This window comes from Oncorhynchus mykiss, chromosome 23 (genome assembly GCF_057628025.1).
Source record: "Oncorhynchus mykiss isolate SJ-2025 chromosome 23, ASM5762802v1, whole genome shotgun sequence".
Classification (NCBI taxonomy): Eukaryota; Metazoa; Chordata; class Actinopteri; order Salmoniformes; family Salmonidae; genus Oncorhynchus; species Oncorhynchus mykiss.
The window spans coordinates 36,722,292-36,794,380 of NC_143044.1; the positions used below are offsets into that span (position 1 = coordinate 36,722,292).

Consider the following 72,089-nt stretch of genomic DNA (forward strand, 5'->3'; position numbering starts at 1 on the left):
TTCTAGTACAGTTAAATAGTTAACACACACACATAGACACAGTGGTCTAAGGCACTGCATCTCAGTGCAAGAGACGTCACTTCAGTCCCTGGTTTGAATCCAGGCTGTATCACATCCGGCCGTGATTGAGAGTCCAATAGGGCGGCGCACAATTGGCTCAGCGTCGTCCGCGTTTGGCCGGGGTAGGCCGTCATTGTAAATAATAATTTGTTCTTAACTGACTTGCCTAGTTAAATAAAGGTTACACACACACACACACACACTGACCAAAACGTTATTTTGTTGGCCTTTACGGATGTCCCCATTACCAGTAAAACATAATCAAAACCTATTTCTTTCACTTACTTGCTGTTCTGTTTCGTTGTTAATTTGTTCAGTCGTTTCATTCTCAACTAGGATTTCATCATTACATGTCAAGCAGTGAAGTTCAGCTCTGTCTGTCTGTGGCCTCTCTTCCTCGGTGCGCACTGTCACTGTGTCCGTTTCCATCTTGTCCAGCTGTGTATGTAACATTTCACGTAAACCTTGTTTCTTATCTGCATCGAAGTAGTACACAGTAAACAGGCTCAGAGAGAATACCACTGAATCACTTGTTCACAGCCTCAGGTACTTTTGTAAGTTTTAACCCCCCGGTCTGTCGGCAGATTTGTTGAGCAGGCATTTCAATGCTATGACAGAGGGTATCACGTCTGCTGCAGACGCAGTTGATGAGCTTATTTCTCCAGTCATTTGTTCAAATAGCGCTAGGAGTGTTCATGTTCCCAAGTTTCAAACATATTCTCAAATGCCATTGAAATGGCAGCACATTCTTGAGCATGCAATACGACTTTCCTCAGTACAAAATCCTTGTCGACCCAGTGTGCTGTCAAACTCAGCATGCTCATGGGGCTGACATAGCTGGGCCAAATGTCAGCCGTGACGCCCATAGCAAGCAGCATAATGAATTCCATAATCTTGGCATTAATGGATTTCGCTTTTGAGTTGTCTCGCTGAAATGTTCTTACTCTTTCAAATGACTGTTCAACTTGAACGTGTTTAGTTGTTGGAAGTGTGCGCTTAGTCTGTTTCTGCTTTTGTTCTGTGTAGCGCTGTATTTTTCGTAGCGTTTTTTACGTCATCTACTTGCGTTATATACGTATGCACGTCATCTACCTACGTTATATACGTCATCTACCTACGTTATATACGCATGCACGTCATCTACCTACGTTATATACGTATGCACGTCATCTACCTACGTTATATACGTATGCACGTCATCTACCTACGTTATATACGTATGCACGTCATCTACCTACGTTATATACGTCATCTACCTACGTTATATACGCATGCACGTCATCTACCTACGTTATATACGTATGCACGTCATCTACCTACGTTATATACGTATGCACGTCATCTACTTACGTTATATACGTATGCACGTCATCTACCTACGTTATATACGTCATCTACCTACGTTATATACGCATGCACGTCATCTACCTACGTTATATACGTATGCACGTCATCTACCTACGTTATATACGTATGCACGTCATCTACCTACGTTATATACGTATGCACGTCATCTACCTACGTTATATACGTCATCTACCTACGTTATATACGCATGCACGTCATCTACCTACGTTATATACGTCATCTACCTACGTTATATACGTATGCACGTCATCTACTTACGTTATATACGTATGCACGTCATCTACTTACGTTATATATGTATGCACGTCATCTACTTACGTTATATACGTATGCACGTCATCTACTTACGTTATATACGTATGCACGTCATCTACCTACGTTATATACGTATGCACGTCATCTACCTACGTTATATACGTATGCACGTCATCTACTTACGTTATATACGTATGCACGTCATCTACCTACGTTATATACGTATGCACGTCATCTACTTACGTTATATACGTATGCACGTCATCTACTTACGTTATATACGTATGCACGTCATCTACTTACGTTATATACGTATGCACGTCATCTACCTACGTTATATACGTATGCACATCATCTACCTACGTTATATACGTATGCACGTCATCTACCTACGTTATATACGTATGCACGTCATCTACCTACGTTCAAATCAAATCAAATCTAATTTTATTTGTCACATACACATGGTTAGCAGATGTTAATGCGAGTGTAGCGAAATGCTTGTGCTTCTAGTTCCGACAATGCAGTAATAACCAACAAGTAATCTAGCTAACAATTCCAAAACTACTACCTTATAGACACAAGTGTAAGGGGATAAAGAAAATGTACATAAAGATATATGAATGAGTGATGGTACAGAGCGGCATAGGCAAGATACAGTAGATGGTATTGAGTGCAGTATATACATATGAGATGAGTATGTAAACAAAGTGGCATAGTTATATACGTATGCACGTCATCTACCTACGTTATATACGTATGCACATCATCTACCTACGTTATATAGGTATGCACGTCATCTACTTACGTTATATAGGTATGCACGTCATCTACCTACGTTATATACGTATGCACGTCATCTACTTACGTTATATACGTATGCACATCATCTACCTACATTATATACGTATCCACGTCATCTACCTACGTTATATAGGTATGCACGTCATCTACCTACGTTATATACGTATGCACGTCATCTACCTACGTTATATACGTATGCACGTCATCTACCTACGTTATATACGTATGCACGTCATCTACTTACGTTATATAGGTATGCACGTCATCTACCTACGTTATATAGGTATGCACGTCATCTACCTACGTTATATACGTATGCACGTCAGCTTTGACATCGGTTTTGCACATCGGCGTTAAACTAGACATTGGGCCAATACCGATGTTAGCATTTTCAGCTAATATCGTCCGATTCCGATATGCTCACAGATAGATCGTTCATCCCTAAAATCAACACCCCAAAATGATTTACTCTAACACTACAGGTGTTAGTTTCCTACACTGAGAAAGTGTAACAGCGTCAGCATTAAGAAAAGTGAGTCCAGTTTACTCTAAATCAAGTGTTATGTTTTACACTGTAGGTGTTGCGTATTACTCTACAGTAGAGCTATGCAAGCTATGAGAACACTGCAACATAGTTACATCTTTAAAGCTTTCAAAAGTGTTATTTTAACACCAGTTCAGTGGGACTCATATGTTCACTGAAAATAGTGTACATTTTACACTCTCAGAGTTAAATGTACACCATTGAGTTGGCTGTGCAGACAGCACACACACAGGGCATACACACAGAGCATACACACAGAGAACACACACAGAGCACACAGCACTATGTCACACAGACATGAAATGTTCTCCTGAAGTTTTTTCATTGTTAGTGAAATTAGAAAAGCCAGAAAGTCATGTTTGTATTCCAAATAATGTTTTAGCCTTTGTTTACACAGGTTAGCCTCAAGAGAGACTTGTATGAGTTCAGACAGAATTGTAAAAATTACTGAGTGTTCCTTGGTAGTCTTGAACAAATCTACTTAGAAACAAAAGTATACATCTCACACACATGGTCATGCGCTTAAAAAAATATATAAATGTTGTGTTTGCATCCCAATATTACACCTTATATACATCACAGAAGACTGAAATATAACAAAACCATTCGACATAAATTCACTGGATTTTAGTGGGTAATTTTTAAATAATGTTTATGTTTATTAGTTATGAAATTATAAAAAGTATTTATAGCATTCAACCCCATGAGGCCACTAGAGGGCGATTTGGTCATTTGACTGCAGGAAAGGGGCTACATATTTTAGATGCAACACTTACAGTGTAAGCATTATGTTTCTGCTTTCTAGGCTGATATAGAACAATAAACATTCCAGCTGGCCGTATGCATCCATACATAAACGACACAGGCAAACCGACACATCCCCTATGCTAATATTCTGTGGTATTTGGGTCTTTTGAGTGTGAGTACAGATGCTGCTGGCTCCAATAGGGGTTATGTATCAAGATGCTAATGTGCATAAAAACAGATGGTTACACAGGAGACAGTAATAACCATTGAGATCAAATCTATCAATCTCTCTCTACAGTAATAACATAATCTCTCTCTACAGTAATAACACAATCTCTCTCTACAGTAATAACACAACCTCTCTCTACAGTAATAACATAATCTCTCTCTACAGTAATAACACAATCTCTCTCTACAGTAATAACACAATCTCTCTCTACAGTAATAACACAATATATCTCTACAGTAATAACACAATCTCTCTCTACAGTAATAACATAATCTTTAAGCACTGCCACTTCCATAGACATATTGTCTTCACATTTAAAATCACCACTAAACCTCTATGATGCCCGCCGATGGCTTTTCAAAAGTAATATCAATGACTGAACTGTTCAAACTAAGAATGGACTAGAAAGGACTCAAATATTCAGCCGAGGGAGACGGTAGAAGAGCGTGGTATTGAAACATAGCGGTTTCGTATTTTGGCCTTCGCTGGAAATTAGTAAAGGTAGCCAGTGAAACAACACTGGGGAAAAACACTGGGGGAAACCGCTAGACAAGGCTACATTTATTTCTGAAACAATGTTTGCTTGACATGATCACAGTGTGAGGGTACTCGCTGCTGATAACTGTGGGTTCACTATCAAATTGCTCCATTATAAGGGATGGACCAACCATCCTCACAACTAACAATAATTGGAACACAATCCTATCACCAAAAAATGCATGGGTCCCTATTCTGCTATTTAGCACAATGTTTCATATTGTTCTGGCTCTCTGCCATACAGTAAGTAGATGGTAAGTAACACAGGCGCTCTGCCATAGGTTGGTGTGAATAACAACAGACAAGGAAGTGAACTACTTACTATTCTGCTAATCTCTCAAACCACCTGTCAGAATAAAATACCAGTAAGAGAACACACACACACAATTAGCGAGCTTCTACAGATAACGGGCTGTTAATTAACCAGACTACTAGTAACCACATTACTCTTACCGCTACATTAAAAACATACGCTCACATCATTCACTGTATCCCACACAGGCCCACAAAAAGTGTAGCCCTCAAGGCAAGTCTTAGCAGCCAAATCCTGAAATAGGAATGATGTTTTCTCTCACCCCACAATGAACTACTACAGAACTGCTCAAAGTCAATGATTCACCATATTTGTTTCTACGACCCACAATCCACCAATCAATCCAACAAGAGTCAGCACTTTACACCCACCAACACTAGAGGGCAGCAAACTCATAAATCACACTGACTGCATGTTGTAAGTTTGTAGCGTGAAAAAACGTTCCATAGATGATGAAAAACCACAGCTTTGCTGATTTCACACACTCTGAACTGTTGAAAGTTCATTTATAAAGCACCTTACCAGAAATAAGACACAGAAAAAACATGGTTTTACTTGTTTCACAGCTTCCTACATTAAACCAGTGTAACTCCATTTTAAAAGCACCTTACCAGCATTAACAAACACAGACAAACTGCATGTCATGAGGTTGTAGTGTGAAACAACTGTTCACCATAGGCATGGCTTGTTTCATAAACATCAGCATTAAAGCAGTGCAAACGTATTTAGCCATAGTTTGACAAACTCCTGCATCAAACCAATGTAAATGAATAACAAAGCATCGTACCTGCGTTAACTATGGCATCGACCTCGAGGATGGTGATGTCACCCTTGTAGAGAGATACTTTGTCTCTCAGAAGGTCCTTCCCTTCCTCTTCCTCTGTCACTAGAAACAACAAGAGCAGGGGTTTGTTCATTAGCTACACTGTACAGGTACTCTTAAAGAAAGGACCAGAAATAAAGACAGTTTCTTGTCAATGTCCTTGTGGAATACTGTACATCTGGAATGAGCCATATCATTGTTGTTCTATAGACTAGTGCATTATTGAGGGTTTAAAAAAGTAAACTTACAGGCACAAACACACAGCCTGCCAGCAAGCCAGACAGACAAACACACAGACAAACACAGACAGACAGACAAACACACTAACAGACTAACAGACATACAGTGCATTCTGAAAGTATTCAGACCCTTTCCCTTTTTCCACATTTTGTCACGTTACAGCCTTATTCTAAGATGGATTAAATACAATTTTTTCTCTTACAATCTACACACAACACCCCATAATGACAAAGCGAAAACAGGTTTTTAAAAATGTTTGAAAATGTATTAAAAATAAAAAACAGAAATACCTTCTTTACATAAGTATTCAAACTCTTTTCTATGAGATGCGAAATTGAGCTCAGGTGCATCCTGTTTCCATTGATCATCCTTGAGATGTTTCTACGACTTGATTGGAGTCCACCTGTGGTAAATTTAATTGATTGGACATGATTTGGAAAGGCACACACCAGTCTATATAAGGTCCCACAGTTGACAGTGCATGTCAGAGCAAAAACCATGCCATGAGGTCAAAGGAATTGTCCATAGAGCTCCGAGACAGAATTGTGTCGAGGTACAGATCTGGGGAAGGGTCCCAAAAAATGTCTGCAGCATTGAAGGTCCCCAAGAACACGGTGGCCTTCATCATTCTTAAATGGAAGAAGTTTGAAACCACCAAGACTCCTCCTAGAGTTGTCCCCCCGGCCAAACTGAGCTATCGGGTGAGAAGGGTCTTGGTCAGGGAGGTGACCAAGAACCCGATGATCACTCTGACAGAGGTCCAGAGTTCCTCTGTGGAGATGGGAGAACCTTCCAGAAGGACAACCATCTCTGCAGCACCCCACCAATCAGGCCCTTATGGTAGAGTGGCCAGACAGAAGCCACTCCTCAGTAAAAGGCACATAAAAGACTCTCAGACCATGAGAAACAAGATTCTCTGGTCTGATGAAAACCAAGATTGAACTCTTTGGCCTGAATGCCAAGTGCCAGGTCTGGAGCAAACTTCGCTCCATCCCTATGGTGCATCATTCTGTGTGGATGTTTTTCAGCGGCAGGGACTAGGAGAGGAGTCAGGGTCGAGCGAAAGATTAACGGAGTAAAGTACAGAGAGATCCTTGATGAAAACTTGCTCCAGAGCACTCAGGACCTCAGAATTCCAACAGGACAACGACCCTAAGCACACAGCCAAGACAAAGGAGGAGTGGCTTCGGGAAGTCTCTGAATGTCCTTGAGTGGCCCAGCCAGACTTCAACCTGATCAACATCTCTGGAGACCTGAAAATAGCTGTGCAGCTATGCTCCCCATCCAACCTGACAGAACTTGAGAGGATCTGCAGAGAAGAACGGGAGAAACTCCCCAAATACAGGTGTGCCAAGCTTGTTGCATCATACCAAAGACTCTAGGCTGTAATCGCTGCCAAAGGTGCTTCAACAAAGTACTGAGTAAAGGGTATGAATACTTGTGTAAATGTGATTTTCTGTTTTTTTTTTTTTTTTATACATTTGCTAAAATGTCATTATGGCCTATTGTGTGTAGATTGATGAGAGAAAAAACTATTTAATACATTTTAGAAAAATACTGTGAAGTAACAAAATGTGGAAATGTCAAGGGGTCTGAATACTTTCCGAATGCACCATACATAGATACACACAACTGGGGTAGGGGTATGTACTGAAAGTATGAGAAAAAGTCACCAACTTCAAGCAGATTCATTTTTGTACTGCAGTTACAAATTCACAAAAGTGTTCTACTCACAGGAGGCTGGTGAGGGGAGGACGGCTCATAATAATGGCTGGAATAGAGTGAATGAAATGGCATCAAATACCATTCCATTCATTTAAGCTATTACTATGAGCCAACAGCCACCTGTGGTTCTGCTAAATATGCCAACCGACATTTCAGATCAAATCTACAAAACCCCCAAAAACAGCTTCAAAATAATACTTCCACATTCTTATCACTGTGACACACACACACACACACACACACACACACACAACTAAATAAATTCATCTGGCATCAGGGGATTCAGTGTCAGGCATCAGATCATGATAATCACATCAGGAATGTGTTCCAAAATGGCACACTACTGCAAATATAGTGCACTACGTTTGACCAGGATCTTATGGGTCTAATGGAAATAAAGACTGGGCAATTAACATTGATTCCTACAATACAGTCAGTACCACATGCCTGCAGGGTATGTGTGTGTGTGTGTGTGTGTGTGTGTGTGTGTGTGTGTGTGTGTGTGTGTGTGTGTGTGTGTGTGTGTGTATAAATGTATCTATACAGGTACTGGCTGGCCTACCCTCCTAGACTTTGATAGTTTTTTGTTATATTATACTATTTATATATTCATTCATTTTACTACAGTAAATGTTTCATTTTCTGCACTTTTGAGATTATTCTTGTAATGAAAAGCACCTTACAAATGTAATATATTATTATTGCTGTTATTATGTGGCCAAACTAGTGTAGTCTAGTCAAGAGATAAATTGTACAATCTGATATAAAAACTTTAATCATCACAGGCATTGACAACTCGACGATAACATTTTATTTTCCAAGACAATGCTAACTTTATAAGCGAGTTGGGCAAACTGAAAAGATTACAGGCTTGGATTGATTCCTCTGTCCTTGTCTCTTCCCTTGAAGGGCAGTTGTCTTTTCCCATGAATTAAACATCACAGGGTTGATGGATGGGAGGGGTTGAGTGTAGCTGAAGGATGGGACTAAAAACAAATAAAAGATAACTATTGTAAAATAGTAGAAGCCTAAGTGTTGTTGTCCATTAGTTTACACCAATTAGGGGAGGGTGGTAGGGTTAGGGGAAAATAAACGAACATACACTACCGTTCAAAAGTTTGGGGTCACTTAGAAATGTCTTTGTTTTAAAAATCTGCTGTTTCCAGCTACAATAGTCATTTACAACATTAACCATGTCTACACTGTATTTCTGATAAATTTGATGTAATTTTAATGGACATGGAAAAATGTGCTTTTCTTTGAAAAACAAAAACATTTCTAAGTGACCCCAAACTTTTGAACGGTAGTGTATATATTTTTTATATATATACAGTACCAGTCAAAAGTTTGGACACACCTACTAATTCCAAGGTTTTTCTTTATTTTTGCTATTATATACATTGTAGACTAATAGTGAAGACTTTAAAACTGTGAAATAACCCATATGGAATCACGTAGTAACAAAAAAAAGTGTTAAATAAATCAAAATATATTTCAGATTTGAGATTCTTCAATGTAGCCACCCTTTGCCTTGATGACATCTTTGCACACTCTTGGAATTCTCTCAACCAACTTCATGAGGTAGTCACCTGGAATGCATTTCAATTAGCAGGTGTGTGCCTTGTAAAAAGTTAATTTGTGGAATTTCTTTCTTAATGCGTTTGAGGCAGTAGTGGTATACAGAAGATATCCCTATGTAGTAAAAGACCAAGTCCATATTATGGCAAGAACAGCTCAAATAAGCAAAGAGAAACGACAGTCCATCATTACTTTAAGAGATGAAGGTCAGACAATAAAGAACATTTCAAGAACTTTGAAAGTTTCTTCAAGTGCACTCGCAAAAACCATCAAGCGCTATGATGAAACTGGCTCTCATGAGGACTGCAGAGGATAAGTTCATTAGAGTTACCAGCCTCTAAAATTGCAGCCCAAATAAGTGCTTCACAGAGTTCAAGTAACAGAAACATCTCAACATCAACTGTTCAGAGGAGACTGTGTGAATCAGGCATTCATGGTCTAATTGCTGCAACAACAAAAAAAATACTACTAAAAGGACACCAATATGAAGAAGAGAGTTGCTTGGGCCAAGAAACACGAGTAATGGAGATTAGACCGGTGGAAATCTGACCTTTGGTCTGATGAGTCCAAATTTGAGATTTTTTGTTCCAACCGCCGTGTCTTTGTGAGATGCAGAGTAGTAAATGGATGATCTCCGCATGTGTGGTTCCCACAGCGAAGAATAGAGGTGGTGGTGTGATGGTGTGGGGGTGCTTTGCTGGTGACACGGTCAGTGATTTATTTAGAATTCAAGGCACCCAACCAGCATGGCTTAACTAGCATGGATACCAAAGCATTCTGCAGCAATACGCCATTCCATCTGGTTTGTGCTTAGTGGGACTATCATTTGTTTTTCAACAGGACAATGACCCAACACACCTCCAGGCTGTGTAAGGGCTATTTGACCAAGAAGGAGAGTGATGGAGTGCTGCATCAGATGACCTGGCCTCCACAATTACCCGACCTCAACGCAATTGAAGGAAGGAAAAGCAGTCAACAAGTGCTCAGCATTTGTGGGAACTCCTTCAAAACTGTTGGAAAAGTATTCCAGGTGAAGCTGGTTGAGAGAATGCCAAGAGTGTGCAAAGCTGTCATCAAGGCAAATGGTGGCTACTTAGAAGATATATTTTGATATGTTTAACACTTTTTTGGTTACTACATGATTACATATGTGTTATTTCATAGTTTTGATGTCTTCATTATTATTCTACAATGTAGAAAATATTAACAATAAAGAAAACCCCTTGAATGAGTAGTTGTGTCCAAACTTTAGACTGGTACTGTATATCTTTTGTATATATTTACAAAGAAATATATATGGGAGGTCGGAAATGATGCAGCCAATTACATTTATGGAAGCCACAAAAAAAACTAACCGCAGTGTGACACAGAGGCTAAGAGATATTTACATGTTAGTAATTTAGCAGACGCTGTTACTATTAATGGGAGTGCATTACACAGAGCAGCAAAGTTGCTTTGCTAGTTGTCATAAGCGTAAGATGGTGGCCTTGAAGGGTTATGTCAATCTTATGACAGTGTTATTAAGCTGTTATGTCATGAGGTTACAAGTAAATGCAATAATTTAAAGGCTAGAGTTGAAGATTGAAATTGGAAAGTTGTTCCCTTTGAATGTCTCTTCAGGTGAACTAGCTTATTCATTGTTCAGATTCATCGCTTAGTGTGATTATTAGTCAGCAGTCTCCACATCAATAGGCTCAGGCTCTGGTGGGGATCTCTGGACCTGTTCCAATACTTTAGAAATGCATCCTTCCTTCCTTGTTTCCTTGAGATAAGCACATATTTTTTAGTGATTGGATAAATGTAAGGTCACTTTCACCAATACTCTACCAATTCAGACTTGTGATTACTTCAAGAAAGTAAGTAAGTAAGTAAGTAAGTAAGTAAGGAAGGAAGGAAGGAAGGAAGGAAGGAAGGAAGGATTTCTGAAGAATTCGAACAAGGCCTCTGAGTGTATCTCTCACCTTCTGTACTCTGAGACTGTTTCCAGGTGTTGATTTGGTCCAGAGGTACATATTCAGACCGACGGTACTCCTTACGCCTCTCCTCCAATGACATATTCAACACTCTGTCTGAAGAGAAGAATAAATAGACCATTTTAGAACAAACTACTCCATTTTAGAACATAAGTAAATTTTAGAACAAACTACTCAATTTTAGGACATAAGTCAATTTTTGAACGAACAACTCCATTTTAGAACATAATAGTCCATTTTAGAACAAAAATGTAAATTTAAGTAACAAAGTAACAAAAACAAAACATTGTCACACAAACAAATGAGTGAGCGTGGAATATCATAGTAGGACAGTCTGGACATCCAGGCTCAGAATATTGTTACAGCACCAGAGAGAGGAGTTTGGCGATTGAGGCGAGATGAGGTGAGGTGAGCTAGGTTCCCAGATTTCTGCTGGGCAATTTTTGTCTGATGAGAGCATTGTTACATGTTACCAGCACTTCATGTATTTTCCTGTATTTATGGCAGTATACTACCTGCCAGTGATGTATACATAAAAAAAAATGTTTTAAAGTGAATTCATTAATATAATGCAGGAAGTTGTGTTTGTAAAACAAAGTTTTCAAGTAAGACTTGAAATAAGTGACATGATTTTCAGGTGAGGCTGAGCTAAGAATATTACAGTCACTATATAAGCCACTCCATAAGCCACTCCATAAGCCACTCCAACCCCCATATGGTTAAAACTGTTAAACATTTTCCTCCATTCCCCAGACTGATGTAGTTTTTTCTACATTAATGACTAAAGGAGGGGAAAAGTTTTAACTGGTCATTAAATACAATAGTGTGCTTTGGTTTACAGCCCTTCAAAGGTCTGTCGCTCTCACAAACAAATTTTCACCAGACTACTTATACATACAATGTGATGAGAACTGAGAAGAGAGGGGGAACACTGAAAGATCTGGTCTGCATTACTATTCATTACTAACAAAAAGGGAGTTATTTCAGCTCTTTGATTACGTCAGAGATTGTTCTACCTGCCATCCCTGTTTATACTGTGTGTGGAGGTGAACAGCCAGTGAAGAGTGCATATGATACGGCAAACTTACAAAACAGAGCAGGGGAGAACCTTGATTACAGTTGGTGGGCGGCAGGTAGCCTAGCGGTTAACAGCACTTGGCCAATAACCAAAGGTCGCTGATTCGAAATCTTCGAGCCAACTATGTAAAAAATCTGCAGAAGTGCCCTTTTTTAAAATTTTTAAATGTAACCTTTATTTAACTAGGCAAGTCAGTTAAGAACAAATTCTTATTTTCAATGACTTGGACGACGCTGGGCCAATTGAGCACTGCCCTATGGGACTCCCAATCACAGCAGGATGTGATACAGCCTAGATTCAAACCAGGGACTGCAGTGCCTTAGACCACTGCGCCACTCGGGAGCCCCCACTTGAGCAAAGCACTAAATCCTACTTGCTCCTCCTGCCAGTCGCTCTGAATAAGAGTGCTTGCTAATTGACTAAAATATAAACGTAAAGTGCCTTATAGTAACATATTGTAAGCTATATTGTAAGCTATAATGAGAGCATCTGTGACTAGGCCTAACACTTTATAATGCTGTGACTAGGCCTAACACTTTATAATGGTGTGACTGGGCCTAACACTTTATAATGGTGTGACTAGGCCTAACACTTTATAATGCTGTGACTAGGCCTAACACTTTATAATGGTGTGACTAGGCCTAACACTTTATAATGGTGTGACTGGGCCTAACACTTTATAATGGTGTGACTAGGCCTAACACTTTATAATGCTGTGACTAGGCCTAACACTTTATAATGGTGTGACTAGGCCTAACACTTTATAATGGTGTGACTAGGCCTAACACTTTATAATGCTGTGACTAGGCCTAACACTTTATAATGGTTTGTCTAGGCCTAACACTTTATAATGGTGTGACTGGGCCTAACACTTTATAATGGTGTGACTAGGCCTAACACTTTATAATGGTTTGTCTAGGCCTAACACTTTATAATGGTGTGACTAGGCCTAACACTTTATAATGGTGTGTCTAGGCCTAACACTTTATAATGGTGTGACTAGGCCTAACACTTTATAATGGTGTGACTAGGCCTAACACTTTATAATGGTGTGACTAGGCCTAACACTTTATAATGGTGTGTCTAGGCCTAACACTTTATAATGGTGTGACTAGGCCTAACACTTTATAATGGTACAGAATTCTTAGAGATGACGATTGTTTTGTAATAGCCTACTGGGCAGTGGGTTGTGTGTGGGCTACATCTTGCCTGGTATACATTAGAGTAATAAATATATACACTACAGTATGTTAATCTACCGGACCTGAGGAAAGTGTTTAAGAATGGTTAGAAGAAAATAGACAAATAAAACACACTTAAGCCCATGATAAATACTGACAACACTGTAACTATAACAGTTATTATTACCTCTATATCTATGTAGCATAATGTGTTATTCATAATAATAAAATAGTATCATAGACAAAACATTAGGCTCATATTACACATAAGCTAACTGTTTACAATAGCCCCTTCATGCCATGATAGACTTAGCTACCTACCTAACTATTTATCTATAGCCGGGCTCTTTCTTGAGAGCCATTGTCATTCATTCTAACAGGTGAACTTGCAGAAATACACGGCCTACTAGACAAGCATCGAGTAGCTGCTGTATTGCCTTGCTAAAGTCCCCAAACGCACCGTGTGTATATATGTGTGTAAACTAAACGTGGGTTACTGTTATGACAGCAGCGGTGTGGTAATTGTGCGTTTGTCTTATATGGTTCGGTACCAGGCAGAGGCACAGGCGCATCCTGCTTAGCGCAACATCTGTAGGCTTCGCGGGCTCGCATATGTCGGGATGCTGGTGTATGTAGCCAACCCTATAATAAGTGCCTTATAATCAACAGCCGGTGCTCACCGATATCCTGGACTGTCAGATAGATAGTCTATGTGAGACGGTCAAGCTGGAAAGGCATGGGAGACATGGAGAGAGATGATGGTACAGATTCATTGTAATGGTCCCCAACCCCAAAATAAGTCTTCTTACCTTTCTCTGTCTTCCAGTCCTTTTTCTTTCTGCTCATGGTGCCGTGGTGATAGGACTTGGAGTTCGTGTTTTTTGACTGTGGCAACCCCAGACTCGAAGCGTATGGTAGGACCGGTGAACTGAAAGAGAAAGTAAAACAACCCCGGAGCTAGCAGCTTAACCCACGACGTCTCTCTCACCTGTGAAACTGTCAAGATTTCTATGGAACCCAGTAATGCAGACTCGATGCAACCTAGCCTGATGAGCCCCGTAAATTACGTTGTTGGATTCACGGCCAAGCGATTGGCTGTCGGAGACTAGGAAGTAGATGTGCGATAGGAGCAACTGATGTGGCAGTCAGAGTGATTGGCCACAATAGTGGAATTTGCAGTTCGCCTTCAAAATAAAGCCCCCCATTGAAACGGATCCAAACGGATCCAAATAGTGGAATAATGCCATATTTGGAATAGATAATGCTAAACAAGTTTGGACTGTTGTTATATAACTTACAAATAAATACAATAATTTATTAATTTGACAATGAACTGTCAATGAAAAAAACAGTTAAATGTATGAGACTGCACAATTGCAATGGGGGAATACATATATGCACCATACAACCTTATCAACTCTTTGCTTACTTAATTTGGAATTGTAATCTTTGGGTGTCACTGAGTAGTAGGCGGATGCCCAATTCATGAGTGCAAACTTCATAGGTAAGGCTGTACAGTGCATATGTGTAGGCCCCAAATGCAATTATCTAATACATCCACAGCAGTGGAGGCTGCTGAGGGGAGGACAGCTCAAAATAATGGCTGGAACGGAGCAAATTGAATGGCATCCAACACGTGTTTGATGTATTTGATACTATTGCATTGATTCTGCTCCAGCCATTGCCATGAGCCCATCCTCCCCAATTAAAGTGTTTTTTAATGTTTTTTGTCAAATTAATTAATTATTGGATTTATTTATACAACATTTCAACCTTGTCTAGCATTATCTAGTCCAAATATAACATTATTCCACTATTTGTATCCGTTCCGATCAGGTTCAATGAGGAACTATTATTTTGAATGAAAACCGCAAATTCCATTATTGTGGCTAATGCTTATTGTGGCTAGCTTCACACAGGTAAGTGCCATGAGGCAGGTTAGGTTGATTCGTCCTACTCCACCACTTGATGTGTGAGGTGGTCAGGTAGCAACGCCAGGCTGTACCTCTGTCAATCCGGACAGCAGGCTTGATGGTGATGGTGAGGATGGGGGCAGGGCCATAGCATAGATATGGAAAGAGGCCTCATCATTGTATCTGTGCCATCTGTACATTAAAAACTGTAATATCTAATGTTGCACCGAGTTGTGGCTGAACGATGACATGTATAACATACAGCTGGCAGGGTTTGCCCTGCATCGGCAAGATAGAACAGCCGCCTCTGGTAAGACAAGTGGTGGCGGTCTGTATATATTTGTTAACAACAGCTGGTGCACGGAATCTAATAGTAAGGAAGTCTTGAGGTTTTGCTCGTGATAAACTGTAGACCACACTATTTACCAAGAGAGTTTTCATCTATATTCTTTGTAGCTGTCTATTTACCACCACAAACCAATGTTAGCACTAAGACCGCACTCAATGAGCTGTATACGGCCAAAAGCAAACAGGAAAATGCTCATCCAGATGTAGTGCTCCTAGTGGCCGGGGACTTTAATGCAGGGAAGTTGAAATCAGTTTTACCTAATTTCTATAAGCATGTTAAATGTGCAACCAGAGGGGAAAAAAACCCTAGACCACCTTTACTCCACACACAGAGACGCATACAAAACTCTCCCTCGCCCCCCATTTGGCAAATCTGACCATAATTCTATCCTCCTGATTCCTGCTTACAAGCAAAAACTAAAGCTGGAAGCACCAGTGACTAGATCAATAAAAAAGTGGTCAGATGACGTAGATGCTAAGCTACAGGACTGTTTTGCTAGCACAGACTGGAATATGTTCCAGGATTCCTCCGATAGCATTGAGGAGTACACCACATCAGTCACTGGCTTCATCAATAAGTACATCGATGACGTCGTCCCAACAGTGACTGTACATACACCTTTGGGGGAATGCTATTCATTGACTACAGCTCAGCGTTCAACACCACTAAGCTATCTATGCATTGTCACTTTAGCGCTACCTACATTCACATATTACCTCAATTACCTCGACTAACCTGTGCCCCCACACACATTTTTTACTTATCTATTTTTTACTTAACACTTATTTTTCTTAAAACTGCATTGTTGGTTAAGGGCTTGTAAGTAAGCATTTCACTGTAAGGTATGTTGTATTCGGCACCTGTTGTATTCGGCACATGTAACAATGGCGGTGTTCTATTCTGGTCAGGGCCAGTTTGCGCTGTTCTGTGAAGGGAGTAGTACACAGCATTGTACGAGATCTTCCATTTCTTAGCATTTATCACATGGAATAGCCTTCATTTCTCAGAACAAGAATAGACTGATGAGTTTCAGAAGAAAGTGTTTTGTTTCTGGCCATTTTGAGCCTGTAATCGAACCCACAATTGCTGATGCTTCAGATACTCAACTAGTCTCAAGAAGAACAGTTTTATTGCTTCTTTAATCAGAACAACAGTTTTCAGCTGTGCTAACATAATTGCAAAGAGGTTTTCTAAGGTCCAATTAGCCTTTTAAAATTATCAACTTGGATTAGCTAAGAACATAGGAGTGATGGTTGCTGATAATGGGCCTCTGTACGCCTATGTAGATATTCCATTTTTAAAAATGGCCATTTCCAGCTACAATAGTCATTTACAACATTAACAATGTCAACACTGTATTTCTGATCAATTTTATGTTATTTTAATGGATGAAAAATATGATGTGGGGTGGCATTTCTTTGGGGGGCCGCACAGCCCTCCATGTGCTCGCCAGAGGTAGCCTGACTGCCATTAGGTATCGAGATGAGATCCTCAGACCCCTTGTGAGACCATATGCTGGTGCGGTTGGCCCTGGGTTCCTCCTAATGCAAGACAATGCTAGACCTCATGTGGCTGGAGTGTGTCAGCAGTTCCTGCAAGAGGAAGGCATTGATGCTATGGACTGGCCCGCCCGTTCCCTAGACCTGAATCCAATCCACATCTGGGACATCATTTCTCGCTCCATCCACCAACGCCACGTTGCACCACAGACTGTCCAGGAGTTGGCGGATGCTTTAGTCCAGGTCTGGGAGGAGATCCCTCAGGAGTCCATCCGCCACCTCATCAGGAGCATGCCCAGGCGTTGTAGGGAGGTCATACAGGCACATGGAGACCACACACACTACTGAGCCTCATTTTAACTTGTTTTTAGGACATTACATCAAAGTTGGATCAGCCTGTAGTGTGTTTTTCCACTTTAATTTTGAGTGTGACTCCAAATCCAGACCTCCATGGGTTGATAAATTTGATTTCCATTGATAATTTTTGTGTGATTTTGTTGTCAGCACATTCAACAATGTAAAGAAAAAAGTATTTAATAAGAATATTTCATTCATTCAGATCTAGGATGTGTTATTTTAGTGTTCCCTTTATTTTTTTGAGCAGTGTATATGTATACCAATCGTATTATAGAATAATAGTAGAATAATAGTGAAGACATCAAAACTAAGAAATAAAACATATGGAATCATGTAGTTACCAATTTACAGTGCCTTGCGAAAGTATTCGGCCCCCTTGAACTTTGCAACCTTTTGCCACATTTCAGGCTTCAAACATAAAGATATAAAACTGTATTTTTTTGTGAAGAATCAACAACAAGTGGGACACAATCATGAAGTGGAACGACATTTATTGGATATCTCAAACTTTTTGAACAAATCAAAAACTGAAAAATTGGGCGTGCAAAATTATTCAGCCCCCTTAAGTTAATACTTTGTAGCGCCACCTTTTGCTGCGATTACAGCTGTAAGTCGCTTGGGGTATGTCTCTATCAGTTTTGCACATCGAGAGACTGACATTTTTTCCCATTCCTCCTTGCAAAACAGCTCGAGCTCAGTGAGGTTGGATGGAGAGCATTTGTGAACAGCAGTTTTCAGTTCTTTCCACAGATTCTCGATTGGATTCAGGTCTGGACTTTGACTTGGCCATTCTAACACCTGAATATGTTTATTTTTGAACCATTCCATTGTAGATTTTGCTTTATGTTTTGGATCATTGTCTTGTTGGAAGACAAATCTCCGTCCCAGTCTCAGGTCTTTTGCAGACTCCATCAGGTTTTCTTCCAGAATGGTCCTGTATTTGGCTCCATCCATCTTCCCATCAATTTTAACCATCTTCACTGTCCCTGCTGAAGAAAAGCAGGCCCAAACCATGATGCTGCCACCACCATGTTTGACAGTGGGGATGGTGTGTTCAAAGTGATGAGCTGTGTTGCTTTTACGCCAAACATAACATCTTGCATTGTTGCCAAAAAGTTCAATTTTGGTTTCATCTGACCAGAGCACCTTCTTCCACATGTTTGGTGTGTCTCCCAGGTGGCTTGTGGCAAACTTTAAACTACACTTTTTATGGATATCTTTAAGAAATGGCTTTCTTCTTGCCACTCTTTCATAAAGGCCAGATTTGTGCAATATACGACTGATTGTTGTCCTATGGACAGAGTCTCCCACCTCAGCTGTAGATCTCTGCAGTTCATCCAGAGTGATCATGGGCCTCTTGGCTGCATCTCTGATCAGTCCTCTCCTTGTATGAGCTGAAAGTTTAGAGGGACGGCCAGGTCTTGGTAGATTTGCAGTGGTCTGATACTCCTTCCATTTCAATATTATCGCTTGCACAGTGCTCCTTGGGATGTTTAAAGCTTGGGAAATCTTTTTGTATCCAAATCCGGCTTTAAACTTCTTCACAACAGTATCTCGGACCTGCCTGGTGTGTTCCTTGTTCTTCATGATGCTCTCTGCGCTTTTAACGGACCTCTGAGACTATCACAGTGCAGGTGCATTCATACGGAGACTTGATTACACACAGATGGATTGTATTTGTCATCATTAGTCATTTAGGTCAACATTGGATCATTCAGAGATCCTCACTGAACTTCTGGAGAGAGTTTGCTGCACTGAAAGTAAAGGGGCTGAATAATTTTGCACTCCCAATTTTTCAGTTTTTGATTTGTTAAAAAAGTTTGAAATATCCAATAAATATCGTTCCACTTCATGATTGTGTCCCACTTGTTGTTGATTCTTCACAAAAAAATACAGTTTTATATCTTTATGTTTGAAGCCTGAAATGTGGCAAAAGTTCGCAAAGTTCAAGGGGCCGAATACTTTCGCAAGGCACTGTATCTTTCAACAAATCAAAATAGAGTTTTGATTTTAGATTCTTCAATGTAGCCACCCTTTGTCTTGATGACTGCTTTGCACACTCTTGGCATTCTCTCAACCAGCTTCATGAGGTAGTCACCTGAAATGCATTTCAATTAACAAGTGTGCCTTGTTAAAAGTTCATTTTGGGAATTTCTTTCCTTCTTAATGCGTTTGAGCCAATCATTTGTGTTGTGACAAGGTAGGGGTGGTATACAGAAGATAGCCCTATTTAGTAAAAGACCAAGTCCATATTATGGCAAGAACAGCTCAGATAAGCAAAGAGAAACGACAGTCCATCATTACTTTAAGACATGAAGGTCAGTCAATATGGAAAATGTATAGTGTAGAAACGCAGTAAATTAACCTTGGCTACAGCCCTGCCTATGATATTATACTAAACAAAAATAGAAATGCAATATGCAACATTTTCAAAGATTTTATTGAGTCACATTTCATATAAGGATATCAGCCAATTGAAATAAATAAATTAGGCCCTAATTTATGGATTTCACGAGATGTGAGAATACAGATAGGCATCTGTTGGTCACATATACCTTAAAAAAATAAAGTTAGGGGCGTGGATCTGAAAACCAGTCAGTGTCTGGTTTGACCACCATTTACCTCATGCAGCACAACACATCTCCTTTGCATAGAGTTGATCAGGCTGTTGATTGTAGCCTGTGGAATGTTGTCCCATTCTTCTTCAATGGCTGTGTGAAGTTGATGGATATTGTCAGGAAATGGAACACGCTATTGTACATGTTCATCCTGAGCATCCCAAACGTGCTCATTGGGTGATATGTCTGGTGAGTATGCAGGCCATGAAATAAGACTAAATTCTTATTTAAAATGACAGCCTACCCTCCCCTAACCCGAACGACGCTGGGCCAATTGTGCACCGACCTATGGTACTCCAGACCACAGCCGGTTGTGATCCAGCCCGGGAAGAGAAGCAGTGATCAAACCAGGGTCTGTAGTGATGCCTCTAGCACTGAGATGTAGTGCCTTCTACCTCTGCACCACTCGGGAACCACAAATGGGGCATGGGGCCGTGCATTATCATGCTGAAACATGAGGTGATTGTGGCAGATGAATGGCACGACAATGGGCCTCAGGATCTCGTCCCGGTATCTCTGTGCATTCAAATTGCCATTGATAAAATACCATAACCCCACCACCACCATGGGGCAATCTGCTCACAATGTTGACATCAGCAAAACACTCACCCACACAACGCCATACACGTGGTCTGCAGTTGTGAGCACGATTGGACGTACTACCAAATTCTCTAAGATGACGTTGGAGGCGGCATATGGAATAGAAATGAACATTAAATTATCTGGCAACAGCTCTGGTGGACATTCCTGCAGTCAGCATGTCAATTGCATGCTCCATCATCACTTTAGACATCTGTGGCAGAGTTGTGTGACAAAACTTTAGATTGGCCTTTTATTTTCCCCAGCACAAGGTGCATCTGTGTAATGATCATGCTGTTGAATCAGATTCTTGATATGCCACACCTGTCAGGTGGATGGATTATCTTTGGCAAAGGAGAAATTCTCACTAACAAGGATGTAAACAAATTTGTGCACAAAGTTTGAGGGGAATAAGCTTTTTGTGCCTATGGAACATTTATGGGATATTTTATTTCAGCTCATGAAACATGGGACCAACACTTTACATTTTGAGTTTATATTTTTGTTCAGTGTAGTTAATTCACATAAAGATGTATAACAGTAAGCAAAATTACGTTGAGATTTGGATCTGGTATGCTCCGGCCAAAACGTGTTTGGGTGCGAAGCTCATATGAATAATACCCAGCATGCTTTGCAAGTGTTTGTTTTTAACATTAAAATTTTGGTCACTTACCGGACGCTCTTATCCACACCGACTGACAGTCAGTGCATTGAACTAAGGTAGATAAACAACAACATCATATACTGATAAGATACTTATCTCTTCTCCCTAACAACGGGAGTCATTGTCCACAAAGCGGCATAGTGGGCTGTCTAGCTCCCACCTATCCTTTCTTTGGATTGGTGGATACATCTCATTATTTTAATAATATTTCAACATTTGATGAGGGTTGTTGACATCAACCGTCTGTATTCAAGGAAGAGATGCTATGCTACTAGCCTCGTACCATAAATATACATAGCCATCTCGAGACAAGTTAAATCAAATCAAATCAAATGTTTACTTACAAGACCTTAACCAACAATGCAGTTTTAAGAAAATAACAAAAAAAAAGTAAGAGATAAGAATAACAAATGATGAATTAAAGAGCAGCAGTAAATAACAATAGCAGGGCTGTATACAGGGGGTACCGGTGTAGAGTCAATGTGAAGGGGGCACCGGTGTCGAGGTAATTAAGGTAATATGTACATGTGGGTAGAGTTATTAAAGTGACTATGCATAGATAATAACAGAAAGTAGCAGCAGTGTAGAAGAGGTGTGGGGGGATGGCCCAATGCAAATAGTCTGGGTAGCCATTTGATTAGCTGTTCAGGAGTCTTATGGCTTGGAAGCTATTTAGGAGCCTCTTGGACCTAGACTTGGCACTCCGGTGCCGCTTTCCGTGCGGTAGCAGAGAGAACAGTCTATGACTTGGGTGGCTGGAGTCTTTGACCATTTTTAGGGCCATCCTCTGACACCAGCTGGTATAGAGATCCTGGATGATCCTTGGTCCCAGTGATGTACTGGGCCGTACACACTACCCTCTGTAGTGCCTGCAGTCGGGGCCGAGCAGCAGTCGAGGCCGAGCAGCTGCCATACCAGGAAGTAATGCAACCCGTCAGGATGCTCTGGATGGTGCAGCTGTAAAACCTTTTGAGGATCTGAGGACCAATGCCAAATCTTTTCAGTCTCCTGAGGGGGAATAGATTTTGTAGTGCCCTCTTCAAGTGTGCTTGGACCATGTTAGTTTGTTGAATCCAGCTCTCAACCTGCTCCACTGCAGCCCTGTCGATGAGAATGGGGGCGTGCTCGGTTCTCCTTTTCCTGTAGTCCACAATCATCTCCTTTGTCTTCATCACAATGAGGGAGAGTTTGTTGGTCTCTGATCTCCTCCCTATAGGCTGTCTCATCGTTGTCGGTGATCAGGCCTACCACTGTTGTGTCGTCTGCAAACTTAATGATGATATTGGAGCCGTGCCAGGCCGTGCAGTCATGAGTGAATAGGGAGTCCATGAGGGGACTGAGCACGCACCCCTGAGGGGCCCCCGTGTTGGGGATCAGCATGGTGGATGTGTTGTTACCTACCCTTACCACCTGGGGGGCGGCCAGTCGGGAAGTCCAGGATCCAGTTACAGAGGAGTAGTCCTTAGCTTACTGATGAGCTTTGAGGGCACTATGGTGTTGTACGCTGAGCTGTAGTCAATGAATAGCATTCTCACATAGGTGTTCCTTTTGTCCAGGTGTGAAATGGCAGTGCGGCATGCAATAAAGATTGCATCATCTGTGGATCTGTTGGTGCGGTATGCAAATTGGAGTGGGTCTAGGGTTTCTGGGATAATGGTGTTGATGTGAGCCATGACCAGCCTTTCAAAGCATTTCATTGCTACAGACGTGAGTGCTACGTGTCGGTAGTCATTTAGGCATGTTACCTTAGTGTTATTGGTCACAGGGACTATGGTGGTCTGCTTGAAATATGTTGGTATTACAGACTCAGACAGTGAGAGGTTGAAAATGTTAGTGAAGACACCTGCCAGGTGTACCACCTGGCAGGTGTTTTCACGTCCTGGTAATCCATCTGGCCCTGTTTAAAAGTCTTACTCACATCGGCTGCGGAGAGCGTGATCACACAGTTGTCTGGCTCAGCTGATGCTCTCATGCATGTTTCAGTGTTACTTGCCCGGTTGCAAGCATAAAAATGTATTTAGCTAGTCTGGTAGGCTCGTATCACTAGGCAGCTCTCGGCTGTGCTTCCGTTTGTAGTCTGTAATAGTTTGCAGGCCTTGCCATATCCGATGAGTGTCAGAGCCGGTGTAGTACGATTCAATCTTAGTCCTGTATTGATGCTTTGCCTGTTTGATGGTTCGTCGGAGGGCATAGCGGGGTTTCTTAGAAGCTTCCGGGTTAGAGTCTCGCTCCTTGAAAGCATCAGCTCTACCCTTTAGCTGAGTGCGAATGTTGCCTGTAATCCATGGCTTCTGGTTGGGGTATGTACGTACAGTCACTGTGGGGACGAAGTCATCGATGCACTTGTAAATGCACTGATAAAGCCAGTGACTGATGTGGTGTACTCCTCAATGCCATCGGAAGAATCTCGGAACATGTTCCAGTCTGTGATGGCAAAACAGTCCTGTCGTTTAGCATCTGCTTCTTCTGATCACTTTTTTATAGACAGAGTCACTGGTGCTTCCTGCTTTAATTTGTGCTTGTAAGCAGGAATCAGGAGGAGAGAATTATGGTGAGATTTGCCAAATGGAGGGCGGGGGAGAGCTTTGTACGCGTCTCTGTGTGTGGAGTAAAGGTGGTCTAGAATTGTTTTCCCTCTGGTGCATATTTAACATATTTAACAAGAAATTAGGTAAAACTGATTTAAGTTTCCCTGCATTAAAGTCCCCGGCCACTAGGAGCGCCACCTCTGGATGAGCGTTTTCCTGTTTACTTATAGGTGTATACAGCTCATTGAGTGTGGTTTTAGTGCCAGCATCGGTCTGTGGTGGTATGTAGACAGCTACTAAAAATACAGATGAAAACTCTCTAGGTAGATAGTGTTGTCTACAGCTTATGATGAGATTCTCTACCTCAGGCAAGCAAGACCTCAAGACTTCCTTAGATATCGTGAACCAGCTGTTGTATACATAAATGCATAGGCCCCCGTCCCGTGTGTTACCAGAGGCTGCTGTTCTGTCATGCCGATAGCGTGTATAACCCACCAGCTGTATGTTCTTAATGTCGTCGTTAAGCCACGACTCGGTGAAACATAAGATATTACAGTTTTCAATGTCCCGTTGTTAGGATAAACCTGCTTTCAGTTCGTCCCACTTATTTTCCAGCGATTGAACGTTAGCTAGCAGGATAGAAGATTAGTCACTTGTCGCCTGATCTTCACAAGGCACCCTGATCTCTTTCCGCAAAATATGCATTTCCTTATCCAGCGAATAACGGGTCTAGTCCTGGTCGGGTCTGTATTATATCCCTCCCGTCCGACTCATTAAAGAAGAACTTTTCATCCAGTTTGAGGTGAGAAAATGCAGTTATCATGTCCAGAAGCTCTTTTCGGTCATAAGAGACGATAGCAGCAACATTATGTACAAAACAAATTATTGTTGATAAGACGGCAGCCTTCCCCTCCGACGCAATCATTCAAAGAATTACTCCGATATAAAGGGTTTTTTCTCAAAGTTGCGGGGATGTCATGTGTCCTACTTATATCAGTACACCCATAACAACTTAAGCATCATGAATCTTCTATTCAATTAAATAAACCCCACGAAGCAAATAAGCCATACATTTTAGTTTTTGGTTAAACTAGACACTCATTGAACGCCATACAAAAAGTCCTTACTTGGTGGGTGAAAAAACTGAAAAACATCACCTGCTGAAGGGAACTATATTTTGGGCTTCTCTCCTTACCTGTTACTCTCTGGCTAAATCTGCCGGGTTATCTGATGTAAGCAGCTAACATATAGCGTTTGATCATGTGCAACTATGTCAACGATTTAAATTGGCTGATGCACATTTTGAGAAGGAGACAAAGTTTAAACGTAAACTTTTTCTAATGTTCGCAAATATGTCCCCGTTCAGTTTTAGTCTTTGTCTCCATTACACAGACCCTTCAGTGACAACAAGGGAAGTTACTGAAACAAACCCCACAAATAAAACGACTGCAGATACATTTACACACCATGATTTTATTAGAGGTAGGAGGTTTTGGAAGTCAATAAATAAATACAGGGGTGTTGATAAAGATTCTGCTTACAGTCATTCAGTGATCATTTAAAATATATATATTTTATATAACTTTCCAAGTTACAATATGTACAATACATTGAAGTGCATTACCAAAAAAAATGGAAATGGAAACTTTTCAGAAAGCCACTTCTAAGTGTTGTTCTTATTGTATGGTTGTCCTTGAGTAAACGTTGTGTCCTGGTCGTTCTTAAGGAGGGCAGAGCGCATCGCAGCTGTTACAGGGTACCTTTGCACCGAGACACTGATCTTGGGTCAGTTTTACATTTCCCCCACTAATGATTAAGGTTTTGTTTGGGGGAGGGGAAGCTGATCCTAGACCTGTACCTAGGGGTAACGTCGCTACAGAGCCAACTCAGCTAGTTAGCGCTTGGAAAGCTGGTCAGCCAACCAGTCCAGTCCTTCCAACAGACCTGAACCCTGGGTCGCACAGGTAGCCTGGACAAACCACTGAGGAGAGAGGACACAAAGTTAGTCATTAACAGGTAGCCTGGACAAACCACTGAGATGACAAACAACCAGAGTGCATTATTTAGCAAATCTGGGCAGGGATTCAATCCGAGGCGAGTTGTAGTATTCGACATTTAAAGGGATACATCAGGATTTTGGGAATGACACCCTTTATCTACTTCCCCAGAAACAGATGAACTCATGGACACCATTTTTACATTTGAAGTCGGAAGTTCACATTCACCTCAGCCAAATACATTTACACTCAGTTTTTCACAATATCTGACATTTAATCCTAGTTAAAATTCCCTGTCTAAGGTCAGTTAGGATCACCACTTTATTTTAAGAATGTGAAATGTCTGAATAATATTAGAGAGAATTATTTATTTCAGCTTTTATTGCTTTCATCACATTCCCAGTGGGTCAGAAATGTACATACACTCAAATACTATTTGGTAGCATTGCCTTTAAATTGTTTAACTTGGGTCAAACGTTTTGGGTAGCCATCCACAAGCTTCCCACAATAAGTTGGGTGAATTTTAGCCCATTCTTCCTGACAGAGCTGTAACTGGGTCAGATTTGTAGGCCTCCTTACTCGCACACACTTTTTCCGTTCTACCCACACATTTTTTTAGGATTGAGGTCAGGGCTTTGAGACGGGTACTCCAATACCTTGACTTTGTTGTCCTTAAGCCATTTTGCCACAACTTTAGAAGTATGCTTGGGGCCATTGTCCATTTGGAAGACCCATTTGCGACCAAGCTTTAACTTCCTGACTGATGTATTGAGTTCCTTCCTGACTGATGGCGCCCCCATCTTGGGTTCGTGCTGTAGGGGAAATCTTTGTGGGCTATACTCAGTCTTGTCTCGGGATGGTAAGTTGGTGGTTGAAGATATCCCTCTAGTGGTGTGGGGGCTGTGCTTTTGCAAAGTGGGTGGGGTTATATCCTGCCTGTTTGACCCTGTCCGGGTGTATCGTCGGACGGGGCCACAGTGTCTCCAGACCCCTCCTGTCTCAGCCTCCAGTATTTATGCTGCAGTAGTTTATGTGTCGGGGACTAGGGTCAGTCTGTTATATCTGGAGTATTTCTCCTGTCTTATCCGGTGTCCTGTGTGAATTTAAGTATGCTCTCTAATTCTCTCTCTTTCTTCCTTTCTCTCTCTCGAAGAGCCTGAGCCCTAGGACCATGCATCAGACCTACCTGGCCTGATGACTCCTTGCTGTCCCCAGTCCACCTGGTCATGCTGCTGCTCCAGTTTCAACTGTTCTGCCCTCAGCTATGAAACCCTGACTTGTTCACCGGACGTGCTACCTGTCCCAGACCTTCTGTTTTCAACTCTCTAGAGACAGCAGGAGCGGTAGAGATACTCTGAATGATTGGCTATGAAAAACCAACTGACATTTAGTCCTAAGGTGCTGACCTGTGGCACCCTCGACAACCACTGTGATTATTATTATTTGACCCTGCTGGTCATCTATGAACATTTGAACATCTTGGCTATGTTCTGTTATAATCTCCACCCGGAACAGCCAGAAGAGGACTGGCCACCCCTCATAGCCTGGTTCCTCTCTAGGTTTCTTCCTTGGTTCTGGCCTTTCTAGGGAGTTTTTCCTAGCCACCGTGCTTCTACAACTGCATTGCTTGCTGTTTGGGGTTTAAGGCTGGGTTTCTGTAGAGCACTTTGTGACATCTGTTGATGTAAGAAGGGCTTGATAAATACATTTGATTGATTGATTGATTGAGATGTTGCTTCAATATATCCACATAATTTTTCTTCTTCATAATGCCATGTATTTTGTGAGGTGCTGTCACGTTCTGACCTTAGTTCCTTTGTTTTTGTCTTTGTTTTAGTATGGTCAGGGCGTGAGTTGGGGTGGGCATCCTATGTTTGTTTTTCTATGTTGGTTTTTTAGTTCGGCCTAGTATGGTTCTCAATCAGAGGCAGCTGTCAATTGTTGTCCCTAATTGAGAATCATACTTAGGTAGCCTGGGTTTCACTTTTGGTTTGTGGGTGTTTGTTTCCGTGTGTGTTGGGATGGTGTTCTTTGGCTTGCAAGCCTCTCTCTTTTTCCTCCAAACATAACGATTGGTCATTATTACAGTTTGTCACGGTCGTCCTCCTCTTCATCTGAAGAGGAGAGGCGAGAAGGATCAGAGGACCAAAACGCGGCGTGGTATGTGTTCATAGTGAATATTTAATAAAGAAAGTACTGAACACTGCATACAAAACAATAAACAAATAAAAATTAGACCTGTGCTGACACAAGCCACTAACATAGACAATCACCCACAAACAAACAGTGCAAACCAGGCTACCTAAGTATGATTCTCAATCAGAGGCAACTAATGACACCTGCCTCTGATTGAGAACCATACTAGGCCGAAACATAGAAATCCCAAATCATAGAAAATCAAACATAGACTGCCCACCCAACTCACGCCCTGACCATACTAAATAATTACAAAACCAAGGAAATAAAAGGTCAGAACGTGACACAGTTCTATTTTTGTTTCATCAGAGCCGAGGACATTTCTCCAAAAAGCACGATCGTTGTCCCCATGTGCAGTTGCAAACTGTAGTCTGGCTTTTTTATGAGAAAATCAAAAGACATCAGCCAAGACCTCCGAAAAAAATTGTAGACCTCAATAAGTCTGGTTTATCCTTGGGCGCAATTTCCAAACGCCTGAAGGTACCATGTTCATCTGTACAAACAATAGTACGCAAGTATAAACACCATGGGACCACGCAGCCGTCATAACGCTCTGTCTCCTAGAGATGAACTTACTTTGGTGCGAAAAGTGCAAATCAATCCCAGAACAACAGCAAAGGACCTTGTGAAGATGCTGGAGGAAGTAGGTACAAATGTATCTATATCCACAGTAAAAACGAGTCCTAAATCGACATAACCTGAAAGGTGGCTCAGCAAGGAAGCCACTGCTCCAAAACCGATGTCAAGAAAAGAGGCACTGAGTTTGAAGGTAGGCCTTGAAATACATTGACTCAAATGACTCAAATTGACTCAAATGATGTCCAAGCTGTTTAAAGGCACAGTCAACTTAGTGTATGTAACTTCTGACCCACAGGAATTGTGATACAGTGAATTATAAGTGAAATAATCTGTCTGTAATCAATTGTTGGAAAAATTACTTGTGTCATGCAAAAACTATATGTCCTAACCGACTTGCCAAAACTATAGTTTGTCAACAAGAAATGTGTGGAGTGTTTGAAAATGAGTTTTAATGATTCCAACCTAAGTGTATGTAAACTTCCGACTTCAACTGTGACTATGCATACAGTTTGAAAAATGTTGCTCATTAGAATTAGCGCAATTACTAACTATTGTTAGCGCAATGACTAAAAGTCTATGGTAACTGCTGGCATGGTAACAGCTAGCATGCTAGTGTATACCATAGACTTCCAGTCATTGCGCTAACGCGAGTTAGAATTGGCTCGCGAAACCTTAGAGATTCTAGGAGTATTCAGTTGAAGTTTCCTCAGTCCCAGTTTATTTGTGATGTCACTGACAGACATGGCGTTGGGAAGGTCCTGTTTGTTGGCAAACACCAGCAGAACTACATCTCTCAACTGGTCCTCTTCAAGCTGTGGGTCAACAGCAAAGAACACAGGGAATCAGAACAGCCACAGTACTGACTGAGTTATTACACTTTTCTCTGTAATGTTGCATCGTGTGTGTAGGATCAATAACACAGAACACAGGGAATCAGAACAGTCACATTAAACAGGTAAACACTCTCTCCTATCTTTATTAGAACAGTCATATTACTGTATTATTACATTCCTCGTAGGGAATCAGAAAGATCCCATTATACTGTTACTACGCTCCTCTCCGGTGGCCAAGAGCAAACTTAAGAGTTGCTATAGGAAAGTGTGGAAATATTAATGGAAGGACAGATGACTCACCATGTTCTGTAGTTCCTCTGTAGCATCATTTATCCTCTCAGGATCGTTGCTGTCTACCACAAATATAAGACCCTGGATGAAGATATTGGAACACAGACACATGCTTTTAAGGAATGAGGAAAATTGGAATTGGAATTAATTTTCTGAATTGACGGGATTTGAAATGATCCCATAGTTAAGGCTATTAGGGTTAGGATACCTGAGTGTTTAAGTGAGGCTGTTAGGGTTAGTTGAGGCTGTTAGTTTAGGTTAATTAGGGTTAGGCTTAGTTGAGGCTGTTGAGGTTAGGTGAGGCTGTTAGGGTTAGGGTTAGTTGAAGCTGTTAGGGTTATTTGGGGATGTTCAGGTTAGTTGAGAGTATTAGGGTTGGTACTACCTGCGTGTTCTGGTAGTAATGCTTCCACAGAGGTCTGATGACGTGCTGACCACCTACATCCCACACCGTGAAGCTGATGTTCTTGTACTCAACCGTCTCCACATTGAACCCTATGGTGATCAGCACAAAGGACATTCAGCTATGCTCTGTCTAGCAGTGCCTGGTCAAATACATATAAGAAGCAAAAGTTGTCAATCCGTGGATATAGCCTATATATCAATCAATGCTTACCAATAGTGGGGATAGTTGTGACAACTTCTCCAAGTTTTAGTTTGTACAGGACTGTGGTCTTCCCTGCAGCATCTAACCCAACTGTAGGTACAATATGGATCATTTTAAAACCTAAGTAATATGAATAATAATCATATAATACAGGCCTATGTCAAATCAATCAAAAAAGGTAAATGTTATAACACATTGTAACAAATACATTGTAACATTGTACATACATTGCAACATTGTAATAATAACACAATGACATTAACAATATTGGAAATAAGTCTTACCCATCAGAATTCTCATCTGTTTTTTCTCGAAGAAACGAGAGAAGAGTTGCGAAACCATAACACCCATTATTGCAAAGAAAAGATGTTTTGCTTTTTCAAATAATTCGAAAGGAATGAAATCTGCAGCAGCCTATCTCGCTCCTCAAACAATTCTGCAGGGGTAGACAGCAGCACACACTGATTTATACGACTGGTTTGCATTGCGCTGCTTATATAGTCAACTCAGCCACATGTGTAACGGGACACCAATACAGAGCACTGTCATTTCAGCCTGGTCACACAGGTACAACAGTCACTTGACTGCGACGATTCCTCTCTACACGTTTCATCCACGTCACTTTCACTTTGTTGGCCTCGGAATACAGGATGTTGTAATGTTTCTCATGTGTAGAGATATAATCTGATTGGTCTAAAAGGCTGCTATTCATTCTCTGTTTACTAAATGTTGTCTGAAGATAAAGCCGATGTCACGCGAAGCAACCTGTACAGCAAATGTTGTTGCTGGCAACAGAGTTGCATCTGGGTTGCTGCGTGGGTCAATTTCAATCGCGTTTACGTTGTTTCGTGTATCAGCAAAGTTGCTTGAGATCATGACACTTGCTACTTACACCTGCAACAGAAATTGCTTCCAGGTTGCTTCGTGTGAGTGACATCGGCTCTTGAGAGAAAGAGGTCTACTCCTGAGTGTGTGTGTGTTAGTGTGTGAATCTCACAATGCTCTCTATTCAAGCAAATCAACAGAGAAAGAAACTGCGATGAAATAAAGACAAACCATTTAGTATCTAGATCCTATTGTCCTGTATATTCACAAATACTTTCTCTCATTTTAGTTTCTAAACCCAGTGCCGTAACATCGCGAGATATCCGGGAACACAGTCGAAAGAGATCTGGCCGAGGTTTGGGGATTGATTAGTAAATGGGAGAATTGTAAGGTTCTTCCTTAGTTGTTAATTTTCTTGGAATCTAAAGGCACAGCCTAGATTGGTGAAAGTGACAAGCTAACACGTTTTATTTTCGTCTTAAGCTATTTTATATCGAACAAGTGCCTTTGATTTGACGGCCTCCACATTCGCAGTTCGGCACGAAACAACCGTTTATCCCGATGACGTGTTTCTGTGAATGAGTTTAGCTAGCCAAAATCGGTCTGACATCACCTTCAAGCGTGTGTAACAGGGTTGGTTATCTTTCCACTTTTCTCTAAAGAATTGTGTATTTAATGTTCAAGCATTTTTATTGGTTGGTTTAACTCTGATGACAATAAGGTGTGTTGTGATTGGCCCAGTTTGCAGATCAGGGGAGATCCCGAACGTCAGGTCTTCCCAGGTCTTCCCAGGATGAAAATGTGATGCAAGGTGTAACTTCTAGTGTCACTTCTAGTCTATTCTCTGAGCAGATAAGGGAGTTGACCTTTGCATAGGTCTATCAAACTGACAGATTTTAAAACATGGATAAAACAAACTTCCAACAAATAATCAAAGTCGATCTGTAACACTTAGAAGGTTGAGATAATATGATATAATGTAATTCCTTATAATACAATGACAAAGACATTTTTTTTTGTTTTTTTTAAGATTTAGCAAATGTTTTAAAAAATGGTACTCAGACCCTTTACTCAGTACTTTGTTGAAGCACCTTTGGCAGTGATTACAGCATAGAGTCTTCTTGAGTATGACGCTACAAGCTTGGCACACCTGTATTTGCAGTGTCTCCAATTATTTTCTGCAGATCCTCTCAAGCTCTGTCAGGTTGGATAGGGAGCGTCGCTGCACAGCTATTTTCAGGTCTCTCCAGAGATGTTCGATCGGGTTCAAGTCTGGAATCTGGCTGGGCCACTCAAGGACATTCAAAAGACTTGTCCCGAAGCCACTCCTGCATTGTCTTGGCTGTGTGCTTAGGGTCGTTGTCCCTTTGGAAGGTGAACCTTCACCCCAGTCTGAGGTCCTGAGTGCTATGGAGTAGGTTTTCTTATGGATCTCTCTACTTTGCTCTGTTCATCTTTCCCCCAATCCTGACATGTCTTCTAGTTTATGCAGCTGAAAAACATCCCCACAGCATGATGCTGCCACCACCATGCTTCACAGTAGAGATGGTGCCAGGTTTCCTCCAGAGTTGATGCTTGGCATTCAACAAAATAGTTCAAGCTTGGTTTCATCAGACCAGAGAATCTTGTTTTTCATGGTCTGAGAGTCCTTTAGGTGCCTTTTGGCAAACTCCAAGCAGGTTGTCATGTGCCTTTTACTGAGGAGTGGCTTGTGTCTGGCCATTCTACCATAAAGTCCTGGTTGATGGAGTGCTGCAGAAATGGTTGTACTACTGGAAGGTTCTCCAGAGTAACTGTGGAGCTCTGTCAGAGTGACCATCAGAGTTTTGGTCACCTCCCTGACCAAGGCCTTTCTACCCTGATTGATCAGTTTGGCCGTGCGGCCAGCTCTAGGAACAGTTTTGGTGGTTCTAAAATTCTTCCATTTAAGAATGATGGAGGGCACTGTGTTCTTGGGGACCTTCAATGCTGCAGACATTTTTTGATACCCTTCCCCAGATCTATGCTTCCACACAATCCTGTCTCGGAACTTTGCGGACAATTCCTTCGACCTCATGGCTTGGTTTTTGCTCTGACATTCACTGTCAACTGTGGGACCTTATATAGACAGGTGTGTGCCTTTCTAAATCATGTCCAATCAATTGAATTCACCACAGGTGGACTCCAATCAAGTTGTAGAAACATCTCAAGGATGATGAATGGAAACAGGATGCACCTGAGCTCCAATTTGAGTCTCATAGCAAAGGGTCTGAATGCTTATGTCAATAAGGTATTCATTTTTATTTTTATTAAAATGGATAAAATGTTAAACCTATTTTTGCTTTGTCTTTATAAGGTATTGGGTGTAGATTGATGAGGATAAAATTACATTTAAGAATAAGGCTCTAACATAACTAAATGTGGACAAAGTCAAGGGGTCTGAATACTTTCCGAATGCACTGTACGTAGGCTTTCTAATAATTACCAAAACAACACTGTGGTGAGGCCATGTCGGTTTCAGTTCAGGAAAACGGTACTAAATACATTTATTGGCCCCAAAAAGACAAATGGGACTGAGAGATTATTCTCCCACACTGTAAAGGTTCATCCTCGGATAGTCATAATTTTACATCTCCCTCAGTGAAATTGAAGCCCACAGTGTAGAGACGTCAATTCAACGTCTTTTCCATGTTGGTTCAGTGTAATTTAGTTAAAATGATGTGGAAACAATGTTGATTCAACCAGTGTGTGCCCAGTGGGAGATATCTATCTCAACACAATGCTGTTTCTTGGAAAATAAGCCAGCAAGCACTGGGATCGTGTAGTGCTGTTGAAATTGAAGTATCTGAACTTCCAAGAGCTCACAACCTTATACTCTACAATCAATACTTTCATGTTAAGGCTATATACTGTAGTTTAAATGTTTTTATATAACATACTGTTTATTTAATCAAGGGATGCTGCTGTCATACATTCTCCATGCAATTGTGAGGTCCTACCTTTAGATGTCGATATTGTATTGTTAAAATGTTCGCAAATATGTCCCTGATGAGTTTTAGTCTTGGTCTCCATTACACACACCCTGCAGTGATGATGAGGGAAATTACTGAAACAATTGTCTTGTATTTGTTGTTTCTGAATTGTTACTCTTCCATCTGCACAGTGACCACACCCACAAAGAAAACGAGTGCAGATACATTTAAACACATTCTTTTATTAGAGGTAGTGAGGAATTGGAAATCAGGAAATAAATACAGGGGGTTTGATAAAGAATCTGCTTACATTCATTCAGTGATACAATTATTTTAATATAAAACATTTATAACTTTACATGTTACAATATGTGCAATACATTAGAAAAAATATATTTTTTAAATGGAAACTTTTCAGAAAGGCACTTCTAAGTTTTGTTCTGATTGTATGGTTGTCCTTGAGTAAACGTGTTCTGGTCGTTCTTAAGAAGGGCTGAGCGCAGCTGTTATAGGGTGAATTTGCACCGAGACACTGATCTTGGGTCAGTTTCCCCACTTATGGTTAAGGTTATGATCGGGGGAGGGGAAGCTGATCCTAGACTTGTAGTTAGGTGTAACTTCACTCCGGAGCCAACTCAACTAAGTTAGCGCTTGGAAAGCTGGTCAGCCAACCAGTCCAGTCCTTCCAACAGACCTGAACCCTGGGTTGCACAGGTAGCCTGGACAAACCACTGAGGAGAGAGGAAAAACAGTCAGTCATTAACAGGTAGCCTGGACAAACCAAGGAGATGACAAACAATAAGAGTGCATTATTTAGCAAATCTTGGCAGTGATTCAATTTGAGGCGCGTTGTAGTGTTTGACATTTAAAGGGACACATCAGGATTTTGGGAATGACGCCCTTTATCTATTTCCCCAGAGTCAGTTTTAAGAAAGTTGCTCATTAGCATTAGCGCGATTGCTAACTCGTGTTAGCTCAATGACTGGAAGTCTATGGTAACTGCTAGCATGGTAACAGCTAGCATGCTAGTGTATGCCATAGACATCCAGTCATTGCGCTAACGCGAGTTAGAATTGGCTCGCGAAACCTTAGAGATTCTAGATGGTCATACTTACAGGAGTATTCAGGTGAAGTTTCCTCAGTCCCAGTTTATTTGTGATGTCACTGACAGACATGGCGTTGGGAAGGTCCTGTTTGTTGGCGAACACCAGCAGAACTACATCTCTCAACTGGTCCTCTTCAAGCTGTGGGTCAACAGCAAAGAACACAGGGAATCAGAACAGCCACAGTACTGACTGAGTTATTACACTTTTCTCTGTAATGTTGCATCGTGTGTGTAGGATCAATAACACAGAACACAGGGAATCAGAACAGTCACATTAAACAGGTAAACACTCTCTCCTATCTTTATTAGAACAGTCATATTACTGTATTATTACATTCCTCGTAGGGAATCAGAAAGATCCCATTATACTGTTACTACGCTCCTCTCCGGTGGCCAAGAGCAAACTTAAGAGTTGCTATAGGAAAGTGTGGAAATATTAATGGAAGGACAGATGACTCACCATGTTCTGTAGTTCCTCTGTAGCATCATTTATCCTCTCAGGATCGTTGCTGTCTACCACAAATATAAGACCCTGGATGAAGATATTGGAACACAGACACATGCTTTTAAGGAATGAGGAAAATTGGAATTGGAATGAATTTTCTGAATTGACGGGATTTGAAATGATCCCATAGTTAAGGCTATTAGGGTTAGGATACCTGAGTGTTTAAGTGAGGCTGTTAGGGTTAGTTGAGGCTGTTAGTTTAAGTTAATTAGGGTTAGGCTTAGTTGAGGCTGTTGAGGTTAGGTGAGGCTGTTAGGGTTAGGGTTAGTTGAAGCTGTTAGGGTTATTTGGGGATGTTCAGGTTAGTTGAGAGTATTAGGGTTGGTACTACCTGCGTGTTCTGGTAGTAATGCTTCCACAGAGGTCTGATGACGTGCTGACCACCTACATCCCACACCGTGAAGCTGATGTTCTTGTACTCAACCGTCTCCACATTGAACCCTATGGTGATCAGCACAAAGGACATTCAGCTATGCTCTGTCTAGCAGTGCCTGGTCAAATACATATAAGAAGCAAAAGTTGTCAATCCGTGGATATAGCCTATATATATCAATCAATGCTTACCAATAGTGGGGATAGTTGTGACAACTTCTCCAAGTTTTAGTTTGTACAGGACTGTGGTCTTCCCTGCAGCATCTAACCCAACTGTAGGTACAATATGGATCATTTTAAAACCTAAGTAATATGAATAATAATCATATAATACAGGCCTATGTCAAATCAATCAAAAAAAGTAAATGTTATAACACATTGTAACAAATACATTGTAACATTGTACATACATTGCAACATTGTAATAATAACACAATGACATTAACAATATTGGAAATAAGTCTTACCCATCAGAATTCTCATCTGTTTTTTCTCGAAGAAACGAGAGAAGAGTTGCGAAACCATAACACCCATTATTGCAAAGAAAAGATGTTTTGCTTTTTCAAATAATTCGAAAGGAATGAAATCTGCAGCAGCCTATCTCGCTCCTCAAACAATTCTGCAGGGGTAGACAGCAGCACACACTGATTTATACGACTGGTTTGCATTGCGCTGCTTATATAGTCAACTCAGCCACATGTGTAACGGGACACCAACACAGAGCACTGTCATTTCAGCCTGGTCACACAGGTACAACAGTCACTTGACTGCGACGATTCCTCTCTACACGTTTCATCCACGTCACTTTCACTTTGTTGGCCTCGGAATACAGGATGTTGTAATGTTTCTCATGTGTAGAGATATAATCTGATTGGTCTAAAAGGCTGCTATTCATTCTCTGTTTACTAAATGTTGTCTGAAGATAAAGCCGATGTCACGCGAAGCAACCTGTACAGCAAATGTTGTTGCTGGCAACAGAGTTGCATCTGGGTTGCTGCGTGGGTCAATTTCAATCGCGTTTACGTTGTTTCGTGTATCAGCAAAGTTGCTTGAGATCATGACACTTGCTACTTACACCTGCAACAGAAATTGCTTCCAGGTTGCTTCGTGTGAGTGACATCGGCTCTTGAGAGAAAGAGGTCTACTCCTGAGTGTGTGTGTGTTAGTGTGTGAATCTCACAATGCTCTCTATTCAAGCAAATCAACAGAGAAAGAAACTGCGATGAAATAAAGACAAACCATTTAGTATCTAGATCCTATTGTCCTGTATATTCACAAATACTTTCTCTCATTTTAGTTTCTAAACCCAGTGCCGTAACATCGCGAGATATCCGGGAACACAGTCGAAAGAGATCTGGCCGAGGTTTGGGGATTGATTAGTAAATGGGAGAATTGTAAGGTTCTTCCTTAGTTGTTAATTTTCTTGGAATCTAAAGGCACAGCCTAGATTGGTGAAAGTGACAAGCTAACACGTTTTATTTTCGTCTTAAGCTATTTTATATCGAACAAGTGCCTTTGATTTGACGGCCTCCACATTCGCAGTTCGGCACGAAACAACCGTTTATCCCGATGACGTGTTTCTGTGAATGAGTTTAGCTAGCCAAAATCGGTCTGACATCACCTTCAAGCGTGTGTAACAGGGTTGGTTATCTTTCCACTTTTCTCTAAAGAATTGTGTATTTAATGTTCAAGCATTTTTATTGGTTGGTTTAACTCTGATGACAATAAGGTGTGTTGTGATTGGCCCAGTTTGCAGATCAGGGGAGATCCCGAACGTCAGGTCTTCCCAGGTCTTCCCAGGATGAAAATGTGATGCAAGGTGTAACTTCTAGTGTCACTTCTAGTCTATTCTCTGAGCAGATAAGGGAGTTGACCTTTGCATAGGTCTATCAAACTGACAGATTTTAAAACATGGATAAAACAAACTTCCAACAAATAATCAAAGTCGATCTGTAACACTTAGAAGGTTGAGATAATATGATATAATGTAATTCCTTATAATACAATGACAAAGACATTTTTTTTTGTTTTTTTTAAGATTTAGCAAATGTTTTAAAAAATGGTACTCAGACCCTTTACTCAGTACTTTGTTGAAGCACCTTTGGCAGTGATTACAGCATAGAGTCTTCTTGAGTATGACGCTACAAGCTTGGCACACCTGTATTTGCAGTGTCTCCAATTATTTTCTGCAGATCCTCTCAAGCTCTGTCAGGTTGGATAGGGAGCGTCGCTGCACAGCTATTTTCAGGTCTCTCCAGAGATGTTCGATCGGGTTCAAGTCTGGAATCTGGCTGGGCCACTCAAGGACATTCAAAAGACTTGTCCCGAAGCCACTCCTGCATTGTCTTGGCTGTGTGCTTAGGGTCGTTGTCCCTTTGGAAGGTGAACCTTCACCCCAGTCTGAGGTCCTGAGTGCTATGGAGTAGGTTTTCTTATGGATCTCTCTACTTTGCTCTGTTCATCTTTCCCCCAATCCTGACATGTCTTCTAGTTTATGCAGCTGAAAAACATCCCCACAGCATGATGCTGCCACCACCATGCTTCACAGTAGAGATGGTGCCAGGTTTCCTCCAGAGTTGATGCTTGGCATTCAACAAAATAGTTCAAGCTTGGTTTCATCAGACCAGAGAATCTTGTTTTTCATGGTCTGAGAGTCCTTTAGGTGCCTTTTGGCAAACTCCAAGCAGGTTGTCATGTGCCTTTTACTGAGGAGTGGCTTGTGTCTGGCCATTCTACCATAAAGTCCTGGTTGATGGAGTGCTGCAGAAATGGTTGTACTACTGGAAGGTTCTCCAGAGTAACTGTGGAGCTCTGTCAGAGTGACCATCAGAGTTTTGGTCACCTCCCTGACCAAGGCCTTTCTACCCTGATTGATCAGTTTGGCCGTGCGGCCAGCTCTAGGAACAGTTTTGGTGGTTCTAAAATTCTTCCATTTAAGAATGATGGAGGGCACTGTGTTCTTGGGGACCTTCAATGCTGCAGACATTTTTTGATACCCTTCCCCAGATCTATGCTTCCACACAATCCTGTCTCGGAACTTTGCGGACAATTCCTTCGACCTCATGGCTTGGTTTTTGCTCTGACATTCACTGTCAACTGTGGGACCTTATATAGACAGGTGTGTGCCTTTCTAAATCATGTCCAATCAATTGAATTCACCACAGGTGGACTCCAATCAAGTTGTAGAAACATCTCAAGGATGATGAATGGAAACAGGATGCACCTGAGCTCCAATTTGAGTCTCATAGCAAAGGGTCTGAATGCTTATGTCAATAAGGTATTCATTTTTATTTTTATTAAAATGGATAAAATGTTAAACCTATTTTTGCTTTGTCTTTATAAGGTATTGGGTGTAGATTGATGAGGATAAAATTACATTTAAGAATAAGGCTCTAACATAACTAAATGTGGACAAAGTCAAGGGGTCTGAATACTTTCCGAATGCACTGTACGTAGGCTTTCTAATAATTACCAAAACAACACTGTGGTGAGGCCATGTCGGTTTCAGTTCAGGAAAACGGTACTAAATACATTTATTGGCCCCAAAAAGACAAATGGGACTGAGAGATTATTCTCCCACACTGTAAAGGTTCATCCTCGGATAGTCATAATTTTACATCTCCCTCAGTGAAATTGAAGCCCACAGTGTAGAGATGTCAATTCAACGTCTTTTCCATGTTGGTTCAGTGTAATTTAATTAAAATGATGTGGAAACAATGTTGATTCAACCAGTGTGTGCCCAGTGGGAGATATCTATCTCAACACAATGCTGTTTCTTGGAAAATAAGCCTGCAAGCACTGGGATCGTGTAGTGCTGTTGAAATTGAAGTATCTGAACTTCCAAGAGCTCACAACCTTATACTCTACAATCAATACTTTCATGTTAAGGCTATATACTGTAGTTTAAATGTTTTTATATAACATACTGTTTATTTAATCAAGGGATGCTGCTGTCATACATTCTCCATGCAATTGTGAGGTCCTACCTTTAGATGTCGATATTGTATTGTTAAAATGTTCGCAAATATGTCCCTGATGAGTTTTAGTCTTGGTCTCCATTACACACACCCTGCAGTGATGATGAGGGAAATTACTGAAACAATTGTCTTGTATTTGTTGTTTCTGAATTGTTACTCTTCCATCTGCACAGTGACCACACCCACAAAGAAAACGAGTGCAGATACATTTAAACACATTCTTTTATTAGAGGTAGTGAGGAATTGGAAATCAGGAAATAAATACAGGGGGTTTGATAAAGAATCTGCTTACATTCATTCAGTGATACAATTATTTTAATATAAAACATTTATAACTTTCCATGTTACAATATGTGCAATACATTAGAAAAAATATATTTTTTAAATGGAAACTTTTCAGAAAGGCACTTCTAAGTTTTGTTCTGATTGTATGGTTGTCCTTGAGTAAACGTGTTCTGGTCGTTCTTAAGAAGGGCTGAGCGCAGCTGTTATAGGGTGAATTTGCACCGAGACACTGATCTTGGGTCAGTTTCCCCACTTATGGTTAAGGTTATGATCGGGGGAGGGGAAGCTGATCCTAGACTTGTAGTTAGGTGTAACTTCACTCCGGAGCCAACTCAACTAAGTTAGCGCTTGGAAAGCTGGTCAGCCAACCAGTCCAGTCCTTCCAACAGACCTGAACCCTGGGTTGCACAGGTAGCCTGGACAAACCACTGAGGAGAGAGGAAAAACAGTCAGTCATTAACAGGTAGCCTGGACAAACCAAGGAGATGACAAACAATAAGAGTGCATTATTTAGCAAATCTTGGCAGTGATTCAATTTGAGGCGCGTTGTAGTGTTTGACATTTAAAGGGACACATCAGGATTTTGGGAATGACGCCCTTTATCTATTTCCCCAGAGTCAGTTTTAAGAAAGTTGCTCATTAGCATTAGCGCGATTGCTAACTCGTGTTAGCTCAATGACTGGAAGTCTATGGTAACTGCTAGCATGGTAACAGCTAGCATGCTAGTGTATGCCATAGACTTCCAGTCATTGCGCTAACGCGAGTTAGAATTGGCTCGCGAAACCTTAGAGATTCTAGATGGTCATACTTACAGGAGTATTCAGGTGAAGTTTCCTCAGTCCCAGTTTATTTGTGATGTCACTGACAGACATGGCGTTGGGAAGGTCCTGTTTGTTGGCGAACACCAGCAGAACTACATCTCTCAACTGGTCCTCTTCAAGCTGTGGGTCAACAGCAAAGAACACAGGGAATCAGAACAGCCACAGTACTGACTGAGTTATTACACTTTTCTCTGTAATGTTGCATTGTGTGTGGAGGATCAATAACACAGAACACAGGGAATCAGAACAGTCACATTAAACAGGTAAACACTCTCTCCTATCTCTATTAGAACAGTCATATTACTGTATTATTACATTCCTCGTAGGGAATCAGAAAGATCCCATTATACTGTTACTACGCTCCTCTCCGGTGGCCAAGAGCAAACTCAAGAGTTGCTATAGGAAAGTGTGGAAATATTAATGGAAGGACAGATGACTCACCATGTTCTGTAGTTCCTCTGTAGCATAATTTATCCTCTCAGGATCGTTGCTGTCAACCACAAATATGAGACCCTGGATGAAGATATTGGAACACAGACAGACACATGCTTTTAAGGAATGAGGAAAATTGGAATTGGAATTAATTTTCTGAATTGACGGGATTTGAAATTATCCCATAGTTAAGGCTATTAGGGTTAGGATACCTGAGTGTTTAAGTGAGGCTGTTAGGGTTAGTTGAGGCTGTTAGTTTAGGTTAATTAGGGTTAGGCTTAGTTGAGGCTGTTGAGGTTAGGTGAGGCTGTTAGGGTTAGGGGTAGTTGAAGCTGTTAGGGTTATTTGGGGATGTTCAGGTTAGTTGAGAGTATTAGGGTTAGTACTACCTGCGTGTTCTGGTAGTAATGCTTCCACAGAGGTCTGATGACGTGCTGACCACCTACATCCCACACCGTGAAGCTGATGTTCTTGTACTCAACCGTCTCCACATTGAACCCTATGGTGATCAGCACAAAGGACATTCAGCTATGCTCTGTCTAGCAGTGCCTGGTCAAATACATATAAGAAGCAAAAGTTGTCAATCCGTGGATATAGCCTATATATCAATCAATGCTTACCAATAGTGGGGATAGTTGTGACAACTTCTCCAAGTTTTAGTTTGTACAGGACTGTGGTCTTCCCTGCAGCATCTAACCCAACTGTAGGTACAATATGGATCATTTTAAAACCTAAGTAATATGAATAATAATCATATAATACAGGCCTATGTCAAATCAATCAAAAAAAGTACATGATATAACACATTGTAACAAATACATTGTAACATTGTACATACATTGCAACATTGTAATAATAACACAATGACATTAACAATATTGGAAATAAGTCTTACCCATCAGAATTCTCATCTGTTTTTTCTCGAAGAAACGAGAGAAGAGTTGCGAAACCATAACACCCATTATTGCAAAAAAAAGATGTTTTGCTTTTTCAAATAATTCGAAAGGAATGAAATCTGCAGCAGCCTATCTCGCTCCTCAAACAATTCTGCAGGGGTAGACAGCAGCACACACTGATTTATACGACTGGTTTGCATTGCGCTGCTTATATAGTCAACTCAGCCACATGTGTAACGGGACACCAACACAGAGCACTGTCATTTCAGCCTGGTCACACAGGTACAACAGTCACTTGACTGCGACGATTCCTCTCTACACGTTTCATCCACGTCACTTTCACTTTGTTGGCCTCGGAATACAGGATGTTGTAATGTTTCTCATGTGTAGAGATATAATCTGATTGGTCTAAAAGGTTTCTATTCATTCTCTGTTTACTAAATGTTGTCTGAAGATAAAGCCGATGTCACGCGAAGCAACCTGTACAGCAAATGTTGCTGGCAACAGAGTTGCATCTGGGTTGCTTCGTGGGTCAATTTCAATCGCGTTTACGTTGTTTCGTGTATCAGCAAAGTTGCTTGAGATCATGACACTTGCTACTTACACCTGCAACAGAAATTGCTTCCAGGTTGCTTCGTGTGAGTGACATCGGCTCTAGAGAGAAAGAGGTCTACTCCTGAGTGTGTGTGTGTGTTAGTGTGTGAATCTCACAATGCTCTCTATTCAAGCAAATCGACAGAGAAAGAAACTGCGATGAAATAAAGACAAACCATTTAGTATCTAGATCCTATTGTCCTGTATATTCACAAATACTTTCTCTCATTTTAGTTTCTAAACCCAGTGCCGTAACATCGCGAGATACCCGGGAACACAGTCGAAAGAGATCTGGCCGAGGTTTGGGGATTGATTAGTAAATGGGAGAATTGTAAGGTTCTTCCTTAGTTGTTAATTTTCTTGGAATCTAAAGGCACAGCCTAGATTGGTGAAAGTGACAAGCTAACACGTTTTATTTTCGTCTTAAGCTATTTTATATCGAACAAGTGCCTTTGACTTGACGGCCTCCACATTCGCAGTTCGGCACGAAACAACCGTTTAACCCGATGACGTGTTTCTGTGCATGAGTTTAGCTAGCCAAAATCGGTCTGACATCACCTTCAAGCGTGTGTAACTCAGCAGGGGAGAATGTAACAGGGTTGGTTATGTTTCCACTTGCCTCTAAAGAATTGTGTATTTAATGTTCAAGCATTTGTATTGGTTGGTTCAACTCTGATGACAATAAGGTGTGTTGTGATTGGCCCAGTTTGCAGATCGGGGGAGATCCCGAACGTCAGGTCTTCCCAGGATGAAAATGTGATGCAAGGTGTAACATTTGTTTCACTGGTGCGGTGATTCGTCTTCTTGTCTTCGCCGGAAGTCACGTCGAGGGATCCGAGACCCGGCTTCAAGAAGTACTGTGGTTGCTGATTTTATTTATTTTACCTTTATTTTACCTTTATTTAACTTGGCAAGTCAGTTAAAGAACAAATTCTTATTTTCAATGACGGCCTAGGAACAGTGGGTTAACTGCCTGTTCAGGGACAGAACGACAGATGTGTACCTTGTCAGCTCAGGGGTTTGAACTTGCAACCTTCCGGTTGCTGGTCCAACGCTCCTGGTAGCATGAATGAGTGGGGGAAATATAATATCCTGATTATTACTTGTATGTGGTGATGGTATGATTATTTACTGATGTAATTGTGCTGTTACGCTAGTAACCTTCCGATGCCAATTAACGTGAGGGCGACGCCATTTTCTACCACACGGTGGCGACAACTATTGATTGGCATTTCTTGTTTCTTGTCTGTGTTGATTCTTGGTCTTGTTAGACAACAACTACTGAACTTTTATTTTGATTGCATTATGTTCAAGCTGATTTTATAGAAGTGTTCATATTGATTGTGATTTAAAAAATGACTTAATATTTACATGATAAAATATATATATTTATTTTTTTAATGGAAAGATTTGGGAGCGGTAGGGGAGTTCTCATGTTTAACCCTTCACCGCCAGTGGGTAGGGGGCAGCTATTTTTCCACTTACTTCCACACCTCTGGCCAGGCCAACTACACAGGCAAGTGCGCTTTCCACATGATTTAGAGCTACCTCAACTCAGTGCATTTGAGCCAGTTTCACCTAGTCCTTGGAAGGAGGATATGTCTATGGATTTCCTGGCGGGCATTGTTAAGCAGATAGGTTACTCCATAGGTGAAAATATTGCCTCTTGTTTAGAATCAAGTCTATGGGAGATGGTGTGGGACAGAAGGTTGATTATGTTGATGGTACCAAGGTTGGGGCCAGCTCTAGTCTAAATGTAGTGGTGAAAAATGATGTCAGGGAACCCGTGTGTTTCAGGGGGGATGGTTCAGAGGAATGCACAGTGCATGAGTGGGAGGAGACCATGTTAGTGTACATGCAGAAGAAGGGCTGTGGTGGGCAGGAGAGGTCAGGTGAAGTTTTGGGTAAGCTGACAGGGCGGGCATGTGGTGTGGTAAGAGTAAGCCTACGCAGTAACCCAGTTGAATTAAGCCAGGGCCCTAGACCGATTTTTGACATTCTGAAGAATCACTTTAGCGACACAATCAACTCTGACATGCCCCTAGCTGATGTTTATTCTACATTGCCAATGGAAGGGGAGACTCCATTTGATTACTGGATCAGACTGAGCAGGGCCATAGAGGTGGCAGAGGACTGTTTGAAGAGCCAGAACAAGGAGCTAGACAATCCATTACGTGTTCTGACTGTCATGTTCATCAAGCACTGTCCGAACCCAGAGCTGTCATTGATATTCATGTGCAAACCATTGCATGAGTGGACGGCTGCGGAGGTTCCATGGCAGGCTGGAGGAGTACCAGAGGAAGTGCAGGGCTCCACGTCCCTTCCTGCTGGCCCCACTGGTCACTGACGCAGGAAGTACGTAGGCCAGTGTTGCAAACTGCCCGGACCCCTCGCAGCAGCCCGCAAATGGCTCATCCGAGGCATTGGATCGTGTGATTGCCATGCTTAAACGGGTCTTGGAGCAGAGGCCACAGCAACCTGTAGGCAGTTATGATAACTGTTTCCAGATGAGGCCCAGGAGAAGGGAGAACCCGTCTTTGCAATGCAAAGTGTGTGGGGATGCGAATCACAGTACAATGGATCATTGTTATTCACACCACCTCTGCTTCCTCTGTTATGCAGCTGGGCACACACGTCAAGAATTTCCTCGCACTTCATCGGTAACTCCCTTCGCTCCATCAAACAGCAACAAGACACAGCGGCAGGGAAAACTAGCTGGCCTGCACGGGGTGGGGGGAAGTGCTGGGCCTTGTGAGGTGCCCCAATCAGATAGTGGTGTAGATTTAGAGTCAATATATTCAAGTGTTTGTGATGAAGTCAAGTTGAATGAAAAAGTCATTATGCAAAATACACAGAGAGTGCTCCACAACGAGAAACTCTTCTATACTAGTGTGTTACTGGGGGATGTTATAGAGGTGAGCGCTATGATTGACAGCGGTTCTATGGCATGCACATTGAGCTCAACAGTGGTGCCACGCCTTGAGAAAGCAGGGGTGCTTAAGAGTGGCTCCCTCAGTCCGACTGAAGTGGTGTTGGTTGGCTGCGGGGGGGTTGAAGACCAAGCCTGTAGGTGTGTGTGAATTGAATCTGTCTGTGTATGGCAGCAGTGTCTCTGTCCCTGTTCTAGTAGTGGATGGCCAACGTGATGAGCTCATTCTAGGCAGCAACGTGGTAAAACACCTCATCAGGGAGCTGAAGACGACCGGTGACTTCTGGGAGAAGATGTCATCATCTGAACACAATGGAGATGACAAACTGTTCCGTCTGCTTGCAAATGTAGTGAGATGGAAAGGAACCAAAGTGCCAGAAAGAGTTGGAGTGGTAAGGCTGAAGCGGGCGGTCACATTGGAGCCTAATGCAGGAACATTTAGTCTGGGGCCGGCTGCGTACGCCTCAAAATGTATCCGCAGGCAGTGCTGTCGGTATTGAGCCTACGAGAGCATGCTCAAGACCGAAAAACATTCAAGTGGGGAGAACAGTAGCAAAATTGTGGAGCGATGGCTGGGTCCCTGTCAAAGTTATCAATCCCTCACCAAAGCCAGTAACAGTGAGACGCAATGCCAAGATAGCGGACGTTTTTCCTTGCATGGCATTAGAGGACTTTGACACTGACTATATAGATGGGCCCACTGCCGAACCGGTCCCCCTGGTGCAGCAGATACACAAAATGGATGACGATCCAGACTTTGACAATGGTAGTGGAGATAGCTTGACCGTTGACAGTGCCGTCAAACCGCACAGAGTGACAAGTGAGATGTTGCACGAGTTAGGACTAGGTGACATTGACATTGAGTCTACTCAGTTGTCGCAACAGTGTAAGGCCAGGCTAGTTCAGCTAATAGCCCGCTACAAGTCTATCTTCTCCCAGCACAAACTAGATTGCGGGACGGCTTCTGGATATGTCCATGGCATCAGACTCAGTGACACTAAGCCTTTTAGGCTACCTTACCATAGGCTCTCCCCTAACCATTATGACAAGCTCAGGCAGGCCTTGAGATGGAAGAGCGAGAGATAATCAGGAAATCCAGTAATAAGTATGCCTCCCCACTCGTGCTGGTCTGTAAGAAGTCTGGCGATCTGATACTGTGTACAGACTTCTGATATGCTCACACCGTAAAGGATGCTCACCCTCTACCTCACCAAGCTGATGCTCTGGCGGCCCTGGGTGGCAATGCCTTCTTCTCTACAATGGATTTGACCTCAGGCTACTACAATGTGGAGGTGCATGAAGACGACAAGAAGTTTACAGCCTTCACATCTCCTTTTGGGTTATATGAATATAACCGTCTTCCACAAGGACTATGCAACAGCCCCAGCTACATTCATGACAATGATTTTGAGCATTTTTGAGGATCAACATTTTTCTAGCCTTCTATGCTACCTGGACGATGTGCTGGTTTTTGCCCCGACTGAAGAATTTGGATTGGAACGCTTGGAGTCAGTTTTTGAGCGTCTCAAAGCCCATAATCTGAAATTGTCTCCAAAGAAATGCCATTTCATGAAGAGGTCAGTGCCGTTCTTGGGGCATGTCATCAGTGAAGGAGGTGTGGCCACAGACCCAGAAAAAGTGAAGACTATTGCAGGGATGACAGAGAAGGATCTCATGGAGGATAACACGGACGTGCCCTCCCAGGGGAAGATACGGACGGTCCTTTCTCAGAATGATAGTCTATTACCAGCAGTTCATTGAGGGGTGCTCCACCATCGCTAAGCCGCTGTATGGGCTGACAACTGGGACAAAGGCACCACGCCATGGGAAAGGCAAGAGGAAAAGAGGAATACATAGGAAACTCAAAGCAGCAGACTGGACTAGGAAACACCAAGTGATACTCAGAGACTATGCAGACACAGGGTTTTTCATACAGAATTCATTAGAATACATGTGTGGGTGTAGGATTAGAATCCATGTCTGTAGGCCATTTAAAAAATTCAAAAAGTTTTACTTTCAAGAGACCCCATGGAGGTAATGGGTCAGAGATCATGTAGACCAAGGCTTTTCTGTCTGAGGTTCTTATTGTCACTGAGTGTACTGAACATGTGACAGGCATGTTTTCCTACGGGGTCTTTGAATTCCCTTAATTCTCTTTAGAGAAAGGTCTTTGCACTGGAATATTTGGTAACATATGTATTTGAAGCTATTGCATACCTCATTTTGATTCTTTGTAGTATGCAAGTGTAATTCAGCAGGGGAGAATGTAACAGGGTTGGTTATGTTTCCACTTGCCTCTAAAGAAATGTGTATTTAATGTTCAAGCATTTTTATTGGTTGGTTCAACTCTGATGACGATAAGGTGTGTTGTGATTGGCCCCGTTAGCAGATAGGGGGAGATCGCGAACGTCAGGTCTTCCCGGGATGAAAATGTGATGCAAGGGGTAGGTCACGTTCTGAATACTGTTTTCTATTTTACAATGTGTACAAGTTTGCTGTACGTTACTGATTTGTACATGTTTGGGTATATGGTACCTGTTAGGGATTGAGGGGCTTTCTGGGATGTGCTTTGGATTGCTGTAAATAAGTGTGTTAGCAGCATACACCGATGTAATGGTCACATAAGCCCACTGCTAACAGAGTTGTCTTCATGCTACAGATTTTGCCATCAACAGCCATCAATATCGTTAAGCCCTGCACAACTAACGTGCTGTTTCCCATTTTAACAACAGCAACAGAAATAAATGATGCTCAACTGGGACCACTGGCTGATGTGATTTATTTGGAGGAAACACAACGCAAGGAGAGTACGATTTGTTACACGTGATAGGCTAAAACTGGTTCTCCAATGGAAACCCCCCGTATCTTCATACCGTACGGTCTTTGATTGTAGTCTGTCAACAGAGTTTAGCTACAGTGCCTTGCGAAAGTATTCGCCCCCCTTGAACTTTGCGACCTTTTGCCACATTTCAGGCTTCAAACATAAAGATATAAAACTGTATTTTTTTGTGAAGAATCAACAACAAGTGGGACACAATCATGAAGTGGAACGACATTTATTGGATATCTCAAACTTTTTTAACAAATCAAAAACTGAAAAATTGGGCGTGCAAAATTATTCAGCCCCCTTAAGTTAATACTTTGTAGCGCCACCTTTTGCTGCGATTACAGCTGTAAGTCGCTTGGGGTATGTCTCTATCAGTTTTGCACATCGAGAGACTGACATTTTTTCCCATTCCTCCTTGCAAAACAGCTCGAGCTCAGTGAGGTTGGATGGAGAGCATTTGTGAACAGCAGTTTTCAGTTCTTTCCACAGATTCTCGATTGGATTCAGGTCTGGACTTTGACTTGGCCATTCTAACACCTGGATATGTTTATTTTTGAACCATTCCATTGTAGATTTTGCTTTATGTTTTGGATCATTGTCTTTTTGAAGACAAATCTCCGTCCCAGTCTTATGTCTTTTGCAGACTCCATCAGGTTTTCTTCCAGAATGGTCCTGTATTTCGCTCCATCCATCTTCCCATCAATTTTAACCATCTTCCCTGTCCCTGCTGAAGAAAAGCAGGCCCAAACCATGATGCTGCCACCACCATGTTTGACAGTGGGGATGGTGTGTTCAGCTGTGTTGCTTTTACGCCAAACATAACGTTTTGCATTGTTGCCAAAAAGTTCAATTTTGGTTTCATCTGACCAGAGCACCTTCTTCCACATGTTTGGTGTGTCTCCCAGGTGGCTTGTGGCAAACTTTAACCGACACTTTTTATGGATATCTTTAAGAAATGGCTTTCTTCTTGCCACTCTTCCATAAAGGCCAGATTTGTGCAATATACGACTGATTGTTGTCCTATGGACAGAGTCTCCCACCTCAGCTGTAGATCTCTGCAGTTCATCCAGAGTGATCATGGGTCTCTTGGCTGCATCTCTGATCAGTCTTCTCCTTGTATGAGCTGAAAGTTTAGAGGGACGGCCAGGTCTTGGTAGATTTGCAGTGGTCTGATACTCCTTCCATTTCAATATTATCGCTTGCACAGTGCTCCTTGGGATGTTTAAAGCTTGGGAAATCTTTTTGTATCCAAATCCGGCTTTAAACTTCTTCACAACAGTATCTCGGACCTGCCTGGTGTGTTCCTTGTTCTTCATGATGCTCTCTGCGCTTTTAACGGACCTCTGAGACTATCACAGTGCAGGTGCATTTATACGGAGACTTGATTACACACAGGTGGATTGTATTTATCATCATTAGTCATTTAGGTCAACATTGGATCATTCAGAGATCCTCACTGAACTTCTGGAGAGAGTTTGCTGCACTGAAAGTAAAGGGGCTGAATAATTTTGCACGCCCAATTTTTCAGTTTTTGATTTGTTAAAAAAGTTTGAAATATCCAATAAATGTCGTTCCACTTCATGATTGTGTCCCACTTGTTGTTGATTCTTCACAAAAAAATACAGTTTTATATCTTTATGTTTGAAGCCTGAAATGTGGCAAAAGGTCGCAGAGTTCAAGGGGGCCGAATACTTTCGCAAGGCACTGTACATACAGTATGATGAGGACACTGAGGTCTGGATCTTAATTTTTGGAGTAACAGAAACAAGTCATCAGCCAGTCGTCCCCCATTGATTTTGTTGATCGCTCTCACTCAATGTCTCATCAAAATGGCATAAATCATGGCAAAATGTATAGACTTGCAGGAAATAAGCTGTAAATCTGCAAACATTTTTTAAAGCTAATAGGCTATGTGTTTGTAGATCGACTGAGGTAAATGAAACTACAGCAACCAGTGTGTTATTGGCTGGGGTAATTTGGTTTGTGTGACAAAGTGAAATTTTAGAGTTTACATCAACCTCACTCTCACTGCGTGCAATGTAAATATTGAAGAAAACCGCTGTTCTCTGGCAGGAAGTGGGTGAAACCATTCACTTCCGAAATGGTGTGATGATAATAACGTTTCCTTTCATTATGAGTGGTCGAATTCATAAAAATATGTACTGCCATTGTAGTAAGGTTGGCAAAATGAGAGGTCTTCACTTACCTATTTTGTATTATTTTCTTTGAAAGAACAAGTAGTGGGTTTTGAGTGCTTCTCCTCTACTTGGAAAGTTGGTCTGCCTGCTCTTCAGGCTCAGAGAGATATGTTGAAAGCCGGTTCGTGTCTCATTCCTCTGCATGTAAAAACTGTTTAAAACAGTGTAACACAATAGTGTCTTTTGAAAACCGTTCAATATATCACAAAGTCAATAGCCAATGTGGCTATGTATATATTTATGTTGTCGTTAATGTATTTGTAAGCCTATTTCGGCAAGTTAACCAAGTGTTTGCTGGCTTAGCTAGCCATGTTAATGATGTGCTAACTTGCACTGTCAGTGAATTGTAATGTCACGCTAGCTATTGCAGGCATTTGATTTATTGGTAATTCAAGACATCTTTTTTTTTTCTATTACATTTTTTTACCCCATTTTCCCCCCAAATTCGTGGTATCCAATTGGTAGTTACACTCTTGTCCCATCACTGCAACTCCCGTACAGACTCTGAAACACAACCCAGCCGCAATGCCCTCTTAACCCAGAAGCCAGCTGCACCAATGTGTCAGAGGAAACACCGTACAGCTAGTGACCGTGTCAGTGTGCATTGTGTCCGGCCCACCACATGAGTCGCTAGAGCGCGATGGGACAAGAACATCCCTGCCGGTCAAACCCTCCCCTAACCCGGACGATGCTGGGCCAATTGTGTGCTGCCCCATGGGTCTCCTGGTCGCGGCCGGCTGCGACAGAACCTGGATCTCTAGTGACACAGCTAGTACTGCGATGCAGTGTCTTAGACTACTGCGCCACCCGGGAGGCCCATTCAAGACTTCTTTAATTAAATATTAAGTGAATGTTATTTTCTTACTACCTTAAAAGGTTTATATAAAACAGGTTGTACTTGTGCTATGTATTTATGGATTGATGTCACTTCACATTGAAGGCATGTATCATTACTGTTGCTACTATATAAAATATGTCCTACCTAACCAGTGAACTTGTGGATGTGACCATCAGGTCAATCAATGCCTTACTATTTGATCACTTTGTGCATTCTGTCTGAGAGAGATGTTCTGTGAGAAGCCAGTGAACGTGTGGTTGTGACCGTCCTAATGCCTGTCATCACTGTTCGATGTATTTCACTGCAGATGAAAACCAAGTTAATCTGAAGTGTGGGTGTCCATGTACCTTTCTTCTGGGTGGCTATATGACGTTGGTTACACTTGTTTTTGCTCTTCTCCAAATTGTATGTGAAAATAAACATTGTGGAAATCATTGATAAAGGAATAGAAAACAGTGTGGCATGTAATCTTGCTCTTTCAAGTTTCAAAGTAGTTTTATGAATAATTTATAATGCATACAAACAAAACATACACAAACTTTTATAAACATTTGTGTCACTTGTAGTCTACTCTGAGCAGATAAGGGAGTTGACCTTTGCCTAGGTCTATAAAACTGACAGACTTTAAAACATGGATAAAACAAACTTCCAATAAATAATCAAAGTCGATCTGTAACACTTGGAAGGTTGAGATAATATGATATAATGTAATTCCTTATATTACAACATCAGATACAGTGCATTCGTAAAGTATTCAGACGTTTTTTCCACATTTTGTTACGTTACAGCCTTATTCTAAAATTGATGAAATTGTGTTTCCCTCAGTCTACACACAATACCCCATAATGACAAAGAATTAAACCGTTTTTTCAATTTTTCTTGCAAATTTTCAGGTCTCTCCAGAGATGTTTGATCAGGTTCAAGTTAGAGTTCTGGCTTGGCCACTCAAGGACATTCAGAGACTTGTCCCGAAGCCACTCCTGCATTGTCTTGGCTGTGTGCTTAGGGTCGTTGTCCTTTTGGAAGGTGAACCCTCGCCCCAGTCTGAGGTCCTGAATGCTATGAAGCAGGTTTTCATCAAGAATCTCTTGTGCCGCTGAACAACATCCCCACAGCATGACGCTGCCACCACAATGCTTCACAGTAGAGATGGTACCAGGTTTCCTCCAGACGTGATGCTTGGCATTCAGGCCAAATAGTTTAATCTTGGTTTCATCAGACTAGAGAATCTTGTTTCTCCTTTAGGTGCCTTTTGGCAAACTCCAAGCAGGTTGTCATGTGTCTTTTACTGAGGAGTGGCTTCTGTCTGCTCACTCTACCATGAAGGCCTGATTTGTCTAGTGCTGCATAAATGGTTGTCCCACTGGAAGGTTCTCCCATCTCCACAGAGGAACTGTGGAGCTCTGTCAGAATGATAATCAGGTTTTATGTCACCTCCCTGACCAAGGCCCTTCTCCCCTGATTTCTCAGCCCCAGGAAGAGTTTTGGTGGTTCCAAATGTCATCTATTTAAGAATGATAAAGGCCACTGTGTTCTTGGGGACCTTCATTTCTGCAGACATTTTTTGGTACCCTTCCGCCCTGTGCCTCAACACAATCCTGGCTCTACAGACAATTCCTTCGACCTCATGGCTTGGTTTTTGCTCTGATATTTATTATGGGGTATTGTGTGTAGATTGATGAGGATATAATTAAATGTAATCCATTTTAGAATAAGGCTGTAACTTTACAAAATGTGGAAAAAATCAAGGGGTCGGAATACTTTCCGAATCACTGTGCGTAGGCCTTTTAGTTAATAATTACCAAAACAACACTGTGCCATGTCTGTTTCAGTTCAGGAAAACGGTACTTAATACTGTAGATTAGAAGCATGATTTCTTTTATTCCTTTATTGGCCCCAAAAAGATAAATGGAACAGAGATTATTCTCCCACACTGTACAGGTTAATCTTCAGTTAGTCATCATTTTACATCTTCCTCAGTGAAATTGAAGCCCACTGTGCATAAATGTCAATTCAACGTGTTTTCCACGTTGGTTCAGCATAATTTCATTGAAATGATATTGAAACAATGTTGATTCAACCATTGGGAGAGCTCTATCTCAGCACAATGCTGTTTCTTGAAAACAATCCAGCAAGCACTGGGATCATGTAGTGCTGTTGAAATTGAAGTTGCTGAACTTCCAAGAGCTCACCCACATTCTTATACTCAACAATAAATACTATCATGTTAAGGCTATATACTATAGTTGAAGTGTTTTTATTGGGGTTAGTGCTTTTGGCCAGTGTCTGAAAGGTTGCTAGATAGAATCCCCGAGCTGACAAGGTAATAGTGTGTCGTTCTGTCCCTGAACAAAGCAGTTAACCCACTGTTCCTAGGCTGTCATTGTCAATAAGAATTTGTTCTTAACTGACTTGCCTAGTTAAATAAAGATTGCATACAAACGTACTGTTCATTTAATCAGGGTTCGCTGTCAGACATTCTCCATGAAATTATGAAATACTACCACTAGATGTCAACATTGTATTGTTAATATACCCCGACAAAATGTCCAGTCCCTGATTTTTTTATCCTTTCTTCTTGATCATAATTGGCATAACATGCTTCTTTCTTTTTCTTGGAAAAAAAAACATATTTTTACTTGCAGCAGGCCGAGCCAGCACAAAATAACATAAAGGGGTTCCTGTGAGAGTTGGTGCTGTACAAGAGTTGGAATTCTATTTCAAATACTTGTTTCAATGTCTCGCTATGGGATTCGCTCAACGGCTCACTGACGGCTTGAAGAACGAATCATACAATGTCTGTTGGAGACCGACAGGTCGAGTGGTGCTAGCTGTTTGAATCTGTGCAGGCGCCCATCCTAGATCAGTTGTCTAAGAGGAAGGTAACCGCTCAGGGATTTCACCATGCGGCCAAGGGTTATTTTAAAACAGTTACAGAGTTTAACGACTGTAGTAGGAGATAACTGAAGATGGAACAACAACATTGTAGTTACTCCACAATACTAACATAAATTACGTAGTGAAAAGAAGGAAGCCTGTAACAAAACATTTTAATAAGACATCAGAGTGAGAGTGATCAACAAAATCAATGGGGGCCTGCTGGAGGTCAGCGCCCCTGGACACCTCCACTGATGATGTGATTTTGTTATTCTAAAAAATGACTGAAGTCCAGACCTCTGTGTCCGCATACTGTATGTAGCTAAGCCCTATTTACAGTCTATAATCAAAGACAGTACACTATGAAGATGCTGTATGCCTGTATGACAGGCAGTGGAGATCCAAACGGAGCTCTTCCCGTCCATTGTAGCGAGTTACACATTTGCTTGGATAAAGGCAGAGTGTTGCGTAAGAGTGAAAACACATCTTCGTAATTTGGGTGCCTCCCTGCAAGGTGAGACCTCCATCTTGTTATCGGCTATCCCTTTGGATAGTTGAGGCTATTGTATTGGAAAATATAATAGCAAGGGTTAGAGCCCGGAAGCCCATATGGAAAAGAATCATAAAAATCAAGTAAGAATCTGGTATTGCAGAATATTTTTTGGGTACAAAAATCTAATAAGTAATCTATTAAGGATCTAGTACGATTTTGCATGTTTTTCCTTATGCAGTATGTCAGTGGTGTACTTGTATACAGTAACAGTCAAAAGTTTGGACACACCTACTCATTCAAGGGTTTTTCTTTATTTGTACTATTTTCTACATTGTAGAATAATAGTGAATACATCAAAACTATGAAATAACACATAGGTAATCATGTAGTAACCAAAAAAGTGTTAAATCAAAATATATTTTTGATTTGAAATTCTTCAAGGTAGACACCCTTTGCCTTGATGACAGCTTTGCACACTCTTGCCGTTATCTCAACCTACTTCACCTGGAATGCTTTTACAACAGTCTTGAAGGAGTTCCCACATCTGCTGAGCACTTGTTGGCTGCTTTTCCTTCACTCTGTGGTCAAACTCATCCCAAACAATCTAATTTCAGTTGAGGTTGTGTGATTGTGGAGGTCAGATCATCTGATGCAGCACTCCATCACTCTCCTTCTTGGTCAAAAAGCCCTTACACAGCCTGGAGGTGTGTTGGGTTCATTGTCCTGTTGAAAAATATATTATAGTCCCACTAAGCGCAAAACAGATGGGATGGCATATCGCTGCAGAATGCTGTGGTAGCCATGCTGGTTGGTGTGCCTTGAATTCTAAATAAATCACAGACAGTGTCATCAACAAAGCATCTCCACACCATCACACATCTTCCTCCACTCTTCACGGTGGGAACCACCGCGTCTCACAAAGACATGGCGGTTGGAACCTAAAATCTCAAATTTGGACTCATCAGACCAAAGGACAGATTTCCACCGGTCTAATCTCCATTGCTCGTGTTTCTTGGCCCAAGCAAGCCTCTTTTTATTATTGGTGTCCATTAGTAGTGTTTTCTTTGCAGGAATTCGACCATGGCCTGATTCAAGCATTCTCCTCTGAACAGTTGATGTTAAGATGTGTCTGTTACTTGAACTCTGAAATATTTATTTGGGCTGCAATTTCTGAGGCTGGTAACTCTAATGAACTTATCATCTGCAGCAGAGGTAACTCTGGGTCTTCCTTTCCTGTGGCGGTCCTCATTAGAGCCAATTTCATCATAGCATTTGATGGTTTTTGCGAGTGCTCTTGAAGAAACTTTCATAGTTCTTGACGTTTTCCGTGTTGACTGACCTTCATGTCTTCAAGTAATGATGGACTGTCATTTCTCTTTGCTTATTTGAGCAAATTATATTTTGATTTGTTTAGCACTTTTTTGGTTACTACATGATTCCATATGTGTTATTTCATAGTTTTGATGTCTTCACTATTATTCTACAATGTAGAAAACAGTAAAAATAAAGAAAAACTCTTGAATGAGTAGGTGAGTCCAAACCTTTGACTGGTACTGTATGTGTTAACTTATATGCCTTATATGACATAGACAAAATATTATTGTGTATGTCATGCCATGTCTTGGTAGGAAATGCACCACAATCATGTATTCAATTATATGAATTATATGTGTCATCTATGAATATTAGAAGTGTATGTTCTCAGAATGAGTTCTACCAATGTGTTATTGTGAGAGTGATTGTTGAGAGAGATCCACGTAATAACTAAATAGATTCACTGCTGCTATCAGTCATTCCTCTTCCTCCTCCTCCTGTCCTTTTCTCTGCTTCCTCCTCTCCTCCTTTTCTCCGCTTCCTCCTGTCTCCTATCCTCTTCCTCCTCTTCTCTCCTCCCCTTCCTCTCCTCCTCCCCTCCTCCTATTCCTCCTCCACCTCTCCTCCTGTCCTCCTCTTCTCCTCTTCCTCCACTCCTGCTCCTGTCCTCCTCTCTTCCTTATCCTCCTGTTCTCCACTCTTCTTCCTCCTCTTCTCTTCTCTCCTTTCCTTCTCCCCCTCCTCCCCTGCTTGCGGTGGACTTAGCTTATTATTTCAATAAGAATCACATTGCTTGCATCGATGATGTTAGACAGATGTATGCAAGTGCTTAAAAATGTGTATGTCCCATATTTATGAGGTATTTACCTGCTTGATGTCATTACGCCTCCGTTGGCGCATACTACCTAGGTGTCGGAAGCCTCTAAGGCAGGGTTCCCCAATTGGCCCCTTGAGTTTTCTTGGCAAAAAATAAGAAAAATGTTTGGACATAAAAGACTGTTTGGGTTTCTTGCAGTCAATTTGCAATCTACAAATGATTTGTAGTAATGTTCCAGACCCCTGACCATCTGCTCAAGAAGAAATGATGATCCCTGCTCCAAGGGGTGATGCTATTGGGACTACTCTGGCTTCGGAAAGCGTGTCTGTGATACGGGAGTTGGCCATATCCAAAAGTGAGACATCTAAAAAGTATTTGAAATATAACATTGGGTTACTTGCGTAACCCCAGGTCTATGACAATATGAGTGAGATGTCTCACCGCATTTCCCTGCTGGCAAGAGTGCAAGGATGAGATGCTTGAGAATGACTAGAGGAGGGGCGAGTTGGCCTTATAAGGAAAAGAAGGCCTTACCTCATTCGTCACTCACCCTGTCTGTCTCCAACAGACGTTGTGTGATTGGTTCTTCCAGCCTCAGTGATCCGCTGAGCGAATCCCATAGTGAGACATCTCACTCATTGAACCGGAGGGTAAAATGTAAAATGGGCAATTAACCTCCAATGTCCAGTCTCTTGACAACAAGGTTGATGAAATCTGAGCAAGGGTAGCATTCCAGAGGGACATCAGAGACTGTAACGTTCTTTGCTTCACGGAAACATGGCTCACTCGAGAGACGCTATCGGAGTCGGTGCAGCCAGCTGGTTTCTCCACGCATCGCGCCGACAGAAACAAACATCTTTCTGGTAAGAAGAGGGGCGGGGGCGTATGCTTTATGGTTAACAATACGTGGTGTGGCCACAACAACATACAGGAACTCAAGTCCTTCTGTTCACCTGATTTAGAATCCCTCACAATCAAATGTCGACCACATTATCTACCAAGGGAATTCTCTTCGATTATAATCACAGCCGTATATATTTCCCCCCAAGCAGACACATCGATGGCTCTGAACGAACTTTATTTGACTCTTTGCAAACTGGAATCCATATATCCGGAGGCTGCATTCATTGTAGCTGGGGATTTTAACAAGGCTAATCTGAAAACAAGACTCCCTAAATTGTATCAGCATATCGATTGCGCAACCAGGGCTGGAAAAACCTTGGATCATTGCTATTCTAACTTCCGCGACGCATATAAGGCCCTGCCCCGCTCTCCTTTCGGAAAAGCTGACCACGACTCCATTTTGTTGATCCCTGCCTACAGACAGAAACTAAAACAAGAAGCTCCCGCGCTGAGGTCTGTTCAACGCTGGTCCGACCAATCTGATTCCACACTCCAAGACTGCTTCCATCACGTGGACTGGGATATGTTTCGTATTGCGTCAGACAACAACACTGACGAATACGCTGATTCGGTGAGCGAGTTCATTAGAACGTGCGTTGAAGATGTCGTTCCCATAGCAACGATTAAAACATTCCCAAACCAGAAACCGTGGATTGATGGCAGCATTCGCGTGAAACTGAAAGCGCGAACCACTGCTTTTAATCAGGGCAAGGTGACCGGAAACATGACCGAATACAAACAGTGTAACTATTCCCTCCGCAAGGCAATCAAACAGGCTAAGCGGCAGTATAGAGACAGAGTAGAATCTCAATTCAACGGCTCAGACACAAGAGGTATGTGGCAGGGTCTACAGTCAATCACGGATTACAAAAAGAAAACCAGCCCCGTCACGGACCAGGATGTCTTGCTCCCAGGCAGACTAAATAACTTTTTTGCCCGCTTTGAGGACAATACAGTGCCACTGACACGGCCCGCCACCAAAACATGCGGACTCTCCTTCACTGCAGCCGACGTGAGGAAAACATTTAAACGTGTTAACCCTCGCAAGGCTGCAGGTCCAGACGGCATCCCCAGCCGCGCCCTCAGTGCATGCGCAGACCAGCTGGCTGGTGTGTTTACGGACATATTCAATCAATCCCTATCCCAGTCTGTTGTTCCCACATGCTTCAAGAGGGCCACCATTGTTCCTGTTCCCAAGAAAGCTAAGGTAACTGAGCTAAACGACTACCGCCCCGTAGCACTCACTTCCGTCATCATGAAGTGCTTTGAGAGACTAGTCAAGGACCATATCACCTCCACCCTACCTGACACCCTAGACCCACTCCAATTTGCTTACCGCCCAAATAGGTCCACAGACGATGCAATCTCAACCACACTGCACACTGCCCTAACCCATCTGGACCCTGGGTCTCGACCCCGCCCTGTGCAACTGGGTACTGGACTTCCTGACGGGCCGCCCCCAGGTGGTGAGGGTAGGCAACAACATCTCCACCCCGCTGATCCTCAACACTGGGGCCCCACAAGGGTGCGTTCTGAGCCCTCTCCTGTACTCCCTGTTCACCCACGACTACGTGGCCACGCACGCCTCCAACTCAATCATCAAGTTTGCGGACGACACAACAGTGGTAGGCTTGATTACCAACAACGACGAGATGGCCTACAGGGAGGAGGTGAGGGCCCTCGGAGTGTGGTGTCAGGAAAATAATCTCACACTCAACGTCAACAAAACTAAGGAGATGATTGTGGACTTCAGGAAACAGCAGAGGGAACACCCCCCTATCCACATCGATGGAACAGTAGTGGAGAGGGTAGTAAGTTTTAAGTTCCTCGGCGTACACATCACAGACAAACTGAATTGGTCCACCCACACAGACAGCATCGTGAAGAAGGCGCAGCAGCGCCTCTTCAACCTCAGGAGGCTGAAGAAATTTGGCTTGTCACCAAAAGCACTCACAAACTTCTACAGATGCACAATCGAGAGCATCCTGTCGGGCTGTATCACCGCCTGGTACGGCAACTGCTCCGCCCACAACCGTAAGGCTCTCCAGAGGGTAGTGAGGTCTGCACAACGCATCACCGGGGGCAAACTACCTGCCCTCCAGGACACCTACACCATCCGATGTCACAGGAAGGCCATAAAGATCATCAAGGACAACAACCACCCGAGCCACTGCCTGTTCACCCCGCTATCATCCAGAAGGCGAGGTCAGTACAGGTGCATCAAAGCTGGGACCGAGAGACTGAAAAACAGCTATCTCAAGGCCATCAGACTGTTAAACAGCCACCACTAACATTGAGTGGCTGCTGCCAACACACTGACTCAACTCCAGCCACTTTAATAATGGGAATTGATGGGAATGATGTAAAATATATCACTAGCCACTTTAAACAATGCTACCTAATATAATGTTTACATACCCTACATTATTCATCTCATATGTATACGTATATACTGTACTCTATATGATCTACTGCATCTTTATGTAATACATGTATCACTAGCCACTTTACCTATGCCACTTTGTTTACATACTCATCTCATATGTATATACTGCACTCAATACCATCTACTGTATCTTGCCTATGCCGCTCTGTACCATCACTCATTCATATATCTTTATGTACATATTCCCTTTATCCCCTTACACTTGTGTCTATGAAGTAGTAGTTTTGGAATTGTTAGCTAGATTACTTGTTGGTTATTACTGCATTGTCGGAACTAGAAGCACAAGCATTTCGCTACACTCGCATTAACATCTGCTAACCATGTGTATGTGACAAATAACATTTGATTTGATGTGATTTGATAGTTTCCATGGATTTATTTACCCATCTGACCAAAACAGCACAGAGGCCCACTCGGTAGAGAGGCTGTCAAAGGGCGCAGTGGAGCCCTCGACAACTTGACAACTAGCCATTGAGATTGATTTGATTGACTTGTGAAAGCACAAATCGAAGGGGTCGAAGGGGTCAAAGGATTTGGCTTGAGATTTAGCCTTACACCATTTATTTTGCAAAGCTCACGCACGCAACACATCCGGTTTGGCATGGTGTTGCACCACTGCTCGCTCGCGCCAAACAAGGGTCTAATGCTAAAATAGAAGTTGATTATTTTTGTGATGCAGAACGTGCTGCAAGTTCTGCCTCTCCCATCTCCTCATTGGTTTTTAGAAGCATATACCCACGTGCCACCGTCTCATTGGTTTTTAGGAACATATACCCACGTGGCTGATTGAAAGATGAACTGAGGTCGTTTGTGGTAATACACCTTATTATGAAAGTTAGTTCAATCACCAAATAAAGTCCAAAGAAGAAAAAGAAGCCTGGAAGGAGGATAGATGACTAGATTCGGTTGACCATTTTATCTAGCTCGCGAAATAGGACAAAATAGCTAGCAACTGCAAGCTAGCTAGCTAAATTGCCATAAATGTTTAATGCTTTTTGACCTGTCCCCCAATTAATATAATTGGTTCAGAGTTTGTTTTGATATTTCAACCTCTGTGTCGTGATTGCGTTTGGTGTGGGGGACAAAATCAATTTGCCCCCGATGTTGCATGCGGACACATGCGCGCGTCCAGTGTGGGTATGGTGTTAGTAAGTAAAAAATGGGGTTGCAAAATTCCAGTAACTTTCCCCAAATTCCCTTGTTTTCCAGAAATCCACAGTTCCACGATTCCTGGAATAACGAGAACATCTGGGAATCCTTTAACCAGGGTTTCTAGAAGATCTTGGGAAAGTTACCGTAATTTTGCATCCCTAGTTAAAAGTAGGTGATTCCTCTGATTACTGTAATTACCATAGTATAACAGTAACAGTAACAGGGACTGATTACTGTAATTACCATAGTATAACAGTAACAGTAACAGGGACTGATTACTGTAATTACCGTTGTATAACTGTAACCCCAGGGCCAGTTCTATCCCAAAGATTAGATTAGAACAGCTACTCGCTATCTGTACATAATAAATAACCTGACAGAGACCATCCATCATCTCAAGAAAACAAGGGCTAATGTCTAGCAAACGTTTTTCAACTTAATTCTACCCATGAATTAAACACCCTTGTTGGTGTTTTGCAGGGCCAGTGGAACTTAACTTAACGGTCAAGTAAAACTGTCTATTGACTCTATTGACTTTGAGGACAGATATGGGGAAGTTGTGTACTTGTATGATCACACTCAAGCTCCGTATTCATAAAGCGTCGCAGAGTAGGAGTGCTGATCCAAGGTCAGTTTTGCCTTTTAGAGTATGGTGAATACGACTATATGGACAGCGTGGCCTGATCCTAGATAAGCACTCCTACTTTTAGACACTTAATGAAGACGGGCCCATGACTTCATGTGTAGCGAATCATTTATCTAAGCTTGTGAGATCCGGCAGGTTGTACGAGGCTGTACTAAAAATATTAAGAAAATGCAGCTTAGGAAAAGTCCATGTAGCTTAATTGTTCAAGTTGGCTGGATTTAAAATTAGGAAATTGTTGATCTGACATGGAATACTCCACCAACCCAATGATTTTTGCTCAATGTGAGTTGAATTTTAAAATGTAAGTTTGCTGAGACTGTGCTGACTCAAATACATGTCTTATTAACATATTAACTAGTGAGCCATTCGACAAGTTGTATTTCACTTTTTTTTGTCAATTAACCTGTCAGGGACCAGTTTACAATAAACAAATATACACTGCTCAAAAAAATAAAGGGAACACTTAAACAACACAATGTAACTCCAGGCAAATCACACTTCTGTGAAATCAAACTGTCCACTTAGGAAGCAACACTGATTGACAATAAATTTCACATGCTGTTGTGCAAATGGAATAGACAACAGGTGGAAATTATAGGCAATTAGCAAGACACCCCCAATAAAGGAGTGGTCTGCAGGTGGGGACCACAGACCACTTCTCAGTTCCTATGCTTCCTGGCTGATGTTTTGGTCACTTTTGAATGCTGGCGGTGCTTTCACTCTAGTGGTAGCATGAGACGGAGTCTACAACCCACACAAGTGGCTCAGGTAGTGCAGCTCATCCAGGATGGCACATCAATGCGAGCTGTGGCAAGAAGGTTTGCTGTGTCTGTCAGCGTAGTGTCCAGAGCATGGAGGCGCTACCAGAAGATAGGCCAGTACATCAGGAGACGTGGAGGAGGCCGTAGGAGGGCAACAACCCAGCAGCAGGACCGCTACCTTCGCCTTTGTGCAAGGAGGAGCAGGGGGAGCACTGCCAGAGCCCTGCAAAATGACCTCCAGCAGGCCACAAATGTGCATGTGTCTGCTCAAACGGTCAGAAACAGACTCCATGAGGGTGGTATGAGGGCCCGACGTCTACAGGTGGGGGTTGTGCTTACAGCCCAACACCGTGCAGGACGTTTTTCATTTGCCAGAGAACACCAAGATTGGCAAATTCTCCACTGGCGCCCTGTGCTCTTCACAGATGAAAGCAGTTTCACACTGAGCACATGTGACAGTCTGGAGACGCCGTGGAGAACGTTCTGCTGCCTGCAACGTCCTCCAGCATGACCGGTTTGGCGGTGGGTCAGTCATGGTGTGGGGTGGCATTTCTTTGGGGGGGCGCACAGCCCTCCATGTGCTCGCCAGAGGTAGCCTGACTGCCATTAGGTACCGAGATGAGCTCCACAGACCCCTTGTAAGACCATATTGGTTCCTGGGTTCCTCCTAATGCAAGACAATGCTAGACCTCATGTGGCTGGAGTGTGTCAGCAGTTCCTGCAAGAGGAAGGCATTGATGCTATGGACTGGCCCGCCCTTTCCCCAGACCTGAATCCAATTGAGCACATCTGGGACATCATGTCTCGCTCCATCCACCAACGCCACGTTGCACCACAGACTGTCCATGAGTTGGTGGATGCTTTAGTCCAGGTCTGGGAGGAGATCCCTCAGGAGACCATCCGCTACCTCATCAGGAACATGCCCAGGCGTTGTAGGGAGGTCATACAGGCACATGGAGGCCACACACACTACTGAGCCTCATTTTGACTTGTTTTAAGGATATTACATCAAAGTTGGATCAGCCTGTAGTGTGGTTTTCCACTTTAATTTTGAGTGTGACTCCAAATCCAGACCTCCATGGGTTGATAAATTTGATTTCCATTGATAATTTTTGTGTGATTTTGTTGTCAGCACATTCAACTATGTAAAGAAAAAAGGATTTAATAAGAATACTTCATTCATTCAGATCTAGGATGTGTTATTTTAGTGTTCCCTTTATTTTTTTGAGCAGTGTATTTCAGAGGATAAATACTATGCATTAAACCAGATATAACAAAAAATAAGTTAGCAGTTTTGTTCTAACCATTATTGTGGATTTTGTACCTGTTTATCTGGTCTGTGGTTAGTCAGGACAGACATTTTTTTATTGGATCATCACTGAAACTGTAAATGAGTCAAAGGAGACGCTAAGGACCACATTAACATTGTCACGACTTCCACTGAAGTTGGTGCCTCTCCTTGTTCGGTCGGCGGTCGTCGTCACCGGCTTTCTAGCTGCCACCGATCCACGTTTCTTTTTCCATTTGTTATGTCTTGATTGTACACACCTGGTTCCCATTACGTTATTATTATTTCCCTATTTAACCCTCTGGTTCTCAATATGTTTTGTGGGTGATTGTTACTGGTTTTGTGTTAGTCTTTTGTGTTAGGGTTTGTTATCCCTGAATGGATTTATTGGCAGATTATTTTTCAGAGTAAAGCACGTTATTTTACTCAGTTCTGTGTCCTGCACCTGACTCCGTCCTCACCTCTGCACAACTGACACTCGACAAACATACTGTAGCTCTCTAAGGTCTGCAGTGACTGACATAACAAGAGGAAAACTGCTGATGCTCTACCACATTTCCTGGGGTCCAGCAAAATGAAGGCAGTTATACAATGTTAAAAACTTTACAATACATTCACAACAGATTTCACTGCATATTTACAACACAAAATCCATGTGTACGTGTGTGTATAGTGTTTATGTTATTGTGTGTTTGTATGGAACGCTGCAGCTGTACATAGATTGTTTGGGCTATTTACAGATGGACTATCTACCTCATCCCCATACTGTTTTTATTTTATTTACTTTTCTGCTCTTTTGTACACCAGTATCTCTACCTGCACATCATCATCTGCTCATTTATCACTCCAGTGTTAATCTGCTAAATTGTAACTATTCGCTCCAATGGCCTATTTATTGCCTACCTCCTCAGGCCTTTTGCACACACTGTATATAGACTTTCTTTTTTTTCTACTGTGTCATTGATTTGTTTATTGTGTTATTGGCTTGTTTATTGTTTACTCCATGTGTAACTCTGTGTTGTTGTCTGTGTCACACTGCTTTGCTTTATCTTGGCCAGGTCTCAGTTGCAAATGAGAACTTGTTCTCAACTGGCCTACCTGGTTACATAAAGGTTAATAAATACAACTTTTTTTTTTAAATGGATTTCTGTGCCTATGATTGTGTTGCTTCCCAGCCCCCGGTGTTCCATAAGGTGTATTTTTCTGTTGTTTTATCTAATTTTACTGCTTGAATTAGTTACTTGATGTGTTAATAGAGTTCCATGGCTCTATGTAGTACTGTGCGCCTCCCATAGTCTGTTCTGGACTTGGGGACTGTGAAGAGACCTCTGGTGGCATGTCTTGTGGGTTATGCATGGGTGTCCGAGCTATGTGCGAGTCGTTTAAACAGACAGCTCGATGCATTCATCATGTCAATCAATACCTCTCAACAATACAAGTAGTGATGAAGTCAATCTCTCTTCCACTTTGAGTCAGGAGAGATTGACATGCATATTATTAATGTTAGCTCTCTGTGTATCTAAGGGCCAGCCGTGCTGCCCTGTTCTGAGCCAATTGCAATTTTCCTAAGTCCCTCTTTGTGGCACCTGACCACACGACTGAACAGTAGTCCAGGTGTGACAAAACTAGGGCCTGTAGGACCTGCCTTGTTGATAGTGCTGTTAAGAAGGCAGAGCAACACTTCATTAGAGCCAGACTTCTCCCCATCTTAGCTACTGATGTATCAATATGTTTTGACCATGACAATTTACAATCCAGGGTTACTCCAAGCAGTTTAGTCACCTCAACTGGCTCAATTTCCACATTATCCATTACAAGATTTAGTTGAGGTTTAGGGTTTAGTTAATGATTTGTCCCAAATACAATGCTTTTAATGTTTGAACTATTTATGACTAACTTATTTTCTGCCACCCATTCTAAAACTGTCACGTCCTGACCTTAGTTCCTTTTTTATGTCTCTATTTTAGTTTGGTCAGGACGTGAGTTGGGGTGGGCACTCTATGTTTTTGGTCTATGTTTTGTATTTCTGCTTTTGGCCTGGTATGGTTCCCAATCAGAGGCAGCTGTCAATCGTTGGAAGAGGAGGAAAACCTTTACAGAACTACCCACCACCAAAAAAGGACCAAGCAGCATGGTAACCAGGAGCAGAGGGTTCTGGACTCCTGGACTTGGGAGGAGATACTGGAAGGCTAGGGACCCTGGGCACAGGCTGGGGAATATCGCCGCCCCAAGGCAGATCTGGAGGCAGCGAGAGCTGAGCGGCGGTGATATGAGGTAAGGCAGCGCAACAGGCACGAGCGTGCTTACTGGAAGAAGCGCAGTACTGGTCAGGCACCGTGTTATGCGGTCAAGCGCACGGTGTTGCCAGTACGCGCTCATAGTCCGGTGCGCTATAGGCCAGCCCCCCACAAGTGCCATGAGAGAGTGGGCATCCAGCCAGGGCGTATTGTGCCGGCTCAGCGTGTTTGATCTCCGGTACGCCGTTTCGGCCCAGGGTAACCTGCGTCGGCTCTGCGTGCTGTGTCTCCAGGGCGCTGGGAGGGTGCAGTGCGCCCTATGCCTGCGATCCGCCCGTGCCGGGTGAATGTGGGCATTGAGCCTAAGGGAGAGGTGTGAGTGGTATGCACCAGATCTCCAGTGCTCACCCACAGCCCGGTTCAACCTGTGCCTGCACTCTGGAGGGTCCGGGCTAAAGTGGTCATCCAGCCTGGAGGAGTGGTGCCAAGGCTGTGCACCAGAGCTCCCCCACAGCCCGGTCCATCCGGTGCCCCCTCCACGCACCAGGCCTCCTGTAGGTCTCCCCAGCCTGGTGGGTCCTGTGGCAGCCCCACGCACCAGGCTGTCTTTCCGTCTCCTCCCTCCAGGTTCTCCCTCCTGTCCGGAGCTGCCAGAGCCGCCCTCGTGCCGGAGCTGCCGGAGCCGCCCTCCTCTCCTGTTTAGGTTTTGCGGCCAGAGTCCACACCTTGGGGGGGGGGGGGGGGGGGGGGGGGGGTACTGTCACGTTCTGACCTTAGTTCCTTTTTTATGTCTCTATTTTAGTCAGGGCGTGAGTTGGGATGGGCATTCTATGTTTTGTATTTCTGGTTTTGGCCTGGTATGGTTCTCAATCAGAGGCAGCTGTCAATCGTTGTCTCTGATTGAGAACCATACGTAGGCAGCCTGTTTTCCCACTATGATTTGTGGGTAGTTGTTTCTGTCTCTGTGTCTGCACCAGACAGAACTGTTTCGTTTTCGTTCGTTCTCTTGTTATTTTGTTTTTTGTGTTCAGTTTAAATAAATATTAACATGGACACGTACCACGCTGCATATTGGTCCGATCCTTCCTACTCCTCAGAAGAAGAGGAGGAAAACCGTTACAGAAACTAACTGCAGCTCTTTGTTAAGTGTTGCAGTAATTTCAGTCGCTGTAGTAGCTGACATGTACTGTGTTGAGTCATCCACTTTACTCAAAGCCAGTGGCATGTCATTAGTAAAGATTGAAAAAAGTAAGGGGCCTAGACAGCTGCCCCGGGGAATTCCTGATTCTACCTGGATTATGTTGGATAGGGTTCCATTAAAGAACACCCTCCGTGTTCTGTTAGACATATAACTCTTTATCCACAATATAGCACGGGTGTAAAGCCATAACACATCAGTTTTTCCAGCAGCAGATTATGATCGATAATAACAAACATATTTTTATCAACAATTTCTCTCAGCCAATCATCAGTCATTTGTGTTAGTGCTATGCTTGTTGAATGTCCTTCCCTATAAGCGTGCTGAAGTTCTGTTGTCAGTTTGTTTACTGTAAAATAGCATTGTATCTGGTCAAACACAATTTTTAGAATAGTTTACTAAGGGTTGGTAACAAACTGATTGGCTGGCTATTTGAACCATAAAAGGGGCTTAATTATTCTTAGGTCGGGGAATGACTTTTGCTTCCCTCCAGGCCTGAGGGTACACAGTAGGCTTAAATTGAAAATTAGACAAATAGGAGTGGCAATATCGTCTGCTATTATCCTCAGTAAATTTCCATAGAAGTTGTCAGACCCAGGTGGCTTGTCATTGTTGATAGACAACAATAATTTATTCACCTCTTCTACACTCACTTTACAGAATTCAAAAGTACAATTTTTCTCTTTCATAATTTGGTCAGATATACTTGGATGTGTGGTGTCAGCGTTTGTTGCTGGCATGTCATCCCTAAGTTTGTTTATCTTGCCAATGAAAAAGCCTTTAAAGAAGTTGGCAATATTAGTGGGTTTTGTAATAAATTAGCCATCTGATTCAATGAATGATGGAACCGAGTTGGATTTTTTCTCCAAAATTTCATTTAAGGTGCTCCAAAGTTTTTACTATCATTCTTTATATAATTTATCTTTGTTTCATAGTATAGTATAGTTAATTTGTATTTTTATTTAGCTTAGTCGCATGATTTCTTAATATGCAGTACGTTTGCCAATCAGTTGGGCTGCCAGACTTATTTGCCATACCTTTTGCCTCATCCCTCTCAACCATACAATTGTTAAATTCCTCATCAATCCAAGGGGATTTAACAGTTTTTACAGTAATTTTCTTAATAATGGGTGCGTGCTTATTAGTAACTGGAGTAAGAAATGTCATAAATGCGTCAAGTGCAGCGTCTGGTTGCTCCTCATTACACACCACAGACCAGCAAATAGTCTTTACATCATCAACAGATGAATCACTACAAAACTTCTTGTATGACCTTTTATACACTATATTAGGCCCAGCCTTTTGAACTTTGGTTTTCCTAGATATGTCTATTATATTGTGATCACTACATCCAATGGATTTGGATACTGCTTTAAAGCAAATATCTGCAGCGTTAGTAAAGGTGTGATCAATACATGTTGATGATTTAATTCCTGTGCTGTTTGTAAATATCCTGGTATGTTGACTGACTTCCTGAATCAGGTTGCAGGCACTGGTTACAGTTTGAAGTTTTTTCTTGAGAGGGCAGCTTGATGAGAGCGACTCAATTATAAAATCCCCCAGAAAATATACTTCTCTGTTGATATCATATACATTATCAAGCATTTCACACATATTATCCATATACTGACTGTTAGCACGTGGTGGTCTATAGCAGCTTCCCCCAAGAATGGGCTTTAGGTGAGGCAGATGAACCTGTAGCCATATTACTTCAACAGTATTTAACATTAGATAATCTCTAATCATCTCTTACAGAAATGCGGTCCTTCATATAGACTGCAACACTGCCCCCGTTGGCATTTCTGTCTTTTCGGTAAATGTTAAAACCATGTATTGCTACCACTGTATCATCAAAGGTATTATCAAAATGAGTTTCAGATGTAGTTAGAATATGAATGTCATCTGTTACAAGCAAGTTATTGACTTCATGGACCATGTTTCTCAGGCTGCATATGTTTATATGGGCCATTTTTAGCACTTTTCTGGGTTGCTTGATTTTTTTTAATGCTTTACTGGGAAGCTTATCAGAAGTAGACTTGATAGTGCAGGGTGAGCTGCACAAAGTGGTCTTCCTGCTAAGGCACACGGCCTCAGTGCTAACAGTATAACTCTGATTCATAGCCTCATGATTACTGCATCCAATAGCTGTAGGATTAACAAAGGTATTCAGGGCAATTAGGGGGACATAAATTAAGTTACTTACATTGTGTCTGCTAACGACCCTAGGATAATGTACATTTGATGCAGCATTATGACGACTCATTGTCACAATGGTAGGGATTAACTGAACTGGTCTTGGGTTATTGATAAGTCATTGTTTCAACGCAGCCTTGAAATGCGTGGACAGAGTCCAGGAGCTACAACAATCTTTTAGCCAAATGTGTAATGCTAGTAGCCTGCTGAATCTTTCACACCCTCGGCCCAAAGATGGTACTCGACCTGAATCGATTGACCGTTTTTTTGAGTTTTTTAATGTTGAAATCAGGTCTTTAAAATCAATTTTGTATGTTCCGAGCTAGCCCTCCTGATGTCGTTAGACCCCACATAGACTACGAAAGTATCAGCTCCCTGCTTCTGTCATAGAACAGTGGGAAGTAGCCTTATGATGCCCTGTTCTTGAACTCCTGGGTAGGTTAGCACAGGGGTTTTGCCTTGGGAACTAATATGTATCTCACCACAGAGCTGCCTATGATGACTTCTGGCGATGTTAAATGGGCTGGTCTCTCAGGCAGCCTCACGGTCTGATGAGGGTGGTCTGATGAGGGTGGGTGCTCCGAGGATCTGAACCCGAGGTAGAAACCACCGGAGAAGGAGACAGAACAGAGGAGGAAGATGCAGGTACCTCCAGATCAGAATTGGTAATGCCCAAGTAAGAAGGCGCTGGAACCTCTGGATTCAGGGCGGCATAGCTGTTTCTAGTCTGTTAGGTCTGGGCTCAACATTTCCAAGGAGACCCCTGTTGCCAGAGGACGCTTTCTTCGACTTCCACGGTGAGTGACGTATCTCCATGGCTGGTTGGTTGGGTCGAGAACAGCTCTGTTCTCCAGGGAAGGGTAAGAACCCTTCGGGATGTAACCCTGCTGAGCACCGGCCCGTCAGCTGTGGAGAGCAGACACGGCAGCGACACTTCCACCAGACCGGAGCAGCGACTGGGGTGGAAGAAAAATAAAAAGTAGGCGGGTGTGCATTCCCCAGTAGCTTGTGTAGGTTTACTACTTGCTTGCAAAGAGTAGCCACTTCGCTCCTGTAGCCCTCCGCAAGCAAGCAGTTGCTACATTGAAAGTCAGCGCAGTCCACATTGTCCCGGAACAAAGCAAAGTAGACACAGCTCCTGCAGCGCTGCAAACGTTCAGTAGTGACCTCCATTTGAGACCGCCGAGCCAGCTAGGCTAGCTGTGCTTCTGTGTCTCTCCCCCTCTGGAGGCATCCCGGGTTAGACAGCAGCGCTCACAGCAACTAAGCCCAACAGTCGCAGGATCCAAAATAAAACAAAAGTATATAAAAACACTGTCAGTTTAACCAAAACAAGAAACCAAGGTCTCTCGTTCAGCTTTTGGCGTTCAACTGTATTCAACAAAAAACATTGCGCTCAGATGTGTGGTTCTGAATATAAACGTCCATACCTCCACCTTTGGCATTTCTGTATTGTCTGTAGATCTTATAACCATGTATTGCAACCACTGTATTATCAAAGGTATTATATAAGTGAGTTTCAGAGATAGTCAGAATATGAATGACATCTGTTACTAGTAAATTATTGATTTCATGAGCCTTGTTTCCTAAGATACATATGTTCACGTGGGCTATTTTTAGCACTTTTCGGGGATGCTTCATTGTTTTTATTTCCTTACTGGGAAGCTTAGCAGAGGTAGACATGCTCAGATAATTTATGTTAGTGCAGGGTGAGCTCCACACAGTGGACTTCCTACTAGGGCAC

The 72,089-nt window shown here is 42.2% G+C and overlaps 4 protein-coding genes across 5 annotated transcripts in view; all 4 read right to left on the reverse strand.

Moving 5' to 3' along the window:
• Window positions 1-14,648, reverse strand: part of macrod2 (mono-ADP ribosylhydrolase 2) — a 1,220,194-nt gene extending 1,205,546 nt beyond the window's left edge. The window contains exons 1-3 of one of the 2 annotated variants that reach the window (XM_036960544.2): window positions 14,265-14,648; window positions 11,185-11,292; window positions 5,645-5,743 (exon numbers count right to left, since the gene is read on the reverse strand). In XM_036960544.2, the coding sequence (XP_036816439.2) occupies window positions 5,645-5,743; window positions 11,185-11,292; window positions 14,265-14,301 (244 nt within the window). In that variant the 5' untranslated portion in view covers window positions 14,302-14,648. The remainder of the gene's footprint in view (window positions 1-5,644; window positions 5,744-11,184; window positions 11,293-14,264) is intronic. The other variant, XM_036960545.2, reaches the window with a different exon arrangement.
• A 10,767-nt stretch (window positions 14,649-25,415) lies between these two features.
• On the reverse strand, window positions 25,416-31,106 carry LOC110502833 (ADP-ribosylation factor 4). The gene is made up of 6 exons (XM_036960546.2): window positions 30,750-31,106; window positions 30,475-30,555; window positions 30,244-30,353; window positions 29,868-29,939; window positions 29,406-29,546; window positions 25,416-25,943 (listed from the first exon to the last, which is right to left on the reverse strand). Exons 1-6 carry the CDS (start codon window positions 30,814-30,816, stop codon window positions 25,857-25,859), a joined length of 558 nt encoding a protein of 185 aa, XP_036816441.1. The 5' UTR covers window positions 30,817-31,106; the 3' UTR covers window positions 25,416-25,856.
• A 3,357-nt stretch (window positions 31,107-34,463) lies between these two features.
• Window positions 34,464-37,861, reverse strand: LOC110511512 (ADP-ribosylation factor 4). Its single transcript, XM_021592407.3, has 6 exons — window positions 36,691-37,861; window positions 36,416-36,496; window positions 36,183-36,292; window positions 35,807-35,878; window positions 35,357-35,485; window positions 34,464-34,972 (listed from the first exon to the last, which is right to left on the reverse strand). The coding sequence occupies exons 1-6, from the start codon at window positions 36,755-36,757 to the stop codon at window positions 34,886-34,888; spliced, it is 546 nt and encodes a 181-aa protein (XP_021448082.1). The 5' UTR covers window positions 36,758-37,861; the 3' UTR covers window positions 34,464-34,885.
• A 2,543-nt stretch (window positions 37,862-40,404) lies between these two features.
• LOC110502836 (ADP-ribosylation factor 4) lies at window positions 40,405-43,811 on the reverse strand. Its single transcript, XM_036960547.2, has 6 exons — window positions 42,634-43,811; window positions 42,359-42,439; window positions 42,128-42,237; window positions 41,748-41,819; window positions 41,298-41,426; window positions 40,405-40,913 (listed from the first exon to the last, which is right to left on the reverse strand). The coding sequence occupies exons 1-6, from the start codon at window positions 42,698-42,700 to the stop codon at window positions 40,827-40,829; spliced, it is 546 nt and encodes a 181-aa protein (XP_036816442.1). The 5' UTR covers window positions 42,701-43,811; the 3' UTR covers window positions 40,405-40,826.
• Between the last annotated feature and the right edge of the window lie 28,278 nt (window positions 43,812-72,089).

Coding starts and splice junctions, on each gene's coding strand:
- LOC110502836 (XM_036960547.2), bottom strand. CDS start 42,700: ATGGGTGTTATGGTTTCGCAACTCTTCTCTCGTTTCTTCGAGAAAAAA. Junction 41,427..41,747: donor CAGAGGAACTACAGAACATG/GTGAGTCATCTG, acceptor GTTGACCCACAG/CTTGAAGAGGACCAGTTGAG. Junction 40,914..41,297: donor AACTTCACCTGAATACTCCT/GTAAGTATGACC, acceptor CTCTCTCCTCAG/TGGTTTGTCCAGGCTACCTG.
- LOC110511512 (XM_021592407.3), bottom strand. CDS start 36,757: ATGGGTGTTATGGTTTCGCAACTCTTCTCTCGTTTCTTCGAGAAAAAA. Junction 36,497..36,690: donor ACAGATGAGAATTCTGATGG/GTAAGACTTATT, acceptor TTGTACCTACAG/TTGGGTTAGATGCTGCAGGG. Junction 36,293..36,415: donor CACAACTATCCCCACTATTG/GTAAGCATTGAT, acceptor TGATCACCATAG/GGTTCAATGTGGAGACGGTT.
- LOC110502833 (XM_036960546.2), bottom strand. CDS start 30,816: ATGGGTGTTATGGTTTCGCAACTCTTCTCTCGTTTCTTCGAGAAAAAA. Junction 30,556..30,749: donor ACAGATGAGAATTCTGATGG/GTAAGACTTATT, acceptor TTGTACCTACAG/TTGGGTTAGATGCTGCAGGG. Junction 29,940..30,243: donor ATTACTACCAGAACACGCAG/GTAGTACCAACC, acceptor ATCTTCATCCAG/GGTCTTATATTTGTGGTAGA.